The sequence below is a fragment of the Neofelis nebulosa genome, chromosome 5 (genome assembly GCF_028018385.1).
Source record: "Neofelis nebulosa isolate mNeoNeb1 chromosome 5, mNeoNeb1.pri, whole genome shotgun sequence".
NCBI lineage: Eukaryota > Metazoa > Chordata > Mammalia > Carnivora > Felidae > Neofelis > Neofelis nebulosa.
Window position 1 is genome coordinate 31,680,903 of NC_080786.1, and position 72,089 is coordinate 31,752,991.

Genomic DNA, 72,089 nt, shown 5'->3' on the forward strand with positions numbered 1-72,089 from the left:
CAGATCCACCCACCCACCCACCCAGCCTCAGCCCACAAGATTTCTTTGTTTATGCTCACTCTTCTCCCCTCCCAGTTCTCCACTCTCTGAATAACAATAGACATCAACTCCCTTACTGTGCCTCCAACTCCTGTTTCTGGCCCCCTTCCCTGCCCAGCCTCTCTGGACACCACATCTTCAATTCCACTCAATGAATATTTGATGTGAACCTGCTCTGTGCCTGCCATTGTCTAAGCCATTCATCCTCCCTTTTGGCTCCACGAGGGCCAGAGCCCTGCCTGCACTGTCCCTCTCATACCCCTTGCCTGGAAAAGATGCTTGACAAGTAATTTTGGGATAGATGAATACCTGCATAGGAGGAGACAGCCATGCATACAACCAATAAAGCACAATGTGATCCGTGCTATTAAAAAAACTGAGTACAAAGTCCTTTGGGAACTCAGAAAAGAGAGCAATTAATTTTGCCCAGGGAAGGATCCATTCCAGGCAAAGGGCACCAGACATTCAAAGGAATGACACTGCATAAGTAGAAGGGGGCCAGTGGAGTGGTCAGCACTACTGACCATGTTCTTTCTCAACAACGAAGCTATGAAACCACAAGACTGACCGTGATGTCTCTATATGGGGGTCAGTGTAAACTGTGGTTGAGGTAGCCCTGCCTTCATGATGAGCACAGAAATGCCAGTCCCTAAGGTCTGCTCTGTGTAGTCTTCTGGAATAGGCTCTGGGGACACAAGGATGAATCAGACCAGCCACTGCACTCAAGTTGCTCTCTGTTGAGTGAGGGAGAAAGATTAGTTGGGAAATTATAGTAAAGTATGATGAGTATGCCTGATGGTTCTGCCAATTCTGGGCACCTGAGCCACACTGGCTCCAACTGCTGTGAGCTCTGAGATGGAGGGAATGGCCAAAAATAGAATATGGAGACACATTTAGGGAGTTAATATCTTGAGGGAATATACTCAAGAAACTGGTTTGTTTTCAGAAGGGCTGAGAAGGCCAGAGAAGGAATGGAAGATGTCTGTCTAGCTCAGGTCCACTGCAACCAGGGAATAGCCTCTGATGTTGTGAAGGGTCTGCACCCCACCCCACCCCACCCCACCCCACCCCCAATCCAAAGCTGGGCACATAGAGAGACTGCATCTTCTGCCGGAAGGCAGACACTTCTGCTGGGCACCAGGTGACCTCATCTGACTCCCCTTCCCCTCCGCCCACAATGGTTCTCTCCCTCATTCTTTTTTCTGGTCTTCTCCCTCCTGAAAAAAAAAAAATAGAGGCAAAGTAGAAAGAGAAAAGGAATAGAAAGTGAGTCAGGAGAAAAAAAATAAAGAGGAGCAAAGAAACAAGAGGAGGGGAGAGGTGGTGGCATTGTGAAGGCCACTTGGCACTAAATCAGTGCCCCTGCAGGGCTTTTCCAAGCATATAGCTAGCTGGATCCCAGAGACATCTGGTCCAGGGCCAGGCCGGGAGAGAGCCTTCCTAAGAGCCTGCTGAAAGGTCCTGTGGGGGTTAAGGTCACTGCCCTGGGTTCTAGCCTCCAGCCCCACAGTACTCCTTCCCAACACAGGAGATATTCAGCCCTCCAGAGGTACTCTGTACTCCCTCTCTGGTACAGAGAGCCAGCCAGCAGTGAGGGTTTTGGTTCACAAAGGCTCTCTGGATTTCTCCCCTCCTTAAGTGCCCTCCTGCACCAGAATTCTAGCGAGGCTGCTGTTCTCGCCTGACTCTGAGGAGGGGCATGGTAGGATCCCAAGACCCAACAGTTTACCATCTTCTGCTTCCGATAATTCTGCACTTCAAATTGCTTCGGTTCAAACTCCTTGTAGTTTTTCTGGGCTGCTGGGAGGAGAGTGCATTGATTCTGTTTTGATAAGGTCAGCAGTGATCAGCTCTGACAGTCAAGTGGGTAACCTGTCCCCTTCCCCCTCTACTAGATATGGTTCCACATGCAGAAAAGGAGGGAGAGAAACAAAGACGGGGAGGAGGAGGCAGTGTCCATTGTCTCCGTCCTTCTGAAAACCTCTTTAAGCCCCATCAGCAAAAGTAGGCTCCTCTCAGATTGCAGTCTTGGAGAAGCGGTAAGGGCACACTTGATCTTTTCCGTGTGCAGTTTCATTTTCCTTTCCCTCCGTGCACTCCTGCCCTGCAGTCTACTCTCCTAGATGGTGACTCACTTTCCTCCAAAGAACCAATTAAGTGCCACGTAACAGCAGCAGACTCCCGATGACACTGATTAACGTTCAGAACCTGTAGGATTGTTCAGGCTGAGATGCCTGGGAGGACGGTAGAGAGGGCTCCTCTGAGGTTTCACACAGCTGATTTGAGCTTGATGAAAAAAGTGCTTGCTTGGATCGTTCCCACTTTGCTGAGGTCACGCTGGGGAGGCTGCCTGGAGCTCCCTCTCCAGGAGGAGTCCACAGCTCCACCAAAATGGTGGGCATGTTCCCAACCCAAGCTTGCCAGCCAAGAGCTGACTCTCCTTGGAGACCTCCTCCCAAGTAGCATGCAAAACAGTATCTATGTGCATGTGGATATATGCTTAGAGAGACAATCCAGAAATTTCATCAAATTCTCCAGAAGACCCATGATCCAAGAAAGGTAAAGAATATTGTTCTATAAAATCCTTTCAAAGATTCCTTAGAAGGTGCCAGGCAGGTGCCCAGCTGGCAGTGCCATGGCAGCTGCCCTAGGATGTCAAAGTCCAGGACAAAGAGTGATGTCTTTTTTTTAATAATAAAATAAAATTCTATGTTCCCCTACAAATGGACCTTGAGAGTTTGGAGACTAACAAGGGAGCACAGCCACTCATACACCATTGACCAAAGAATGGTCCTCCCCTATCAGGGAAGGTTGTCCTCTTTGAGCGAGCATGCAGCTTCAGGAGGGAGGCACATGGAGTGGTGAGGGAGGAAGGGGATACCCGCCTAGCCAGCCAGATCAGCTCAGTCAGTGGAGTGACAGATGTCACAGCCAGATCACCCTCACATCCAAGAGTGATGTCTTAAGTGGATCTCAGTATGTTAATACAATGCCACTGTCCTGGTGTTCTGAGGGTCAGCTAAGAACAAGCTCTATGACCATTGACTTGATGGGCCTGCTGGCCAGTGAGAAGTGTGAATACGGTACCCACATCACAAGAAGCAATGGTGCCCTGCACTGCTATCAGTTGGATACCAACTACAGACCTGTATTCAGATCCAAGTTCCATTGGATTTGAACCAACCTCAATTTGAACCAGCCTCAGAGCCACTAACCAGGATAATAAAAGGTCTGAAATCACAATGTCAAACATAACAGAATCACGGCTACTGCTGAGTGGGAGCCTTCTCTGCCAGGCACAGTGTTAGGTGCTTCAGACATAGGATCTCATTCAATACTCATAACAACCCTAGAATTTCCTATATCTCCATTTTACAGATGAAGATGAGGAGGTTGGGATTCAGGGAGAATGTGTACATGATCTCAAAGCCAGTATGTGGAGATTGTCAGATTTGAGCTGACGACTAGGTAACTCCAAAGCCCATGCTTCAGGAACCATGCCATAAAAGCAACAAAGTCAGAAACAGGCAGCTTGGAGAAAAGAACCCATGAAAGCATGATAACAGTGCATGGAGTAAGCTATTGTTACAAAGAGAAGAACTAAGGATAAGAAGGGAAGTTACTAGAAGGTAGATTTTGGCTACCCAGTGTTCTGTCGGGTTCTTTTCCTAGCAACATTAGGCAGCAAGTCAAGGTAACTGCCATGCTCACAGTCCCCTTCCAAGAAAAATGTCCCCACAGAAGCCTCTGCTAAGAGAAGCCTTAGGTTGTTTTTTTAAACAGAGATACCCATGGTTTGTTCTATGTGATCCCTTTACCTGATTGGACCAGAAGTAGACTCCTAATTCTGAATAGTCAAAACTGACAGTAGGAAAACTCAGTGTTAACTGCTTGCTGCTGCAACACACGAGCCCAAACATGTATGATGGTTCAGACCTCATATAGACCTATTTCTTACTTGTGTAAAGTCCTAAATGGATGATCCCAACTGACAAGCAGGTCTCCTCTAAGTGGTGATTTAGGGACCCTGACTTTCCGTCTTGTGCCTACTCTGCCTTTAACACATGGCTTCCAAGGTCACCATGCTCATTTATATCTAGCCCGCAGAAAGGGAAAGATCTCGGAGAATGCACTTGGGATGTTTTTTTCTAGGCCTGGAAATGGTGCACATCATTTCAGCTCACATTTGCAGGAACTCATTCACATGGTTACACTTAAGTGCAAGGGAGACTGGGAAATGTAGTTTAGGTGTATGGCAGGAAGAAGAGGAGATAGTGTGGCTCAATCTTTGTCAGCCTCTGCTGGAAGTAGAGAGAAGCCAGGCGACACAGCAGAGGTATAGTTCACACATTATTTCTGGTCCTGTCATAGTTTTGCAATTCTCTCCCTGAGGCCCTCAATAAGGAAACAAGTGTTCTTCTCTAAGACAATAATCCTCCTGAGAACTATGTACCAAATAGGAAGCCCATATGACCCAGGGCCCCACTAATAGTGAATCATACAGATGGTCATTTTATAAGTTTGCCCCCAACACTGTAGACCAATAGCCCACACCTGCAAAATGGTAGCAGCTCAGATCTATTTTGAGACTTTTCTAGAAGCCTCCCAAAGGAACTCGTCATCTCTCCCTGAGACCTGCTCGTTCTCCCTGTTGGCTCCTGTCCATCATCACTCTGCTTGTCACTTTAATGTCTGGCAATGCAATCCCACCATGTTAACTGCACACTATTCACTCCACCTGCACCAGTTCACTTGGGACCTCCTATGCCCCTCGGGAGCACATCTTCCCCTCCTGCCTGCCTCCTAGAGTATAGTCCCTACTTGCCTCTAAACACCAACCTTCCGAGCCACCTGCACCAGGGCTGTCCAGTTGCACAGCCCCAGAAGCCCCATCCACAATGTAGTCTAGGTGAGTGACCACCCCCCCCCCCACCGCCGGCCACCAGAACAGAGCTATAGGCAGCCCTGAATTGTACCCCAGGAGAGGTGTCACTGACCCCACATGCCAACGTCTCCAAGCCTTAGTTATTCCTGCATTAGGACCTCTAGCACATAGATTCCTCTAATTGTTCTGACTGAAGTTTAATATGGAGCAACTAAGGCAAGGAGAAGTTAAGGGTAACCCTGATAGCACAGAATGGAATAGATTAAATTACATTTCAGTTGACCTGTCTCTTCTCTCCTGGCAAAGTGTAACACTGACCTTAGTTTCAAGGCCAATTAAGGTGTGTGTGTGTGTGTGTGTGTGTGTGTGTGTGTGTGTGTGTGTCTGACTGTCTCTCTGTCTTAACCTCATTTGACACAGAAATCAAAGTCTGATAAAAACAGAAAAAGTTAAAACTATTAGAATAGAGTCATTTACTGAAAGCACTGGTCTTTAGCCGAAAAAAAGATCTTTATTCATGCTGCCATCCTGGTCCATAGCTATTTCCAAAAAGACTATATCCTCAGGCCCTAGCACATGACAGGCATTCAGTGAATACTTGTTGAATGAATGAATGAATGAAGCCAAGCTTTTACACAACTGTTCAAAACTTCCCTTAATGAAGGAAAAGGAAGTATTATCACTGCTCTTTTTACCCAAAGGATGAAAGTAGACAAAGAATCGTGTAAGTCCAAGGCTGAGTTAGAATTCAAGCAGTTCACACTGATGGCCTCCTGCAAGCCATGTTCATGCTTAGATCCCCCAACTAACCAAAGCCTCCCCCAAGCTATTCTGGTCCCCAAGCACCCCCTAGCATCATCTGCACTCTCCCCATATCCTGCCCCTCCTCCCTTGCCCCAATCCAGGCAGAATTGTATGGTCTCTCACTGCCCATATTAGCTCCCAGGAACTGGTGTAGAGCCCTCAAAAGTCTGAGGGCAGGGTGGTTTAGGAGCAGTTATGAGCACAACTATCTTGGAAACCTCCCCCAACCCCCACCCCAAACAAACAAACATCCTCAATGACCTTAGCCTCTAGAAGCCTGTCAGATCCTCATTTAGGAAACATGTTCTGGGCCCAAAATCAGGCTAAGGATCAGAAATGGCGCATAGGCTGGAGCGTCTGGGTGGCTCAGTTGGTTAAGCCACCGACTACGGCTCAGGTCATGATCTCGCAGTTTGTGAGTTCTAGTCCCGCCTCGGGCTCTGTGCTGACAGCTCAGAGCCTGGAGCCTGCTTCAAATTCTGGGTCTCCCCTCTCTCTACCCCTCCCCTGCTCACGCTCTGTGTCTCTCCATCTCTCAATAATAAATAAATGATTAAAAATTAAAAAAAAAAAAAAAGAAATGGTGCATAGGCACAAGGATCCACGCTTATATGCTCCAGCTTCATCAATTTAAAATATCAACTCTGAGATGTCACCCCATTTCTTTCCAGACAGAATGTGTTATCCACTCTACAAGATATAGCAGATTAGGAAAGCTAGAAAGGATTGGCATGTCCATTCCAAGTGGACTCACTGGGGTAGCAGATCTAGAAACTGAAAACATTTCTCTTCCATTTATTGTTCAGTTTTTATTTAAAGGGAAAGTCCCCAAATGGAATTGAGAATGTTTGGGTTGTTTTAAGGGCATCTTTTCTTTCTGTGACACGGTGAGCCTGCTCTCCATTTTTCCAAGCTCCAGAGAGAAACTCTGCTTGCCAACACTTGAGTGATTTCACCTCTAGCGTTTCCATGGTGATACACATCCCCACACAGCCTGGAGAAAAGGTGCAGCTCCAAGTGATGATGAATATGAACGAAGCTCGGCAGCCTCCCTGGGCCTGGGGGGGTTCTCCCGGAGGAGCTGGTCTGCATAGAGTGCTAGCTCCGCATGGTCTCTGCCTCAGATAGCCTGAGATGGCCTTCTCCTACCTAAGAGAGTGTGGATGCATTCCCGAAACCTCAGCTTCCAGGGGCCCCAGGGCCTGGGGAGGGGAGAAACCAGTTGTCCAGGAAATGTGGGGAGAGCATCTCCCACAGAGAAAGCTCTAAGCAGCTTGCTGCTCAGAATTATACAGTGTCTCCATAGTCCCTGGAGCCTATGGGGCCTTGGGCTTTCTCCTGGCCCAACCCAGGCTGGGCTACCTGCAGGCTGCCATTACATTATCTAAATGTAGCTATAGAACAAAAACAAAACCAAACAATCCTCAAGAAGCTAAGGCTGATCTCTGCTATTTGGTGAGCTCTGCCAAGCTAAGGTAGGGGTCAGGGTTTGGATGCCCCTCTTGCCCTGCCTCAGACAGCACTGGTAATAAAGCTGCCATTTACTGAACACTCGCTATGTGCCCCATATCACACTAAATGAAATGTATGCATTCTCTTACTTGATCTTCACAATAAAAGCAACTCTATGTGTAGAGTATTATTATTGTTTCCACTTCATAGGTAAAGAAACAGGGACTCAGAGAGGTTAGTTGACTTACCCAAGGCCACCCAGCTAGTAAGTGGTAAAGTTAATTCAAGTAGTCTCAACTTAAAGCCTGATATCAGGCATTTTCCTCAGCCTATGTGCCTAGGTCCAGGCTGATCCTAACCCAAAAATGAACAATGACGCACTGATTTTCAGAACTCACGTTTGTTCAGCCTTCCAGTTTACAATGATACAGCTTCCACTGCTTCAGCATCTTCTATGTGCTAAATATTTATACTTAATCTGATCTGTACAAAAATCTTATAAGTATCGATAGTCCCACATTTCACTTGGAAAAGCTGAGGCCCTGAAAGATTGTTTGCTCAAAGTCTGATGAGTGTCAGAAGCTAGTTTTGAACCCACTTCTGACTCCATAGCTGGCATCTGACTGAGCCTCATTTTTCACATATCTCATTTAATCCATACCTGCCAGGTCTGAGGTTGAGTGCCCAGCTCTCCAAATTTGGGGGAAATCCAGGAGCCTAAGCATCATGGGAACACTAAAGGCAAAGCCACTCCCCTTTTACTGCCGCCTATCTGCTCTCCTTTGGCCAAGTCCCTCAGGTGTAATGTATCTCTCTCTTAGCCCAGTCTTTCCTTCTCCTCTTTAACCAGTGTTAATGGAATATCTACTGTGCACGGGCCCATTGCCAGGTGCCAGGGACACATAGAACAAAAGGCCCAGTCCCTGCGTTCTCCCTCAGTGCCTGTCTGTGCACACCATCCCAACATGCAGGCTCTTACTGAATTCTAAACAGCAGCCCTGTGGGTCAGACCCTGTGATTATGCTCACATCACTGGCAAGGAAGCTGAGGCTTGCCATGGCTCCTTAATCAGTCCACAAGGTCGCAAAGCAAGTAAATTGGAAAGCCAGGACAAGAACCCAGAGTAGCAACTGGGCCAGACAGTCTCTGGAGACTTGGGCCTTGTAACCTATTGTGCCTGGCTGTGCAGCAAGGGCCACGGGCCATGTGAACACTGAGAAGGGAGAAATTCTGCCTGGGGCTTCAGGAGAAAGGTCTACAGAGGATAGGACTTTGGCACAAAAAATCCAGGAGCAAGGAAGAGCAGAGGTTCCTTATTGGGGGTCCATAAACTCCTAAGGTTAATGGCTAAACCCTCAGGGATTTAACAAACCACCTGAAATGAAAGCAACAAATAGGCACCTAGGGGGAACTCTTCCTTTTTCTGAGAAGAATGACAATGATTTTCTTGGATTCTCAGAAGGGGCCCTGATCCCCCAAAATAGATTAAGGACACTGCCTTAAAATGATGCATTTGGTCTGAGGGGTGACTGATGGGAGAAAGCTGTCCCTTCAACAGATGCAGTGTAAGGATCCAGCTCACGAGGCTTCAACATCCACAAAGCTGCTCCATCAAGCTCAAACCCTTCCCACTCTGTCTCCTGGACCTCATCTTCCTATTACTGGAAGCGGAGGAAGCTGCCACAATGGAAGGGAGGGCAGGGGAGAGGTATCATTCTTTTCAGACCAGGAAGTTACCTTTCTCTGCTCTCTTTTTTATCAGCATCTGCAACCTGGACATTGTTCCTTTGGGCTATCAGATTGCCTAAAGAGACCAGCCTCCCGTTCTGATCTGATGCATTTCAAGCTGCATGCCTAATGCCCTGTGTTTTCAAATGGAAAGCACCAGTGAAGTGACTTATTTGGAAAGGCTTGTGCCTGGAGCACTTGATGACCAAGTGACTAATTTGGATGATGCCCACTGCAAAGATGGACAAATAAAGGCCTTGCAGGGTTAATCAGTCAGGAAAGATGGTGCAGCAGCAGCAATGGTCTCCACTGCAGAGCTGATCCCCAAGGCAGGCCCTCACCAATGGCATGGCAGAATTATGCCAAGCTCCCAGGAGCACAGGGTCAGACTGCTTAGCTGGGAAAATCAAAGCATTTCCATGATGATTCTGTTTGAACTATGCTCTGCTCACTGCTTATGCACACATTTACAAGGCCAGTCAGACCCAATGCCATCATCCAATTAGCACACACCAGCATCCAGCTCCCCAGGGCTAAAATGGAACAAGTAGGTTGAGATCAAAATCTAGTCCCACTATTTTAGGGCAGATGTCCACAAGGCACAAGAGGATGCAGAATACACCTGCTGCAGGTAGCTGACAGTGTCACTCCAGCCCAGCACCCCCAGTAAAGTCTAGAGCTTGGTACTCCTCCATCAGGACGTCATTACTGTGCCCCTTCTCTGGGCCTGGCAATGAGCCAGGCCCCGCAGAGTCAGAGATGAAAGACAATCTCTCTTCTGAACAAGCTCAATCTAGTGGGAGATACAGCCTGGTAAAAAGGCAATTATAACAAAGTAAGATAAGGGCTATGATAGAGTAAAGCATAGAGGACTACGAGAGTGCAGAGGAGGGGTGCCTGACTCAGCTAGAGAAGTGTCAGGGAAGGCTTCCTGGAGGAAGTAACATATGCATTGATTCTTGAAGATGAATCAGGAGTTAGCAGAGGGAGCCCCATATTTAGCAGGCAAGTTACTCAGTGTGATCAAAGCAGAGGGGGAAGGGGATCTGCAGACAAACGAGGAAACTAGAAATGTAGATGAATTCCTAAGCCACTGATACTCACACTGTAGTGTGCCTCACCTGAAGAGCTTATTAAATAGATATCTGGGCCCCACCCCCAGAATTTCCGATTTAGTAGGTCTGGGTAGGGGGTTTGAGAATTTGCATTTCTAGTTCATTCCCAGGTAATGCTGATACTGATGTTCCAGGGTCTGCTCTTTGAGACTCTCTTACCAAAACCATTTTGAGATGTTTGGGTTTATCTTGAGGAGTGGGAAGAAAGCTATTACAAGGGACTGATTAGGGGAATGACACCAGATTTGTAATTTAAGATCACTCTGGCAACAACTTCAAGGATGGATCAAATGTGATAGGATTCAGGACAGAAAGACTAGTTAGGAGGCAATTGCAATCATCTCCAGCCAGTAAGAAGGCAGCTCCAGCTGGAAAGGAGACAGTGGTCATATGGCAGATCCTGGGGGGATCTAGACATGGGCTGTGGATTGCAAGGCAACAGGGAATCAAGAACAGTACCAAAGCATCTGGAACAGAGATTTAATCCACAGTTGGGAGCCACTTCCTAAGACAGAAAATATGGGAGGACTTTTTTTTTTTTTTGCTAGGGGATAAGGGTTTGGGGGTGATGAGTTCTTCTTAGCACATATTCAGTTTAAGATGCCTGCAAGATATCAGCAAAGCAGATATACACAGACTTAAAGATTGAGGAAAGATAGACCTGAGAGATTTCGATTTTTCTACTAGTGTGGGAGGAGAGTGAAAGACATGGAGGAGAATAAGACGATGACCAAGAACAGTGGGTAAATTGAGAGGAAAAGAGAGCCTAGACCAGCACCTTTGAAACAGCATCATTTAAGAAGCCAGTAAAAAGTAATGGCAACAAAGGAGTATAAGGAATATGTCACTTGGATCCTCCAGGAAACAAACATGGAGATAGGAGAGAACAGAAGTTTTGCTGGGAAAAGGAAAGCTGTGAAAGGAAAAGGAAAGAAGCAGGATTAGGTGGGTAGGGGGTCAGACGGACGCAGACCCAACTAAGCCTCCACCACCCAGTGAGGAGCTCGAGAGCAAAGATTTTTGCTAGAGAGTCAGCGCTGTAGGGAAATGTCTGGGCCCCTCTACCACAGTTTTGGTCAGTAATTGGTCCAGGGGACACCCTAAAAGAGTGAGGTCTTGGCCCAAAGATGCAGGGAATCCTAAGGGAGCTTCACTTAGTCAGTGAGTCCTTTCTCAGAGGGGACCTGAGTGCTGCATCTTCATGACCGCCACAAGGAATAAGTAGGAAAACACCATGGAGAATTGTCACAAAAGCCAAAGGAAGAGCTATTAGGAGGGAGTCATAGACAATTTCCAAAGCCTCCCAGCAGGAAGATACATCACTTACTCCCCACAGCAGTGAGATGAGCTTTACCACCAAGAAGCAGCTACAATGGAGGCAGAAAAGCCCTGAAAGGGAGGTGTCAGGAATTGGGAGAAGGATGTAGAGATAGAGGGAGGTCCAGACAGTGGGTGCAGTTAATTCTTTCAGGGAGCTCTGCTGAGGAGAGAAGGAGAGGTGGAAGGTAGAACTGGAAGGAACACTTGGGAGCCAGGGAACAGGAAGAGGACAGAGAAAAGGGGAAAGGTTCAGGACTCTGAGGTAGCTGCTGATCCTACCTCAATGGCCTCTCCCTCTCACCTGGATCCACCTGCACACCTTGGAGGAGGGGGCAGTTGGCTGGCTCATGGCTGGTGAGCAGACGAGGAGACAAGCGCAGTGCCTGGGGAAGGAAGCAGCAAAACCCGGCCAGCAGAATGGCTCAGCCCACGTTCTCTGCCATTGATCCAAGTTCAGCCCCTACCTTCACTCCCTGGAGGTCTCACTGAACTGCACAATCATAAGTCATTGTCCTAATAGCTTTATTAAAGGAAAAAGGCATTAAAACCCAGCTTAATGAAGCCAGGACTCAGAAGGCAGCAGGCAGCACACTCATCACCTCACTTCCTTTGGCCTCTTGGGAGTCCACCAGAAAATGCTTCAGTCTTCCGGACTGGGGCGATTAACCCTTGGACAGAAGTAACGCAAGCCATAAAGATGTTGTGGGCTTGTTTTCTTCCTTAAAGGCTTTATAATAGGAACAAGCATCTCACAGTAACATGTCATCATGGGGCAAATAAAGTCTGGTTGGAGCGAGTGCCTGAAGCTTGCCTCCTCTCAAATCTCTGCCTTGATCAATAAAAGATCACAACGAGGCAGCTTAGAGCTTAATTATTTACTATTTCTGTGCTTTCGTATAAGAGAAATTTTTTCTAAAGAAATCAAACTGCCTGCTCAGTGCCATATGGAGTCAATATCCTGTGCTCTACGAGGTGTTAATGAATTAATTAATCAACTAATGGCAGTGAAGGTCTTCAGAGACCATAGATGCTCAGCTCCCGAAGGGAGCACTTTTCACTCATACTGGCAATAATTTAAAATCATTCTTTATTTCCTAAAAATCCCAGATAATTTCTTAGCCAAGAGCTCATTGGATTGTGCATATTTTCAGTGTTGATTATTTTGATAATGTTTTTCTATTTTGTTTTTCATGTCATTTCCACTTTAGAAAGCCAACTCCCAATTACCTGTGAAAATGGGAGAATGAGAGTCCATGAAGAAAGGAAACACCTCCTCTTAGCCAGTCAGTGGCAACAACATCCCCTTGGTAGAGGCATTATGAGGGATCTTTTCCCTGACTTCTCTGGAGAACAGTGAAATTAGGGAAAATTCAGGAAATGAAAGACAAAGGAGCAGATATCCAGGTCTAAAATATCCCACAAACTAAATTATGAATCCTCAATGTAATATTAATAGTAACCACAGGCAAGAAGGATAGCTTCAGGTCTTACCAGTAGCAGCAAAGGATGCAGGGGCTGGACCTTGCTATCAAAGGAAACTATGAAACTTTACTGGAGGATTTTTTTTTAATAAGAAATAAATAAGGTGATAGTACGTTGAGTAAGATGTGTGCCAACAAGAGGGATTGAGACAGCTAAGCTGATTTTAAAAGATTCCCAACACTTTCAGAAGCTTTAAGGAAAGAAGAGATTAACCTGGTGGAAGGAGGAATGGCAGGTCTCGAGATGAGAGATGAGGTATAAGGAAAGTTAGGATGGTCCTCACCAAGTGAGATACCAGTTGTGGGAGAGGGGCAGCAGAAATCTCACTATGTTTTAAAGCCACATTTTACTGAATGCTTAAAAAGTGAAGTCCTGGTCCAAGCTTGGATTTAAATAGTCACCAAACCCCTTTATCAAACCTGTGTCAGTGGTTGGGCTATACCCAGGTGGTAAACACAGCAAATGTAATGAGAAGTGTTTGCATTATCTCCAGCTCAACTACCTGATGGGGGGAGGGCGGGTGGGGAGACAGTGGATGGGCATGGCCAGAGATGGAGATAGGCTGTCTGGCAAATGACAGTAAGAGGCTTTCATTTTGGGCCAACCTAGCACACTGATTCATTCTCTCTGTCTCTGTCTCTCTGTGTTTCTGTGTGTGTGTGTGTGTGTGTGTGTGTGTGTGTGTGTGTGTCTGTCTCTCTCTTTTTTTCTCTCTCTCTCTCCTATTGAGGAGAAAAATAGGGAAATTGGAAGGGCAAAAGGGGATTTTAGCTGCCAGAGCTGAATGATGTGCTCTTGGCATTGCAATTGGAATTTGGAACATGTTTTTCCATGGAAACATTGATGCAGATGGTGATTGAGACCCATCAGGAGGGCAGGGAGAGTGTGAAAACAACCAATGTGGGGGCCAGAGAGACCACAGGGTCCTGGTTTTACCATGTACATGCTGTGTGTCCTTGGGCAAGCTACTTAAGCTGTCTGAGCTTTGTTTCCTTTGACACAGAGTTGTGAGAATTAAATCATCTAGATAACATATAAAGATGGAGTAAAGATTCAGGCACATAAGAGAAGCTCAGTAAGTGTGAACTGTATTTATATGGTTAGTAACTGACAAGGCTGCAGCACACTGTGGAATATGTGGGCTTTTGTGGTCCAGATTTGGAACTCAACCACCATTGTTTCTACAAGAAAAAGCATTCTGAATTCAAGCAACCCACTTAAAAAAAAAAGTTATACTCCCAAATTAATTTACAAATTGAGCACTGTCTGTTCTTGTTTTTTAGCATCCTGTGCAGATCTAAAATCACTTGATACATTTAAGAACATAAAATGTATTATGTATAACTTGGTTGCTCATAAAATTATCATGTTTGATATATTTAGAGATGGGAAGACTGGGAAGAAAAGAAATTCATAAATATGTGGGGGATTTATTTCCCTGTTTTTCCAGTTTGGGGAAGAAAAGGCAAAGAGCTCTAGGGAGATAAAAATTCTTAAGGTCTTTCCATCTTTACAGTGATCTAACCTCCCCTCTCCTGGGCAAGCAGAATCCTGCAGTGTGAGACAAGATGCCACCAGAGGACCAGACTGGTAGACAAGTGAAAAAGGGCCACCTTGATGTGCTCCACCAAAGAGTCCAAGTCCTTGCCGTTCCTCTGAAGTTTCATGAATGTCTTGGTCCACTCTAAAGGAAGAATGGCTCTGGCATTTATCAAGTTTCCACTTCAAAGGTGTTCCTTTGGCCATTGAGGAGGTTACAAAGAAGGTTTGGAGAATCCCAGTCACATGTATGTCCTCAGAAGGGCAGCTGTTGTGGGATCTCTGTGGACGCCTGAGTTTTCAAGTGTCATCTATTTATTAAGAAATGAGTCTTTAAAAAAGAAGGTAAGGTGAGGAAATGGGGAAAGGGGTGACAAAGATAGTGACTATATGTCAGCTTGGAATCCTTTCAGCTTCATGTTATGCAAGACAGTTTTGAATAAATGAGAGTAAATCAAATAAGGACACCTAACTCACTTAACATGAAGTTTGGAACAGGAGCATATTCAGCTTAATTCAGTGGCTCAATCATGTTATCAGCAACCCACTTTCTTTCTGTCTTTTGACTCTGTCATCCTCAGCATGTTGCCCTTTATCTTCAGGCTTGAATTCTCATGGTGGCAAGATGGCTGCGGCAGCTCCAAGCATCATGTCCTCAAACAAAAATGTCCAAAGGCCTAGGGAGAACATTCTTTTCTTGTCTCTTGTTTAAAGAGTAAGGAAAACATTCCCAGAAATACCCCTACACACATATTTCACATCTATCTTATCGGCCAGAATTCTATCACGTGCTTATTCCTGAAACAATCCCTGGAAAGCAGAATGTAATTAATATGGTTGATTTGTACTAATGGAGATTTATCTCTTGGGGCTGGGGAGAGGCCCAGTGCCTAACAGCTAGAAACCTGAACAAAATCAATTCTGTTTGTAGGCAAGGGATCCATGCAGCACCACTCCCAAGACATCTAAAATGTCAAGAAAGCTAGGGAAAGACAGCACTCCCTAGGAACATGGCTCCTTCTGTACAGTCACTGTAAAAGAACGGCACTCTCTGAAATGTTTACCCAGGGCAGGAGACATGAGTGGAACCTGAATCCTTACAAGCCTATTCCTCAGACGCTGTCCCTGGTACTATACAATCCGAGGGTCTCATTCAGCTAGAAAGACCCATTCCCTGGGTTGTTCCAGAATCCCTCACCTCAAGCCAAAAAGTCTGAGAGCGTTTAGGGACCAGTGCACAATATTTTTTTCCAATAATCAAAAATAAAATTTCATTCATTTCTTACTAAGGCATGAACTCATTTTTTCCCACTTCTTTCAGACCATTAAATCCTTTGAGACAAGGCATTGGATGGTAACTACCCTCCCTGGGCAGTTTCTGATGTCATTGGCAGGAGCAATACAGGACTTCCAGGCACTATCTTCATTACTCTGATAAGCATTGTGTTTAGGACTAATTCATTGGAATGATATTTCATATCACATTAGGGAATGCACTATATGATCCAAATGTGAAGGCAGTGACGATTTCTCCCCCCCTCTTTTACCTGCTGCTGCAGAATGAAAGGGCGCCATCAACCTGTAAAAGGCAACGACCTCATTCACTTTAATAACCTCTGCCCTTTTGCCCAGGATATGTTCATTCTGTACCAGGGGAGAAGAATTTATGGGCACATTTAGGTTCTAGTCCACCATCACCTTTAGCAATCCTAATTAATCTCTGAGATAATCATTCCCATTTCTTAAAAATGGGCCAAGTTAATTGGCATGAAGTTCTCTTAAAAATTCTCTCTTCCTTCAGATGTTCGACGAGTTTTTGAAGAGAGCCCCTTAGCATGAAAATTAAGATCTGAAGTTTCCCAGCAGGAGGAGATTTGCAAAAGACTCTAAAAGGTAATATATACCCAGATTTACTTTCTTTACAGTTTTAGGTTAGTGCAACACCAAGGATTGTTCGTAGTGGGGAGGGGCTCCAAGGAGACAGCCACCAGCACCCCTGCCAGTAGGATAGATGCAGCAAAGTGGCTGCTGATGTGGTACAATGCCAAGAGCACCAGAAAATCCTTCCAAATATCGCTGCTGCTCTGAAGTACTGTACATGTCTGCCACATGGAGGAGTCATTCCTTCCCAAAATGCAGGTGAGGTTTGAAGAATGTTCTCCAAGAGAGATAATACTCCAACAATGTAAATTAACACTGGGGTGTAATTGGCCATTAATGCAAACAAGTTTTCATTAGGGGAAGGGGTACCATGAGAAGGAGAAAAGGATAAAAAACAGGAGGTGAAAGGCAATAACAAGATTTCCTAAATCCCCTCATGGCACCTAGGCCTGTCTCTAGCAAGATTGAGGACAACTCCAACAAAACTATTCTATTTAAAAAGGCAGGGGCGCCTGGGTGGCTCAGTCGGTTAAGCGTCCGACTTCGGTTCAGGTCATGATCTCATGGTCCGTGAGTTCAAGCCCCACGTCAGGCTCTGTGCTGACAGCTCAGAGCCTGGAGCCTGCTTCAGATTCTGTGTCTCCCTCTCTCTCTGACCCTCCCCCGTTCATCCTCTGTCTGTCTCTGTCTCAAAAATAAATAAAACATTAAAAATTAATTAATTAATTAATTAATTTTTAAAAAGGCAGGAAAAGGCCAGACTAAATCCTGTTTCATATTAAATGAAAAAGCCTCTGTGGCATGACTGGGGATAGAGTGATCTTTCATAGACCCTCCTGGCATAGCCATGTTCTTCTTTCCTCCCCCATTGTTGTTGATCTGCTCACCCAGGCCCTTTCTGATCACAAGCCCACTGCCCTATTTACACTCTCTTGTACTTTTATGGTAAGGTGCTGGTAGGAAACACAAGACTGCTGGGTTGGAGATGAAGGACTACTTATTACTCACAATAATAGTAGCCAGAGAATTATCGTTTTGCACTATTCCCTGAAGCCCAATTTCCACCAGGTGATGTGAAGGACACCAGCACATGCAATGAGACATGTTACAGAAGAAGTGTGTATCTTACAGATCTCAGAAGAATCTGAATCTTTGATCCTTAGCAATATACCTTCCTTTGCTCATGAGGAAGATACCTTTCAAGTCTATAAGCAAATGTGTCCTTTGCTTGGCACAAGACACTATCTCTATCTTCCAAGGCCGTTTGCTCTACAAACAACCTTGAATAGACAGTTCGGAACAGTAGGCAATGCGTTCTGTGCTCAGAATATGTGCAGAAATATGACAAACCCATAGAAAATTGTCTCCCAACAGAGTGCAAATTGAGAAGGATTTACTGCACCCAGCCTTGATGGGATGTCAATTAGTGATTTCTGTGACTGACTCTGGAGAATGCATTTGCAGCATTAATGCTACATTCCATATTACATGATTAGTTACCAAAAAAAGATATAAAAGTATAAGAATTAATGAGAGAGTTCAGTGGTCATTATAAAATAAATATGCAAAAAATAGCTTTCTAATATATCAGTAAGAACTAGTGAACTAGTTAGAAAATATAATGAAAAAAAAAAGATGACATTTGAAATAACATTAAAAAATATGAAATATCCAGAGACAAAGGTAACAAGAAATATGCAGGACTAAGTAAAAAGGACCATAGATTTTCAAAAAAGGACATTAAAAATTAGAATCAGTTTAGAAACATCCTATGTTCCCAGGTAGAATTCAGTATAATCAAGATGTCAATTCTCCTCCAAATTCTTCTATCTAGTTAATGTTATTCTAGTCCCAGAGATTTGGGTGTTAGAGTTTGCAGAGGGAGGGGTGATCATCCAGGGGAAACATTTGCTTTTATTGGTTGAGCCCTAGGTTGATGGGTTGTTCCAGTCATTATTAGTTGGCCATCCTATCTAGTTCGTCAAGTTTGCAGAGAAATTTCTTGATCTGCAACTCTCTGAGACTTAGGGAGAAGAACATTAATATGATAGATCCCTTCAAGTTCTGCTTCCTCTCTTGCTAGGAGCAAGTTCCATAGCTGTAGCCTCTGACTCTTTGGCCAAAAGAGTCTGAAGACGAAACTCTCATTTTTAAGATTTGCCCTATTGGACTCTTCCACTGTACCCAAAGTTCTGCAGTTGAGATCTTTGCAGCAGACCATATGTGCAATAAATAAGGGAGCAATAGAAATGGAATTAACTCTATGGTTCCAGCACCAATAAATCTCCAAAAGAGGTTCAATGAGGGCCTTTTAGCAGCTTATCGGTGCCCTGTGTTTTGATCTCGTGGTGTCGACTAAAATGCATCAGTAAAGCTGTTCTAATCAGCCCAGCACACACCTACCTATTCCTCAGCAACTTGAGAGTTTTGCTGACCTAAAAATGACCAGGAAATGGGCGCCTGGGTGGCTCAATCAGTTGAGCGTCTGACTTCACGTCAGGTCATGATATCGTGGTTTGTGAGTTAGAGCCCCTCATCCAGCCCTGTGCTGACAGCTTGGAGCCTGGAGCCTGCTTCAGATTCTGTGTCTCCTTCTCTCTCTGCCCATCCCCCACTTGTGCTCTGTCTCTCAAAGATAAATAAATAAATGTTAAAAAAAAAATTTTTTTTTAAATGACCAGGAAAAACAATTGAGTCTCCTGGCTCTCTTATTCATAGGATGCTGTCTATTCTCTAGATTCTTCTAATGCTAACACAACAGCTATTCCCACAATTAATTCCATGTCTACCTGCATCCCCTTTGCATAACAGCTAATGTAGATCTAGCACCTGAGACAAGGGAAAAAATCCCTGGGAGGTGATCACATCACAGGAAATTTACTCTTTCCCCACCCTCTCCACTTACCACAAAGCAGGAGAAATTCCCCTCATCTTTAAAATGGTCATGAAAGCATTTTCCTGCTCCCTGGTTTCCCTGGGCATTATTACCTCACCTCACATAAAAGTTCAAACTAATCAAGTTTCAGGAGCTTCCAAAAAACAAAACGAAAACAAAAACAAAAAACAAAAAAAAAATCCACTTGTGTGGTATGCTTCCAATTCTGATCACATTTATGCAGGACAACTACATAATTTGTGGGGCTCAGTGCAAAATGAAAACACAGGCTCCCTTGTTGGAAAGTTATTAAGACTTTCAAGACAGCAAAAGCAGAGCATTAAATCAGGGGTGAGGCCCTTCTGAGTACAGGACTCGTGCAATGGAACTGGTTGCACATCCATGTAGCTAGTCCTACATTTACATTTTAGTATTGCCGAGGATTTGCCGCTTCAAGTTGACTCCTCTTTTCTGTAGGTTTTACAAGGTTAAGTCTCAGCTTGCATCAACAGCAAGGTTGTAAACAAAACGAACACTCATACTCCCAGTTTCTCCAGATGAGTTCAGACCTGGGGTGGGTGATGTTGGGTGGAGGGCAAGAGTCTGTGTCCAATGCAATTATTGTTGAAACATCACGTAAGCAATAGCAGGTGGCTGCAGCCATAGCCCTATTGACCCAGCCCTGTTCCAGATTTGAAACTCTGGGGACTTGTCACACTTACAGAGAGGTAGGACTTAGAAAGGACAATCAGACTATCCTGTGTGGGGTTCACTAGATGATCATGGGGCAGGAGGGCCATACACAGGATTCCTGCTTCAGAGAAGAGTATCCCAGACTGACAGCTAACAGACCCCATGTAGCCAACAGACACACTTTGTTTGGCTTACCATATTTTAAAAACTCATCCTAAATTCATCCTAAATCTGGATTCATATTTTCATAAATAATCAGAAGAGCTAGAATTTCTGAGCCCACATCTTTGCATGGCAACAACCAGCTAGAGTTGAGAAAACACTACCCTTAGACGATATGCTTTCCGGGTCTCCACGGACCCCAGCTTCCATATTATTCTATACCATCCTGATTAACATATGCATGATACCTTGGTTCCTCATGGGCTATTCCAACTCTGAGAAGCCACTGAGGGTCCAGCCTCTAATATGGACCAACATGGGGCAGAGTACAAGTGTATTACAATTAACTATAATTTCTATAGCTAACTCTCAGACTTTCTAAATGCAACATGAACATAAATGTAAAGTACTATTCAAGATGATGATGATGATGATGGTAGTGGTTGCCACTGTTAAGCACTTATCAGGCATAGTATAAAGACTGCATTGTATATTATCTTCTTTAATCATGATAAAAGGTGTGAGCCTTAACACAGATACCATCCGACTTAGGTGTTTCCTACTATCACCCAACTTCAGACACCAGGTGAGATACTTCCTACCCCCACTTTACCGGGATTCACAAAACTCTGCTATGCCAACAGGACAATATATAATGTGTTGCCTTAGCAGCCAGGCCATTCAGCTTCTGCCACTCTCTTATCTGTCTGGGTTGCCGAGTTCCAGCAACACAGAATCCTGGGTCTGCTCATTGGGTCACCTAGTGACTTCTTTATGATGGAATCTCAGAGCACCACATCCACTGAATAGGGATCTACTTCCCCAGCCCAACTGACTCAGGGACTTGCCCACTGTGGAGTAGGGGCACTTCCAAAGTTAGGTGAGCAGGACCATGGAAAACACCACTGCAAGGAGCACCCAGGAGCCAAACCTGATTGGCATCCTCACCGACCAACTTCCCAGCCTCCAGACCAATGAGAACTTCCCCTTCTCCTCCCACTGTGCCATTTACCTCTCCATCTGCCCCAGGGCCTGACAGTTGTTACCCAAAAGGTATACTACCAGGTTGCCTCCTAAGATATTGCTGTGTCCTGTCAGGTCCCTTCCTTCAAAGCTTCAGGACACTCTAGGCCCAAAGGGACATCCCATTCATCTAGCCTGGTAGGAGGAAGGCTTGTTCCACCTCTGTTTTGGGGCACTAACCTGAGTAAGTTTGAAACCTTCACAATGAGGTTGTGTTTAAAAATGCTTCTGTAAGATTCTTGCTCAAACTCATCCTTTGAAACATCTGTTCTTTGAAGTTTTAGGACTAGGTGGACGTGCTGGGTTCCTGGACAAAAGATTATGGTCTCTATAAACCACCAAGGTCACATAATGAGAAAGGCTCTTTTTCAGGGCCTCCCATGTATGACTACACCAAACGAGGGACCCAAAGCCCATAATCTGCTCAACATCTGAGCAAGATCAGGGTGTTTATCAGTTTCACCAGAGATGATCAGATGAGTGACTGAACTGTAGGAGCTGAACTCACAGAGACTGATTGATAGACCAATATTCCATATTAGCTCCCAGCAGGAGGGTCCTCACTGAGAGAACCCATGCTGGTCATCAGCACTCAGGAGGCCAAATTGCAAGTTCTCTGCTGGGTGAGCTGAGAAGATGAGCCAGGACAGCCGGATATTCTTTCGGAGAATTACTTTCCACCTCTGGTTGCTTGATGATGAATTGCCCTTCTCCACTGGAGGGATATTTCAGTCTGAGGAACCAGTACAGGTCATCTGAAGTCAGATCACGCTCTCTTCAGGCAACATTAGAGGAAATCTTTCAAAGTCTTAGTCTCCTGTGTTCCTTTCTCAATATTCCTTATCAGTTAACTTATCTTTCAAAGCCACTGCCATTATGTGATCTCATGTTACAATTTCCCAGATTACTGCTTGTTCTACATTAGCTACATTTGTGACGGCTGCTTCCCAGAACAGGAAGGCCATCTCCCAATTATGGTGACTTACGACTTACTGCCCCAAGCCATCATGTTTTCATTCCTGTAGCTTCAATTTCCCAGAATGGCACTTCTTAACCTTGTTCTCCAAAGGAGGCAGGTAGAAGATAATGGAAAAAGACCAGGAACCAGAATCAGAAGACCTGGTAAGACAATTTCCTTGAAAAAGTTCTGTATCCACAGTTGTAAATGGAGATAGAAAGGCCTTGCTTGCATGCCTATCTTATTATCAAAGGAAAATCTCTTTGTAAAACAAAGTGCTAAATAAGCCTTGGGGTTATGGCTTGTCTGGGGAGGTTCAGTGGATTCCAGCTCAAGCACACAGACTCTGGAGCCCCTGCTCATACCACTCTCTTTTACTGCTTCTCTTAAGCCTATCCAGCAACAAAGCATGCCCTCCCCTGCCACCCCACACCATACTCTGGTAGCTGAAAGGGCCACAGGTAGGCAGGGATGGGAAAGAGGGGAGGAGGGGATAGAAATTAAAACGACAAGCCTAGGACTAGCAAGTTCCCCAGTCATGATCTGTCTGGAGAAGTAGATCTCCACATCCCAAGACACAAACAGAAAGTAACAAAAAACAATTGGATGTTATCATCTCTCAAATCTGGGCCCCACTAACTTCTTAGCTTTGAGATCTTGGAAAAGTCACTTAACTTCTCTCAGCCTTATGATACAATAGAGATAAAACACCTCACAGGCCCTTTCTCCTGAGGATTATATAAGTTATGTAAAGCCCTGATCCCTTAGGGCAGCCCTCCCTGATTTAGTTAGAACTGTAGTCTATCCCAAGATCACAAACCCAAGCGTTCTAGTTTCCACAGGCTTTTTCAGCAGGCTCCAGTATCAATTATTTGTAGCAACTATGGGCACTCTAAAATGGCATGCAAATTGTTTTGGGGGTTATGAGTGTGTTTGTTTTTCAGGACAAAGGGCCAACAGCCTGTAAAATTGTCCATGAACCATCAAAATGTCCAGAGTCTCTGCTACAGAGAATGTACCCTTCCAGAGAGCAAAAATATCTCTAGCCAGGGAAAGGGTAGACCTTTCTGTTCAGACTTGAGGCTGTGCCACAGACCATCCCACCCAGGGAGTTCTATTTAATATCTTGTCTCTGTGATTTGCAAATTTCCTTAGGTAAATATAACCATGATGACAGATTAGGGTTGTTTGGGGGTTGGTTTGCTTTGATTCAGTTGTTGCTATTGTTTTCTAGCCTCATGCAGTGATGGATGGACTATGACGGCATGCAGCCACATATATTCAACAGAGAACAGACCACATATGTGGACCCACATACATACACAGACTCCCTCTGAGAACACTATGCACTCTCAATTAGAGCAGTGTGAGTTGGGCAAGTGGGAAACTGAGGTTTGGGGTTACATAACTTGTCCCTGAAAACTTCTAATACTATGCACCGTTTATCTAGAGCCAATGCCTCCTGTACACCAGGTACTCTCTCTACAATATCTCAAATTTTCACAACAAACCCTTAAGATAGGTAGGTATGATTCTCTCATCATCAAGGCAACTGAAACCCAGGGGGTTAATAACTTGACAAAGAAGATTTGAATTCCAGCTACTTCCAACTGAACTGGAGGGGAATTTCATTAAAAGCCAGTAAACACAGTGTAGAGTGAGACATTTAAGGGTAAAACAGAAACTAAAAGAGCATGCGAATGGGGGAAAAAATGGAGGTGGACATTGTATAGAGCCTTAAGTGGAGAAAGAAAAAGCTTTTCTTCCAATTACTACTGCTACATAATCAGTAATCTACTGTATGTAGAATACAAATACAAATATAAATCAAATCAAATACAAATACAAATCAGATACAGTAGAATAAAGCAGCAGCTATTTTATTATGCTCACAGCTTTTGTGGGTTGGAGATTTGGAACAAGCACAGCAGAGATGGCTTGTCTCTGCTCCAGCATGTCTGGAGCCTCAGCTGGGAAGACTTGAAGGCTGGAGGTGACTCAGTGGCTGGGGTCTGGAACCATCCTCGGGCATTTTCACTCATGTCTGGTGTTGATGCTGGCTGCTACCTGGGATCCCAGCTGGAGCTGTCAACCAGAGCACCTCTATAGGCCCCTCCATGTGACCTGGATTTCCTCACAGAGTGGCAGCCTCAAGGGGGTCGACAGTTTAACGTGGCAGCCCAGAGCCTCAAAAGCAGGTGTCCAAGCAGACCAGGCAGGAACAGCAATGTCTTTTTTGGTTTAGCCTTAGAAATCACACAATGTCATTTCTGGTACATTCTATTAGAAGCAAGTCATAGCCATCTAAAATAAAACCTCACGGCCTTCTATCCATTTTCTAGGATATAAGAAAGACGTAAGAACTAGCACAGAAAAGTGATCTGGGTGGGATTTTGAGTGCTTCAGATTTGCAGAGGCCCTTGGGTGGTGGTTGTTGTAGAGGAGAATGAGTTGGCAGGATGCCAACAAACGTACATAATTCAAACTTTTTAAAAAAAAACTATTGATTTGGAAAATCAGAGCACAATAAATTCTTCATAGATGGGACTCACTTATTCAAAATCAGGGCTATCTGACCAAGGCTGAGTTAAAATTTCCTCATGTGCTATCTGTACATAAAGGCTTCCTCAGCAATTTAATCATGTAAACAAGATGCAGGGTCAGGGAGGGTTTGTCTATAACCTACTTAGGAAAAACTGTTCTTAAGAACTTTAGCACTTTAATCACCTTAATTGTTTGCATGCCAATTAATTGGCACTGCTAATTATAAATGAGTTATCTGTTCATTAAAGCAGGCTTAGACGAATGCCAGCTTAAAAGCATTTAGCAGTTAGTGTGGATTGTTGTGTTATCTACAAGCAAAAACCACATTCCTTTAAAAACGTCTGTATTATAAGCAAAAGTTTTAAAAAAAACATAGTTTCTTTTCCACAAATTCTGATTCATCCTACTGGGGTAATATAGTAAGACTGTAGTATATAAAACTGGAACTACAAGTGGTGAGAAAGGCAAATCTTCCAATGAGAAGAACGGAAGACACTCCAATAGACTGACGCAAAAGCAAAATCATGGGAGCAAATGTTTTGAGCTGTGTTTGCAATGAGAGTAAAAGCTTGAAGAGTAAAGAGAGAGAGTGAAAAATAGGGGAAAAGACAAAAGAAGGCAAGTGGCAGTGGGAAGTCATAACAATGAGATCTGGGGTCCCTGTATCATTAGTCTTCTAAAGAAGCAAACTTGTTTGATTCTCTATTGCTGGCTAACACATTACCCACAAACTGAGTGACCTGAAACAACCTTCTTGTTTGCTGTTATTTGGTATAGTACATGAGGAATGCAGGAAGAGCTCAGCTGGGCACTTCCCCTCTGATCTGCATATTTTCCCCGCTGTGGCAGCTGGGACAGGATGATCCACCTACAAGATAGTTTCTTCACTCACACGTTACCTCAATGTTCCTTGGCTTCTCTCTCCACAATGGAGTTTTCTCCTCCAGGTTCTCCCCATGTGGTTTGAGCTTCTCACAGCATAGAGACCTCTCGGTGGTTGGGTTTCTTGCATCCTGACTCAGGGCTCCCAAGAGACCAAGGCAGATGCTACCAGTCCCCTTAGACAGAAGATCTAGAAATGCATGGCGTCTCTTACACGCATACTCCATTCATCAAGGCTGTCACAAACCAGCCCAGATTCAACGGCCAGAAAATGGACCTCATCTCTCAATGAAAGGAGTGTCAAAGAATTTGCAGCCATTTGTAATCCACCACAGGTCCACCATGAATCTGGATGAAGTCATACGATATTTAAAGTAGACAATGAAAACAATGAAGGTATTCTCACCTGGAAGCCTTTTTTGTTTTTCTTTTTATAACAGTTCTAAATTTCTATTTTACCTAAAAAATAAAGTTAGAGTTGTATAAGTGATGACATGTTAGGCACTTATACCCAACAATGAAAAGGCAAGCTTGGGATGTAAGCTAAGTCTTTGGAGGGAAGTTCTAGGTCTTCTCCATTTAAAGGTTTGCTTTGAATATGGCTTCAATACAAACAATCCCCTTTATATGAGCCAGAGTTAGTCTCTCACCTTGACTAAACACCTTGGTGTGCCATATTGAGAGTGAAGGTGTCTCTCCCTCTCCTCCTCCAACATACCCTTAGCAAATTAGTCACCAGGTCACATCAGTTCTTAATTTGTAGGATCTCCTGCAACTGTCTCACCCCCTCCTGTTTCCATTGCCTTGCTTTCCAGAGTCCTTATCGCCATGTGCCTAATATGTCATTAAATTTGTTACAGACCTCCCTACATTCTACAACCCCTTTTCACACTCCTGACAAATTAATACCTCTTCCAGTTTAGAAATTACATATTACATCCCTACTCTTTTAGTATTTCCCTTAAATTTTTAACATGGCTCCTTAAAGTTAATGTAGCTACCCTTCTTCTGAGTAATAAAAAGGACCTTAAATGCCTTAAACTTCTAATCCCCTCCCTTTCTTCCTATGTTATTTCTGTCCAGTAATCTATTCTATGATACTTTCATATTCTTAATCAATACTTTTATTTCTTTACCCAGTCAAGGAATATTTAGATTTATCCACATGTTTAACAACTACTTGGGTTTGTTTTGTTTTTGTTTTTGTTTTGGGGTTTTTTTATTGAAGTATAACTGACATACAATGTTACATTAGTTTTAGGTGTACAAAATACTGATGCAACAATCCTATAACTTACTCAATGTTCAGCACAGTAAGTGTGGTCACCATGTGCACCATGCAATATTATTACAATATTGTTGACTATATTCCTTATGCTGCACTTTTCCTCTCTGTGATTTATTTATTTTATAATGAGAAGTTTGTACCTTTTAATCCCCTTTATCTATTTTGCCCATCCCCCAAGCTGTTTGTGCATCATTATTTCTTGGGCTCAATTTCATTCTTCATGAAGTGCATCCTTTTTATACAAGTGGTTCTCAAAGTTGACATCACACTAGAATCACGTAGGGATATTTTTTAAATCCCAGTTCCCAGTCTGTACTGCAGAAGGATTAAATCTAAACTCTAGGGGTATAACACAGGTATCAGTATTTTGTAAGTGTCTTCTGATGATTCTAATGTGTAGCCAGATTGAGCACCTTCATTTTGGAAAATCCTTCAGCAAAGTTCTCTTAGCGGTAAATTGTCTCTGGTTTTATCTGAAAATGTTTATAAAGACAGTCACCTTCATATGGAATCATAATGAAGCTGAATTTAAAATTCTAGATTGATAATTATTTTCTTTTAGCATGTAAAAGAAGTTATTCCACTGTCCCCTGGTTTCTATAGTCTCTTTGATGAGGTCTGCTCTCAGGCTAATTTCCTTCCTTAGTAAGTAGTCTTTATTTGCTTTATGGTTGCTTTTATATTTTTGTCTTTGTCTTTGAGGTTTTCAAGTTTAATCAATATGTATCTGAACAGGGAATTATTTTTACTAAAAAATAAGTGTTTGACATTTATTATATTTCCTGGATTTAGAAATTCATGTCTTTCAACATTTTGGAAAATTCTCAAGGCGTTAGCTCTTCTAGTATTATCTTTCTCTCATTCTTTCTACTGTGTCCTCAAAAAAAATCTTATTTTCCATTTCTCAGTCTTTTTCATCATATTTCCATGTCTCTTAACCTTGTTTTCATATTTTCCTTCTTTCTAATCTCTCTTTAAATATCTTCCAGTTCACTTCCAGTTCATTCTTCATCTCTGCCTAATCTACTATTTACCCTGTCTTTTGAGTTTTTAGTTTCAGTTTTATAGTTTAATCTCTAGATGTTCTATTTTATTCTGTATAAAACTGGCTGATAATTATATATGCTCTATTTCTTTATTGTATTTTTTATTCTTTCTTTTGTGTCTTTAATCAATTTAAACAACTTTATTTAGAGAATATGTCCAGTAATTCCATTATCTGAAGCCTTAGGGACTTAATTCTTTTGTCCCTTGTAGTGGGTTGTCCACTTGTGGTGGATTGGTTCCTTGCATATATGGTAATTTTGAATCATGATCTTGAGTTTGGCAGGACTTTAGCTGTAGAAATCTTGTGCAATCGAATTTAAGGGATGTCCTTCCAGAGTGGTGCTCCATAGGTGCTGCTAGTCTGGAACCAATTTCATGTTAATTTCTTTTCTTGGATTTCCTGGAGCATGAAAGTAAGGACAATAGGGTTGTCCTTATGAATTCTCATGAGACATTTTTCCCCACTAAGCAAAGCCGGCTGGGTATTTTTATAGGGTTCTTGGGGTTTTTTTGCTTTGTTTTTTGCCAGTAACTTTTCAGTCACCATTTTACTGAGAGTTCAGCCCTTTGAAGGCTTTTTGTGGGGAGAGGGGTTTCAGTTCAAACATCTTGCTGTAAGAATGCCCAGGGCCTCAACTTCTTGTGGTCTTTAAACTGAAGTCACTGCTTATTGAGACTGGCAACACATTCCAGGGCAGCTGAACTGAATGTACATTTGCCACTCTAATTTTCTATTTCTTTTTCATGTTTTGGTCCCTAAGTCTTTCCTTTCCTAACCTCCAGAAAATTCTGCAATGCATTTAGGGTGTCCATTCCATTTTATTCCATATTCTAGTGTTGTTTTGTTGTTGTTATTGTTGTTGTTGTTGTTGTTGTCAAGAGAAATTTTCGGCTTCACCAACTAATTAGTTCACCAACTTGCCATAAATGGAAATCCTCATACATATCCCCTCTAAAGTCTGAAGAGAATACATTATAATTTGCACTGTTGTTCATATTATTAGACAAGCAATGTTATTTATTAATTGAGAGTTAAATTAGTAAGGTCACTTTTTTGTTTACCAAGAGTTTCTGTTTTCAAAGAAGTTACCCAAAAAAAAGAACAAAAAAAGTTTTGGGCTTGAAACCAAGAAATTCTTTTCAAACTTTTAAATACTGACACAAAACTTTTTGAAAGGGAAATTGTGAACTTTCCTCTTGCCCTTTAGCCTTTAAGAATCCAATAAGGCATCTATTGAGCCAATGTGGTGAAGTCACTCACAGAGTTATAGCAACCTAAGAAATGATCTTTGGGCATACATTCTACTCTAGTTAAAATTCATAAAGCTAGAGTGGGTATTTTTTGTATATTTTGTTAATAACCCTCAATTAATAGCTCTGAGAAAATTTAACTTTATATTCCTGAAGGTGAGATATCAACCTGGGTAGACTTACTTTGCCTTCCATTTCATAATTCATTTAGTAAAACATCAGAGATACGAATGAAATTTAAAAGGGAAAGTAGTGATATGGGCCAAAATGAAGTTTTATTAATAAAAATCTGTGGATTCCAGTGAGTCAAATTACTTCCAACATAAAGCAGCTTGGCCCAATGGAAGAAAAGTAAAAATTTCCAGTTAGTCCAAGCCTTCTTTGAATTATTGAAATCCCCCCACACTCCTCTTTCATCCTTCTATATACCTCACTATGGTCGTATCTTCCCTTTTTATACTATCATATCTTCAACTCCAAATTCTATAGGGTTCCCTGCCCCTTTTTCCTTCTGAGATTAGATAGATAGATAGATACATAGATACATAGATAGATATGCCAGCCCCAGCACTAAATTAACAGCAAAGATAAAGTGCTAAGGGGCTGTGAAGTTTTACCCTATAGAACTCACATTAAAGTATGGTACAATTATTCTGGTCAGATAAATTCTGTAAAGCATTCCCATGGAGTAGACAAATTGGGAAAATGTGTGCTTCCCTCCGACTGGGTGCAGCTCCATGGACACAAAGCTTGGTCAGGGGGCACTGGTGGGATGTCAGCCTTCTGTTATCACCTCAGTGGGGGAGCTTTTGTGGAGCACACCACCTGCACAATCCCATGTTCAAACCTACAAGTCTCTGATTCCAAACCTCACAGTAAGGTCTTTCCAGGCGCTAGGATTCATGACAATGATTCATGATCCCTCAGTGTTTGTCCCTAAAATAGCTGGAATTTCACTTGTTTCCTCTCAGTCATCTCCAAACAAGTTAATTTTTCTTTATGGAGAGCTTGAATTGTCTGATCTTTGGATTATGGTGCCCCACTCTACTCACTCATCAATGTCCACTGCTAAAGAGGACTCCCAGAGCTCTATTTCCTTGACCTCTGAGCCATTCTGGTGAGTGGGACAATCACTCTATTATAAGTAAGCAAACCACACCTCCCCCCTCTCTAGAACAAACAGTGGCAACATGGCTGCACATCTCCAGCCTTAAACAAGCTCTTGCTAACGGAAACTCTGACAAATCACAAAGCATAAGCAGCAATAGCAGGCACTGGGGTAATAATTTATTTTTAATGCCATGCTGTCTTTAACAGTGCAATTTCCTCTAGGGTGTTTGCTTTGAGATTGCAAGATAATTACATCTCAGAAACCAGGCTAATTACAGTTAACAGCCTGAAAACCAAAGGAACCCTTCCCTCCACCCCCACCTTTTTTTTTCCACTAGAATACTACACAAACTCCAGTTAAAACGTGCAGCATCATTTAGGAAACCAATTTGACTACAGCTTAGAGGTTCATTCTCCCCTCCTAGCCTCACATGTATAACTTGCATTGATGTGTATCAGAGGGACCTGAGTAACACAGCCTCAGTGATTAGAATAAATAACGGCACATAGAAAGGAAACAACGACAGCAATTTTCCAATAGAGATGAAAGTCTAAATGTTTCTGGTGGAAAACCAAGGTGGGAGTGTGGATTCGTGCTGCGAAGAAAAGATTACCTGTGGCTTCTAGATACTCTTTAGGGTCTCCTGGAGTAACCAATCAACCAATTTGGGACATTTGTAGAATTAAGGAGCTGGAAGGGAGGTGAGAAATCATCTGCTCAATTGTCATTATTCCATCAAAAATGCAAAGCATCATGTGCTGGTCATAAAAGTTTCAAGAATGGCAATTCCATGACCTGGTCATTCAATGAGAAAACATTTTCTATCATCTCATAGACACCATGCTTTGAGGTGGGAATATACAAGTGGATTTTCTGATTTTTTATAATCCTTATGTCAAAAAGTTCTCCCAATCTTAAATTTATCTTGATGCAACCTCAGACCTTTTCCTCTACTGTGTTTTAGCTGAGCTAAAGACTCTCTTAAAGAGATAGAGCTGCCCCTACCCTCTCCTTTGAATAATTTTCCATTCCAAGTACTTCCCAACTTTTTATGCAATATTCCCAACATTTATGCAAATGTGCATATTATTTCCCAACTTGTCTCCAGTTTCTATTAGCTTTTGAAATGTGGAAGCCAAACATTACTAGCTCTGGCTCAGTTTGGCATCTCCTAGAAACTAGGGCCTGGATTTTTTCTTCCATTTGTGGGGAAAAGGGGACTGGACTGGGAAAGTGAAGAGGAAATCCAATATTCTGAACTTTCACATGAAAATTCGTTCCTGTTTCGATAGTGTCTCCAGAACTTGTCTACCTGACATCATAGTCTTAAACATAACATAACTAAAGCCAAGCTCCTTCTTCAGGCTTTTGCACAATACTGGTGGAATTCCTCTCCATCCACATCCTATTCAGAAAAGTGATATACTGGCCCTTCCCATCACCCTCCTTGCTAGAGGGTCCTAGTTGCTAATAACATAAAATTTGCATGCAAATGGTATCTCTCTTAGTAACAACTCCTTAGCAACACCACTTGACTTCATTCATTCTTTTAACAAACGTGTACTGAATGCTCAGCAAGGGAGAGAAGACTTCACCATTTTTGTTGCTATTCAACTTCTCTTATCAGCTCTCTCTTTAAAGAGAAGGAATTGCTAATCTTATTGATCAGGACAGTCAGTGGGGCCACTTTTTACTAGCAGACAGGATTATTTTGCTCTAAAATCAGCACCCAGGTATAGTGCTCGCCTTTTGGCCTCAGACTCATATAGGTCCTGGTACTAGAAGTGGATCAGCCACCATAATTTAGTCTTCTTCTTCTACTCTGAGACCTGGCTGGAAAATGTTCTCTGAATCACTCTTGGGACAAGCCACCTTTATCTGCTCTTGGTTTCTATCTCTGCACAGCCATGTCCGAGTATCATGGCCCTAAGATTCAGGTTAGGGGCTGACAGAGAGGTGAGAGGTAAACTGGTATTTAGGTTGCTTGCCTGAGGAGCAAACTTAATAGCTTCCCAGGAAGACCTTGGGAAGACAGGGAAGATTGACAGAGCATTATTTGAATACCCAGGCTATCAAATCATCACATTAGCCCAAAACCTCACCTCCAGTCTCTAAAATTGACTATATACCATGCCAGGTGCTAGGCTCCAAGGACACGGTCATATGAAGCACCCTCTCCTCCAGGGGCTTATGATCTAGTGGAACATTTTATCTGTCTTGGAAATTAAGTTTGCATTGTCATTATCTGAAAGAAAGCTTATCCTTGACAAGAGAACATTTGAAATGAAATCTAAGTGTGGTTTAAAAGAGATTTCATTGTGGAAATTTGGGAATTTGTGAAAGTGAGGTCAGAGCACCTGTGTTATGCTCTATTAAGATCCTTACATTTTATGGCTCTGCCTCAGAAACTTTACTAACTGGGAAAAAGGGAAGAAATTAGCAAAAGGATATAGTTCTATCTCAAGCCCAAAAGTCCAGGCACAATCCTGGAGCAATAGAAACAACAGCTGGTGACCAACTGGCTTTTTTTTAATGGGAGAAGAGTTTAGAACCAAGGAGTGTGTAGCTATGAGAACGTTCACATCCAGAAGAGTGTTCTGACCCCCATCACACACAGCATGGTTCCCACCCCCCAAGACATTTCTGCCTCTAAATGGGAAAATCAGAGGCAAAAGTGTGTGAATTAACTCATTAGAGTTAATTAGAAAAAAAGTTCCTACTTGAAAGGAAGCTGTGGGGACAAATGACATGATGGATGTTTAAGGATGCATCCCTCAGTAGAGTTTTCATTACTAACAGTCATCATTTTGAACAACTCTTTAGGGCAGGTAAAGGGCAGGTGTTGCTGAGTAACAAGAAAACCATTTCTGAATTGTTCTCATAAAGTTGGGTCAACAGTCAATCACTGTTACCTGCACTTCCAGGTAACTGGAAAATCTCATTATTGGGGTCTCTGCTGGTCACGTGAAGTGGGCAGGCCACAGCGGGTGGTTCAACTAAACAGTCGAGCTGCAACTTACAAGATTCAGGATGAGAGACAAAGAGTCCAATAACACTCTGGGGATAGAATTCAAGTTGGATGAAATTTTAATTGATAATAATAGGAGGAAAATGATTTGTATAAAATTTAAAATACTCTTAAAGTATCGTATTAGAAATTTGGGGTGTTGTTAATTCTCTGTATGCTTTATCTATTTTAAACAATTTAAAATAGAAATATTGTGCTTTAAATAGGTCTCCTTTGGTCCACATAACTTAGATCATATAACTCAGTTGCAAATCATCCAAATAGCAGCTCACTTTAATGGCACAGAAAAAAATGTAAGAAGAAAGCATAAAAGGACTGTATTCCTAAAGTTATAAAGGGATGATAGATGGTATAATTTTTAGGAATAACCTAGGAACATTTTTAGGCAAGGCAAAACCTACCCTAATAACTTATTTTTCCAAAATTTCCTTGATTCACTTATAATTCCCCAAAGAGATGCCCCAGCCAGTAAGTACATCCTGTTATAGAATTCAGTAGTGTAGTAAAGATCTGCCTACACCAGGTTTCTCTCTGATCACTGTCACTGATGATTTTCTATTCATTCATTCATTCATTCAAGAAAATTATTTTTCTCTAATTGGACCACAGATGCACAGAATTGGATTCAACATAATCCTTGATTGATGATCCTCTCATCATAGGTCCATGCCTGAGCTACTTTTATTTAGTTATTTTAAATAATGTGTGAAGCATTCATGAATGCACCACCACCACCCCCCCCAAAAAAAACGTGGAACTTTGACAGGGATCTAAATCTAACCATATGCTTCCCCCCACCCCTCATTCCATCTTCCTGTTTACTTTCCCCACCTGAGATATAAGCATCTTTTTGAATCCCAATTTCATTCCCTTCCTTTCCTTTCCTTTGTATATAATTTTATTGCATTTACATGTATTATATATGTACATGTAGAATATAAATTACATATACAAAGCATATGTATATGTGCATATATATTACTGTTTTTAACTTTATTTTTTAAAGGGGTATCATACTGTAAGTAACCTTTGGAAGACTACTTTTTTTCTTAACATGATGATACTTAGATTCATCCATATTCATCCACAGCAAGTTACTGTGGTTCATTTGTTTTTAGATAATAACAGACAATATTATGTCATGGGAATATTTTACCATTTGCTCCCTACTCTACTAATGTTGGGCATTTAGGTTGTTTACAGGTTTGGGCTATTGTGAACAATGCTGCTATGATCATTCTTGTAGTTGAATCTTGTTATGCATGGAACAAGAGTTTTCCTTGGATACATACCTAGGAAATTAATTGCTGAGCAATAGGAAATGTAAATATTCAACTTTAGAAGACAATGCTCAACACTTTTCTGAACTGATTGCATGTTCACCTTCAGGAGATTATGTCAAACTCTTTCCCAGAGTTATTGCAAGCCTACTTGGCATTGTCAGACATTTTAATTTTTACCCAATTAAATAGATGTGAAATGATATCTCATCATGGTTCTTATTTACATTATTCTGTTCACTAATGATGTTAAACATGCCTTTACAAGTTTATTGGTCATATGGTGATTTTTTTCTATTTGTTTTTTTTCATTTTTCTACTGGTGTGTGTGTGTGTACATGCACTTTTCTTAATGATTTGTAGGAGTTATTTACATTTTTTAATGTTAATCCTTTGCAGTTCTATATATTTTCAGTATTTTACCTGTTTATAACTTGTCTTTCAATTTTCTTTAAGGTATCTTTCAATTTTGAATCTATTTGGAGTTGATATAGTATGAAGCAAGAATCCAATGTCATCTTTTTCCATATAAATAGTAGATAAGTACTTTTTTCCAGCTCCATTTACTGATCACTCTTTTTCTTTTACTGTTCTGATATGCCACATCTGTCACACACACACACACCCACTCCGAGGTTTCATCTGTGGATCCCTAACCTATTCCTCTGGTCCATTTTTCTATCCCCATACCAATCTACATAGTCCTTCCTCCTTGCTCTTGCTTTTCAGAAATAACCTGACTACTCTTGGCCCTCTACCCCTTCATATGAATTTTGGGATCACTTTATCAAATACCATGAAAAACCCTGGGGATTTTATTGGAAATATACTGAATCTACAGATAATAATTAAAATCTTTATGATATTAAGTATGTCTTATCCATGAACATAGTATCTTCCTTTTTATCTAGGTCTGCTTTTTAATGTTTTATTTTTTAGAGAGATGGGGGAGGAGGGGCAGAAAGTGAAGGGAAAAGAGGATCTGAAGCAGGTTCTGTGCCGACAGCAGTGAGCCCAATGCGGGGCTCAAACTCAGGAACTGTGAGATCATGACCTGAGCTGTAGTCGGACGCTTAACCGACTGAGCCCCTCATGGTCTTCTTTAACATTTTTTAATAAGGTTTTGTAATTTTCCCCTAGAGATCTTTCACATCTAATGCTAAATTACTCTTAGATACTTTTTTTTAAATTTATTTGGATTTTAATCTATTTTAATTTTGTAGATGTCATTTTCTCTTTAATTTTGTTTTATAGTTTTTACTGGTAGAGAGGAACACAACTTATTTTCATATTAATCTTATACCCAGCCACCTTATGAAACTCATATATTTTCCAATAATTTGTCGGTAGAGTAATTGGGTTTTTCTAACTGTTTTATTTCCTCCTCTCTAATCCCTAAGCCTCTAATATCCTTTTCTTACTTTATTGAACTGTCCAGAATCATGAATATAGTGTTAAAAAGAAATGGTAACGGGTGCCTGGGTGGCTCAGTCAGTTGAGCAGTTGAGCATCCGACTCTCAGTTTCAGCTCAGGTCATGATCTCACAGTTTGTGAGTTTGAGCCCCACGTCAGGCTGCCCATGCTGGCAGTGGAGAGCCTGCTTTGGATTCTCTCTCTCCCTCTCTCTCTGCCCTTCCTCTATGTGTGTTCTCTAAATAAATAAATAAATAAATAAATAAATAAATAAATAAATAAAACTTTAAATAAACATAAACATTTAAAAAAGAAAGAAATGGCAATAGAAATATCTTTCATTATTCCTTCTCGTTCTGCACTCATCCTGGGTGATCTCTTTTACTCCCATGGCTTCAACTGCTATCTAGATCTCTATCTCGACTCATGCATCCAACTGAGAATTTTGTACTTTTTGATCTGAATGTTCCACAAGTGCCTCAAATTCAATGTGCCCATAACTCACCATCTAGTCTCATTTCTCAACTGATGCCTACTCTTCTTTTATTTTCTAACTTTCTAGTGGTGCTACCATCCATGTTGCCCATACCAAAAAACTTGGAGTCATTTTTTATTCTCTCCTCCCACACACCCTCTTAGGCAACTAGTCTATTGGCTCTAGTTTGTTAACCTAACCCCCCTTTCCACCCAGTCTACCAACCCCCATCATGTCACACCTGTCCTACTGCCGTAAGTTCCTAAACCATCACCTGCATCTGGTCTTGCCTTCTACCAAACCCTCTTCCATGCCAGTCTCTCTAAACTTTAAATCTGGTCATACAGTGCCCAAATTAAAATCCTCTAATGGTTCCCCATAATTCATAGGAAAAACCTAAATGCTTTGCATGGGCAAATGTCCAAAAGCTAGGCCCTTTTTGCTCTGGCCCCCATACCATATCAGCCTCGTCTCCTGTTCTCCTTGCTCTAACACTCTATGCTCCCCACCCCAGGGCAGGGGGGTCTTGCAGTTCCACAAATGCCTGATACACCCTCTCTTCAAGGTTTTGTACCTGCTCTTCCCTCTCTGAATAGAGTGCTTTCCCTTCTCCACTTCCTTCCATCATTTTCTGGTTAACCTCCACTCACCCTTTAGGACTCAGCCTAGACATCACTTCCTTCAGGAAGCCTTTGCCCTACTAGAATTGACCTTGCCTATTTTCCCCACTCCTTGAGGGCAGGAAAAAAATCTTATTCATGTTGACATCCCTAGAACCCGGGGTAGTACCTGACATGAGGTAAGAGCTCAGTGAATACTTTGGAAATGTACAGTGAATCAGTACTGCTCCCTTTACCCAAATATCCGATCTACATTTGTTAAGACTCTTGTCTTTCAAAACTCCTTTCAATGCCTTCCTAATCCCCCCCTCTGCCCTCTGGGATGTGCCCCACCACTTTGTTTACATCTCTCCTTAGCGCAGGTCTCCTGGGACTAGGGCTTATGCCTGATCCTTTCTACCAGCTGCTTGAAGGTTAAGGTTTTGCCTCATCCATCTTGGTGTTCCTGCCACCTGTAGCCCAGAGCCTAGCACATAACTGATGCCAAATAGATATCTAAAGTAATAAAATTGAATTCCCTCCTGGAGCCACAAACCAAGCGGAGAACGTGCTTTGGATTCTTCTGTGAGCTGAATTCGTGTTCAAAGTAGAAAGATTTCTGCCAGCATCTCCACCTGCACAGCCTTCCGCCTCTACCTCCCCAGTGCTTCTTCAGTTTTATAATGGAAATCTCTGAAACAATGTCATTCATTTTACATAATATTATTCATTTCACAGGCAATGCCTCTTCATCTTTCTATTCTGTGCTTCAAGGTGCACCTGCATGTTTTCTTGGCTTTGTTTTGGACATTTTTAAGGGAAAAGACTTTATATGGCACTTATTCTAGGTTTTCCTTCCTAGAAATATCACCCCACTCCTCCGTAGCTGTTTATGAGTGTCACGCTCTACCATTTAAATATTAATGTTATGGAAACAGAAGAGAAAAATCAGTCTCTCATCTGACATGTGATGCTGAGGGAAATTAAGATTAATAAATGGTGACAAGCTCTATAGAGGAAATAAAAGTTAAATTGCCTTGGACTATTTTCAGAAGTTGTTTGAGCAATGAGTATTACGTTGAATGCCCCATAACTATGAACGTTCTAAAAGCCTGATTTCTGACTACAGATCTCAAATGAGAACTCAAACCTTAGCATTCCCCTCAGAGGACTTGCATTCTGCAAGTTCACATGTAGGGGAAATCCTTTAAGGGACAAAACTGAGAAATCTCTGAAAATCAGGCTTTCTTTGTCAAATTTCAAGCAGCCACTGTAATTAGGGAAAAACAAATTTTACATCTAAAAATTTAAGTAATAAATATGTCTAGCAGGTAAAAATATAGGAAATTAACTAAAACTTTCACTTCATCGAGATCAATCACATCATAGACACATTGGCTTGGCTCAGCTAACTGTAGTAGGAGGGGGACCTCCGGTTCCTATTTTGGGTTTAGTTTCCAGAGCCTCTGCTCTGCTCAACCTGCTAGGGCTATTGATGAAAATGTAAGGCAGTGATTCCCAAAGTATGGTCCCTGGACCAGCAGCATCAGCATTGTTTGGGAACCTGAGATACAGATCTTCAGGCTCCAGCCCAGACCTACTGAATCAAAAACTCTGGGAGTAGAGCTCAATAGCTTCTGTTCAACAAGCCCTCCAGGAAATTTTGATGCGTCTTCAAGTTTTAGAACCACTGATTCTTAACCCTGGCTGCACATTAGTATCACCTGGGAAATTTTTCTTAAAAAACTGATGGCAAGGTTCTGTCACCCAGAGATTCTCATCAAATAGGTTTGTGGTGAAACCAGTGCACTGATATGTTTTAAAAGTTACCCCAGATGATGGGGCGCCTGGATGGCTCAGTTGGTTGAGCGTCTGACTTCGGCTCAGGTCATGATCTCGCAGTCCATGAGTTGGAGCTCCGCCTCGAGCTCTGTGCTAACACCTTGGAGCCCGGAGCCTGCTTCAGATTCTGTGTCTCCCTCTCTCTCTGACCCTTGCCCATTCATGCTCTGTCTCTCTCCGTCTCAAAAATAAACAAACATTAAAAAAAAATTTTTTTAATAAAATAAAAGTTACCCCAGATGATTCTAAAGTGCAGCCCATGTTGAGGATTTGATTTCAGGCTCTGATTTCTTACTCTGGTGATGGCAACAACCTCAGAAAAGAGCTTTAGGCTCCCTCCTTCCATCCCTCCCGCACCCCTACCCAAAAATGTATCTCAAATCCAAAAGTTCTCAAACTTTATTATGCATCAGAACCTCTCAGGGGGATTGTTAGAAACAGTTTTCTGGTCCCCAACTTTAGAGTTTCTGATTCGGTAGGTCTGAAGGCCTAAGAATTTGCCTTTCTAGAAAGTTCCCAGGTAATACTGAAACTGCTGGTTGGGCTTCTAACCCATGTATTCTCCAGTCACTCTGGCCTTGGTGAGGAGGGAAAAGTTCTTACCGGAATGAACTTACCCTGTAGAACCTCCAGCCTCTTGCAGATCCCCCAACCTGTTCCATGGAGTTTCCTACTCCTTACCAGAAGGCAGTGCAGGGTCATAGTCCAGACTGCAACCTCAGGGTCCAGACTGCACTATTTAATCCCATAAACTCTCCATGCCTCAATACCCTATAATAAAAAGGGGGATAATATAGGACCTACCTGAAGGGGTGGCTGTGAGGATTACATGCATTAATACATGCTGTATGCATAAAAAGTGTCTATATTTTAAGTGCTCAAAAATATTGTCATTAGTTACAAACATAAAGTTATAATTAGTTATAACTTCTAAGTAGTCATAATTAAAGGTAAAGATAGCTCTTTCTAATTATTGTATAGCCCCTCCCTCTCTAGAGTATAGAGACTAATGCCTGGGTGGTTCATGTACACTGATGAATCAAAAGGACACATATCTTGCCATCCATACTCAGAATCATTTGTACCACTCCACAAAAAAATGGAAGGGCTGTTAATGGACTGCTAGGAGCCTGAAAAGGGTTCTCTCTAGAGAGGCCCCACCCATCAGTCATGCCAAGCACTGCAGCATCTCTTGGAAGCAAGTGAACAGAGCCCCTAAACAAGTTGAAGAACCTTTACTACAGTTCAAAAGGTGAATATGCCCAAAACTATTCCATGATTTCCCACTGTCTTAGGAATAAAGGTCAAGTTTTTTACCATTACTTAATGGGTCCTGGCCCCTTCCCAGCTTCTCATCCTATAACAAACCACTTGGACTTTTCTAAAAACACCCTGCCCCATGAAGTCACTGTGCCTTTGCTCTTGCTATTTCCTCAGCTGCATGCCCTTCTCCCTCCTTGCATTCCTTACATATAAATTTGCTGCTTTATATTTCTTTTTCGTGTTCCCTCAAAGTCACCTCTGCCCTAAAACCTCCCTGACCCACTATGCCCCACTTCCCCGTAGGAAGAGATGATCATCTCCTTTCCTGGATCACCTCCCTGTCCTATACAATCCCCTATGAGTGCCTGGGCTGCCACTAGTTATTTACAGCCTCTCTCCACTGCTAGACTGTGAGCCAAACCAAAGAAGCAGCCATGTTCTTGTGGTCATCCTTGACCCCCCCACCAAGCGCAATCACTAGCCTGTATTAGGTGCTTCATTATTGAGTGAGTGTATGAAATATCCAATCAATTCTATATGAACTAAAGTCAATTCCTGGATAGTTAAAGGACACCAAGAGAGAAGAGATCAGAAGGGATACAGAAAGAGGAAAGTGTGGTGACCACCCGAGGTGACACCAAAAATCATAGGTGCATGGGACATAGAGCTGCTCATCAAGAGGAAGCTTCAAACGACCTTTAGTTAGGGCAATGGTTCTCCAACATCTTTTACTTCTTTATACCCTTAAAAGTTATTGACAACACCAAAGTGTTTTTGTGTAAATGGTTACATCCTCCCATTTTTAACATTAGAAATTAAAATGGAGAAATTTTGTTAATGTTTCTTCATTAGCTTGTTTAAAAATAATAAGCATGTAAACATAAATAATTTTTTTAAAAAGCTATATTTTCAAAAAAAACCTTTCATTGAGAAGAGTGGCATTGTTTTCTTACCCTTGAAAACCTCTTTAATATCTGGCTTATGTTAGTGTATCCAGCTTCTGCATTCAACCTGGTATGATATTGCTCATCATGTGGCCTCTGGAAAACTCAGCTATACGTTTGTGAAAGAACGAGTGAAAAAGGCAAATAAAGTATCAGTACGATTATGAAAATAGCTCTAACCTTGTGAGCCTCATGAAAGAGTCTCAGAGATCCCCCCCATGGGTTCCAGGACTACACTTTGAGAACCACTGAATTAAGATATAGGTCATCTGTGGTTGCAGAGAATGAAATAATAGTGACTTGGAAAAGATCAACATATATTTCTATCTTGCCTAAACTTCCAGATGTAAGCAGTCTTTATCAATCATGGCACTCTTTCTGGTTGCCCCACCATCTCTGGTCTAAAATGGCTCCCCAGTACCCCCTCTACAATCCAGCTGGCAAGGAGGGAAGAGCATGCCCTCTTCCTTTGAGTACCTGTTCCAGAAGTTGCATATATCACTTCCCCTCATATTCCATCAGCCCAACCTTGGACAAAGAGTCTATTACTGAGCTTCACAGAAGACTGAGAAATGTCTCTAATCTCACTGGCCATATATTCTATCACTATAGATAAAGGTGAGAACAGATATGGGGATAAGTCTCAGTCTTTGCTACATTGACCTTTTTCCCTAGGGTCAGTTGGGCACAGTCCCAGAAAGGAACTTAGACAAGCCAAGACTTACTTCACCCCTGCCCAGAAGGTCAAGGAAGCTGGTCCTGACAATGAGCAGAACTCACACAGCAACATCTCTTTGCATCTGTCGCACAAAAACAAGGAAGTCTCAAAGCAGTTGGGCCTTCAGATAGGAAGTAGGAGCTCACATAAAGAGCAGCAGACGGGAGCTAGAGATCAGTCACAATGGAAACTTACTAGTTAGGATGAAAACCCTGTGCATCCACCATAAAAGAGACTCTGGTTAGGATAAAGGCCAAAATCATCAACATAGCTCACAAGGCCCTGCATGATCTCAACCCCTGTACCCCAAACCTTATCCCCAGCTACAGTTCATGCCAGTCTCTCCCTCACCTTCCACATTTTGGTCATGTTCAATTCTCCAGTTTAAAGAGTATACCTTAATCTTTCCTGTCTGAGGGACTTTGCAAGTGCTGTTCCTCTCCTGGAATACTCTTTTCCCCATGACTGCCTGGCCCACACATGTTCATTCTTCATTGAGGTTTGTGAAATAAACAAAGACCCACCAAATGAGAACAAGCAAAGGCTATTTATTCAGAGCTTGCTATATCAAGGGAGTCAACCACTATCACTTGGGTTTTGGCAGACTCAAAAGCAGGCAGAGGAGTGGGACAGTCTTTCTTTTTTTTTAATGTTTATTTATTTTTGAGAGAGAGAGAGACAGAGCGCTAGCAGGGGAGGGTCAGAGAGAGAGGGAGACATAGAATCTGAAGCAGGCTCCAGGCTCTGAGCTGTCAGCACAGAGCTTGATGTGGGGCTCGAACCCAGGAACTGAGAGATCATGACCTGAGCCCAAGTCAGACGCTTAACTGACTGAGCCACCCAGGCACCCCAGGAAAGTCTTATAATGCAAAAAGAGAAGGCTTCAGGTGTGCCCTGACTGGAAGCTATTGGTATGAGAAACCAATAGTAGGCAGGATAACTAGAGTGGAACATCCTATGTGATTGGTTAAGTGTACATTGTGGCTTTCTCTGGTTGATCCTAAGTTGGAAGTCAGGACAGAAATTAGGGAAACTGTTTGTTATTAATCAAGTCCCAGCCATTTGTTACAGGGATTATTGTGTGGCTTTCTGGAGCGGGTTGCTAGAGATGGTCTTTCTATAGCCTGACTTACAGATAGCAGGCTGGTTGCCTAAGTTGGTTGCTGTAGATGATGGGTTGGCTTGCTGGGCTAGTTGCTACAGATTATGGGTCAGAGTTCTATTTTATATTTGGTCTGACCATTGTCCATTGGGATATTCAGTCTCTCAGGTCTCAGCTGATAGTATATGCTCCTGGAAACCCTCCCCAAGTCCCAGAAAAGAGTAGGCCTACCTGTAATATGCTCCTGAAGCTCCCTGAACCCCTCTTTGTGAACTTCCAGTAAACTTGTAATTACTTGACCAATAGGCTATAAGTTCCACAAGGGAACTCTATTTTTATTATCCATTCCTCTATGCTCAGCACCAGATGAAGTGCTTAGCCTGTAGTAGGGGTTCAATAAAAAATTATTATATGGATGGACAAGTGAATGGTCAGGTGTATGTCAAACCTTTGCAGAGCTAAAGGCAGTGTCCTGCTGCTTTTCAACTGACAAATTTCCAGGACCCTCTGGAAACAGTAGCTGAAGACATGAGTTCCGTATTAGTTTTGCACCATGAGTCACCTACCAGACAGGAAAAGGTCCCATTCCATATTGAACCACGAAAAGTGTGAGCTGTTTCAAATTTAACCAATTCTCCAACCATGGGTCCAATCTGTCTGAGATCTAACATCTACCTTGGGGTCTCCATCCTAGACTATGTTTCTTCTTAAGCATGGATCACTGACGATACCCTACAAAACATTCTCTTGGGTCTTGGTGTTGACCATCTCATGAGAAGATTACTTGTCCTGAAGTTCTAGCATAAACCTGCCAGCTGTAACATATCTTGCTGGTCTGACCCGATGGTGACCCACGGTGCTCTGTGTATGGGCTGTTTTCTTTTATTTTCCATCCTCTGAAGATTGTCAGAATTCTGCCTGTCTAAGCAATAAATCCATCTTTTCAGGGATCAATTGCCGTGGCTGGCTGCAATGCCTGGAAATCCAATTAACTGAAAAATAAATAAAAAATGAAAAATACACTGAAGCTGTGGCATAAATCAGCTAGAAAATGTTCTGCACATTAAAATAAACAAGGAGAAATTTCAACTTCATTTGTCTTCTTTTCCTTTTTTTAAACTCTGTTATTGATAAATTTAGCCTTGGTTCCAATTTTGTCTTAGCCACGATTTGCTCAAGTATAGATCTGTTGGGATGGCTATCTCCGTTCTAATTATACCCTGCAGGCACTCTCCTTAGAGAAGCCAACTCGGCTAGGATTACCTTGTGCCATATGTAAAACTTTAGGCCCTCTCTCCCTTCATCTTTTTACACCACATGTGTTCTTAAAGGGGCATAAATCTGCTCTAACATTGTGTGGGAAATAGGAGTTATTTTGGCTTTCTGGGACATTTTGAAAAGGACAGAGTTTTCATCAGTTGGCTGAGTGAAAGGCCTTATGCCTCACTGCTACTGGGTCTACTGGGCTGAAGCCATGACACGCAGAGCCCATGGGCACTGGACTACCTTCCTGGTGTGCCTCGCAGCAGTGAACCTCACTCCCAGCTGCATCGCCGGGCTTCCTGTCAATGCCCTGGAAAAGGCCCCACTGGGGTCCAAGGAACCAGGCAACCTGCAAAGCCCACCTGGGAGAGAACTGACCAAGAAAGACACAGAGGGATATGGCTGCTTGAGCTCCCCATCTGTAACTGGAACAATATTTGTTTCCTGTGGGTGTCACTGTAGAGGACAGATCCTTATTCACAATCATGGCTAGGGTCCAGAGTGGGAGGGCTCGACCACTCACTCGCCATATGACTTCAGACAGTCATGAGCTGCTCTGGATGTTTCCTTGTATGTAAAATGAGCAGATTGAAAAAGATTCCCAAGGTCCCTCCAGGTCCCATTGGCCATGATTCCAGGTCTGGTGAATAAAAGCACATTTTTTATTTAAGAAACATTTGATGAACTATAAACTAGTTCTTACATCCTTCCTTCCTTTTTTTCCTGATACCCTACCACTGTCATCACTGAATTTGTCACCTCTGGGTTATGAGCATTACACAGACTACAAGAGTTGGTCAGTTGATGTCACCACAGAAAACAAGAAAACAAGAAATCGACTCTTTCTCAACATTTCTCATCAGGAAAGCAAAATGACACAACATTGTTCCCTCAAAAAGCATACTTTCATTTCATCCTACCTCCAAACACTCCCTGGATTAAACAAATGATATCAACAAATGTGAGAAGAAACCTCTCTCAGGCTTCAAAATGTGCCCATGTGGCAATTTTCAATTCAAACCACAAATTTTCTGTTGTCTTTAGGTGGTTATTGATTGGTTTTACTAAAAAATATTGCTTTATCTTCTAAACTTATTTCAAAATCCTACTTACCCAAAAACAAAACCAAAAGGAGACAAATTGGGTGACAAAAAGTCATAATCATTGGAGACATAGTCATGACTACCTAGAGATAGTTCCATGATCATAAAACTACATTTGCTGCCACAAAGAATAAAAAACACATAGGGATTAAGGTCTATCCTTAAGTCAAGCTGAAGAGATCAGACTTATGCAAGGAAATTACTGGAAAACAGTCCCAATACAACAGAGGGATAAATTTACCCTCTTAGTGCCAAGCCTGATCGCTATAGTATTTATGCAATCATTTATTCTACAAATGTTTCCTGGACACTAACTCTATGCCAGGCACTGTGCTTAGCAGTGAACACAACAGTCAGAGCCTGCCTTCTTGGAAGTTTACAGGGGGTGCTGCATATATCCAGGGGTCATGGAAACAATGGGTCCATTTCAGGGGAAACAACCAGTTATTTAGCATGGTGGAGACACAGTATTGTTTTGTTAACTTATGGCTGCATTTTTCTAGCGGTGTTGGCATCAAAAAGGCAGCAGGAGCCTGAGGCTCTTATCTTTCCAATCCCTCTTTCTTCTCCAAGGCAGGTAGTTACAAGTACCAAATAAGTTTCTATTCTCACTGTGGGGTTTTTTGGTTTAAAACTGTTTATTGATCAATAAAAAGTAGAAAATCACAAAGTCATTGCCTGGGGAAACTGTACTAGTAATTTTACAGCAGGCTAGATAGTAAGGAAAGATTACAAATGTTAGTAGGCAGGAGACCCAGCTCCTGCTGAAAACAAGTCAATTCTTAGAAATATCCAACCACCTTAGTGACCTTGGAGAGCCTGCACAAGGTCAATAGCAGAGTGAATATGATCATCCTGGTCCTGTTCCCAGTATGTTTACTAGCTCTAGAAAAAAGTGGACAGGCATCATATGTACTCCCATATGCTTAAAAGTAATAAACATTGTAAATAACAGACTCAAGTCCTCAAAGGAATGCAAAAGAGAACATACATAGAATTTAGAACAACATTTTAAAATAGATTTTAAAGTTAATCTTTAAAATAGGACTGTCACTGGGACATATTGTTGCCACTGTAACTATTTATATTAATAACTCTGACTCACCCAATGAGTCTTTGTAAGCTCAGAGTATACTGGCAGTATTCATTCATTCTTTCAGTCATCTCTTCTTCCATCTGCTCAACGAGGACTGCTATGGGTGTGAGCATCCAGAGCTTCCACAGGAATACCATTGCCTTGTTCTTATTTCTAACAGTGATCTTAAACTTGGCTCCTTTATGGAGAACATTCATTCCAACCCACTCAGTACCTTTCCCTCCACCCACTTGCCTTACTTCTTAAGCTTCTCTGTGCCCATAACCCAGATATTCCTAAATTAACTGGGGTCAAATATTTCCAATGCTCTCCTATGTCTGTTTTTATCCTCACCTACTTCTCCTTCCTCCATGGCTTCCATAGGTCACCATGTTAAGTATCTTATATGTATTTTCAACTCCTCTGTTGCCTACTTAATGAATCCCCAGACTTAATTTCTTCTCTCAGCCTTCCTACTCTAACAGATGGACAATGGTGCCTTTTCAGAGAGATAGCATGTTCTGGGTCTAAACAGTCATCCAACCATAAGTTTTGTTTATTAAGATCCCTGGAGGATGGTGAAGAGGTAAGTGAAGGATTGTCTGTTGATTGTCTCAACAGGCAGGGGCCCCATCCATTCCCAGGTGAGCCATCATTTTCATGTTCATGGTAAGGCTTCAGTCCTGAAACCCAAATGTGGGTATCACCTGCCAGTTCTGACCATATTCCATCAGGAACAGCCAACTGAAGAGATAGGACAAAGTTACTATCATTATTGAACATCTCAGCCAAAAATGGTTCATCTTTTCCAGAAAAGACCGTATCTTGATGGAATGGAACCCTGAACAGGTAAAATTTGGTGAGGAACAAAGAAAGAGGATAGGCTCACAACACAGGGCTGTCCATGGCTCATACCAGGTCAGGCAGCACCATCAAGAGTCCTGGAAGACAGGTGGAGCTTAGGGATACACCACCCCTCCAGTAACAGTCATTGAAGGATTGCAGAAGCAGGGAAAAAAATGACAGCCTCATAATAAAAGGTAAGTTCTCCACTTTTCACTTTGGTCAAAGAGAGCCTATCTTGTTTTATGGGAAAGCAGCAATGCCACAGAACTGGGGACCTCCTTCCTCCTCTTCCATAATAGGATATCTTACACTGTGAGGTACAGTGAGGTAACTGAGGGTTCTCCCTTCTGATGTGGACCGCATATCAGGAGCTTGTACTCCAGCTTTGACTCCATATCTAGAATTCGTGGGGGTGAAGACTTCAGCTTGAGCCTTAAGACTCAAACCTAACTGATATAGTCATGTGGAGAACTAAGGACCCTCTAGAATAATCTCTATGCTGAGAAAAGAGATAAAGGAGGTACAGAAGTTTGATTCAAGAGTAATGGATTGCAATCAGATGTGACACACTCAATGGTCCTCAATTCCAGGCTTAGGGACCCACAGCAAGACCTAGAGCAGCAGTGACAAGAGTCGGCATCCTATTAGAGCTAGAGAGAGACTGCAGGAAAAGCACCAAATGCCTATGTACTGATCATATCTGAGGTTCCCCCAGGAACCCCCAGAGCCATTTTGGGGGTCATGGCATAGAGTCAGAGTGAGAATGCTGGCTTGTTGTCATCACAGGTATGGAAGAAACATGGAGGGGGACTGCCAGGCAAAGAGCCCCAGGTTTTCAGCTCAGTGCATCTTTTCACACAGACATTAGAGAGAGCCCTGGCTGGGATTGGGATAATGGGTGTCAAGAAGTCCTCCCAGAAAGGAAATGTGTGACAAGTGAGTTCTCCCCACAAATGCAGGCCCTCACCTTACACCCCCCACTCCATAGATGCAGCAAAAGATGGCACCACCTGTTTCAAAGGGGCACATGCACCCCAATATTTATAGCAGCACTATCAACAATAGCCAAAGTATGGAAAGAGCCCAAATGTCCATCAATGGATGAATGAATAAAGAAGATGTGGTATATATATACACAATGGAATATTACTTGGCAATCAAAAAGAATGAAAGCTTGCCATTTGCAACTACGTGGATGGAACTAGAGGGAATTATGATAAACAAAATTAGTCAGATAAATACAAATATCATATGACTTCACTCACATGAGGACTTTAAGATACAAAACAGAAGAACACAAGGGAAGGGAAGCAAAAATAATATAAAAACAGGGAGGAAGACAAAACAGAAGAGACTTATAAATATGGAGAACAAACTGAGGGTTACAGGAGGTGTTGTGGGAGGGGGAATGGGCTAAATGGGCAAGGGGCATTTAGAAATCGACTCCTGAAATCATTGTTGCACTATAAGCTAACTAACTTGGATGTAAATTTAAAAAATTTTGGGGGCGCCTGGGTGGCTCAGTCGGTTAAGCAGCCGACTTCGGCTCAGGTCATGATCTCACGGTCCATGAGTTCGAGCCCCGCGTCGGGTTCTGTGCTGACAGCTCAGAGCCTGGAGCCTGTTTCAGATTCTGTGTCTCCCTCTCTCTGACCCTCCCCCGTTCATGCTCTGTCTCTCTCTGTCTCAAAAATAAACGTTAAAAAAAAAATTTTTTTTTAATAAATAATTTTTAAGTTAAAAAATAAAAAAAGATGGCATCACTCCCATAATGGCTTCTTTGACTAAAATTACTGTTGATGAACTCTGGTCAAAAAACAAAAAGGCCAAGGGGCCTGGTGAGAAACCAGAAAGACCCATATGACTGAGTTGATTTGATGTAGTTAATTAAGGAAAAGACCAAACATCAAACTCCATCAGACTCTCATTTTCCGTACAATTCTGGCCTGAATGGCTTAAGCTTGGGGCTGAAGTCAGGACCACAGTTCTCCATCCTCCTCTGAAAGGTGACAAGGTCACCTGTGCCTGCCACTTAACCTCACTGATTCTCCATAACTTCAACTACAATAAGAAGAAACTGATACCTGTGAATTTCAGAAGGGGTTTCGAGGACTGATGGCATTCTCCAAATTAATTGGGGGTTAGAGGAGTAGGTATTTTCTGAGTCCCAGGTATTATTACAGCAGGATTTAGCCTTCTTAGACCTAGAAATGTTCCTTTCTCTTTACAGATCCTAGGAAACTGATGCTTAGAGCAGGAAAGTGACTTCTGTGAGGTCACATAGCCAGTCAGTGGCAGTCTCAGAACAAGCAGCCAGATTGCCTGATGCATTTCTTCTACAATTCAGCTGGGGCAACCAGATTGACCTGGTGGATTTGGGGGCAAAGAACAAACACACAAACAGCAAACACAACCTGATCCATTCATTGTGCCTGAAGAATGCAGCTTTCCAGAAAAAAAGCACCTTCTCAGAGCCCTCTCAACTTTGGCTTTCCTAGCCTTACTGCTACTGAAACTTCTTCAGGTAGGCCCATGCCATTTCTTTGGTCTTTTTTCCCAAAGGAATAACCACTCCTCTCTTCTAATTTCTACTTAATAATGTTGCAATAGTGAACTTTTTCCTTCCATACTTCCTCATTAAAGTAATGCTGGGTTGGTTCAGAGGAAAGATGATTTGAGGTCCTCACCTTTGCAACCAAGCCCTGGTCTCTAATGGGATCTCCTTGGCAGTATCCCTGTCGCCTGTGGCAGGAAGACTTCTTCAGCTGGGTTATGAATTCTGATGTTTTTATCTTAAGTCTCAAGGACTCCCTACAAATAAAATTTTAATATAATTGGTTTTGGTGCATCTAGGAGCCTTTTAATTACCCTCTGAAAGATGCTTAGGCAACAGCTTGCTATTAGATTAAACAGTGTCAGCATCTGTATTGTAAACACGAACAGGTTTGTTACATTTTGCAAATCAACATTTGCCTTCTATTTTTTTTATCTCTAAGGAGACTCCTTTGGGGGTACAGCTCCAATCCAATGGACAAAGTGGACACCATGTCAATTGGAACACCATCTTTTCTCTTTACTACCCTCAATGTTGGAAACTGGATATTTCAGACACCTTCATAAAACCGTGGGGCACCTTGTAATAATTCAGGAGCCGATTACCCAGCAGGGCAGCTCCACAGGCAGGCCCTCCTCTGCTCTGGCGTTGTGCGCCTGGCTATTTCACTGCTCATTAGCCCCTTTTCCAGAGAGTGAGCAGAGAAAACAAGAAGAGATGATATTCAAACCCATCCGTTTACCTCCTATTAGCTGCTCTGGTTAAAAGTTTAGTGGAGAAGCAGGCTGGAGTGATTAATTGATATAAAGTTTGAGGAGTATCTCTAAAGCTCATTTTTTTAAGATCTTCCTTCTTCCTGAACCATCTATGTAGTGCACAATGTACTGGCCACAGGACCAGGCTGAGGCAGTGACCGTGACCTTGTTGGCCAGAGGGAAGATGATCACGGCCAAGCGGCTGAAGAAAGAAAACCGACATCTGACTTTCTTTCTAACAAATCCAAAACTTTGTTATTGCATACAACCTTTTTGAGTTTTTTAATTAAATCCTAGAATAGACTATCCTGTGGCTAGTAAAAACCAAAATAATTGCCTCTTTCTTTGTCTATTCCATCTTTAGAAATCTTACTACAGAGAAATTCATACTTTCAGAAATAATAAATCTTAATAATGCCATCAGGAAACTGACATTTAGTGATAAAGAATTTACACAAGATACTAAGCAAACATTGCAGCAAGTTAATCTAGGCTTAAATAAACAATTAATAGTGATCATGCAAGATAAGTCCTTCAAAAAGTAGAAATAAAGGTTTGTGCTTTTCAAAAGGAATATTTACCTGTGGATAGAGAGAAATACATATTAAATTTAAAGAAATAGACAAGCTATATCTTCCATTAAACAAAAAAGATTGTTGTCTCACACTTTAATATTTGTTGGTTTATTCTGAACAGTATTTTAATATTTCATCAGAAAATTCTTTTCCCTCTAAGCATGTGTTTTTTTCTATTATATCCAAGAGTATACCCAAACCTGAAAGGTTTTACAGAAGGAATACATCTCTAATCTTTGAAAGACATGATAAAATATATGACTTTGTGAAATTCACTTTATTATCAAATTTGCAAGAATATATCCAAGGCATGCAATGAGGTTTTCCTGCACATGTGATATAGGCTCTACTTCCCAAGTTATCTTATCTGAAACTCAAGGACAAATCACCCATAGAGCATAGAGAAATTGAGAGACTGAACTGGAATAGAAGTCAGCTGGGGTCTAGCCCTGCTTTGTCTCCCACTGGCTGTGGAAACTTGGACCAACCTCTTCTCTCCCTGAGTCTTGACGTGTCCTCTAACTCAAAAATTTTGTGTTCTCTGAGAGGATCACATCAGAAGAAAGCCCAGCTGAATCACAGAAGTGCAAATTCAAGGTTCAGCTAAAGATATAAATGATATTACATGACAGGTTCAGAGCTGGAAACCTCTAATTAACTGGAAATGATAAGGGTGGGGTAGGGACAGCATTCTCAGTCCAGAGTCCGAAGCTCAGCACTGGAGTTTTATGAATTTTATTAATTCACTTAGATATAATCAGACTCTCAAAACTCTTTTGCAAGGGGTAGGGAGTATTTATAAGCCATAATGCCAATCTATTAACCTACCAATGGGGATAGATATTTATAGTGACTGAAATACTCCTCATAGCTATTTAGAGTGACTGTTCCTGTTATTAAGGTAACTAGAGCCCTGAACCAGTCATCAAAACATTACCCAACAAGTACAGAATTAGTTAGAGCTGAGCTGGTGCTGAGAGAGGAAGGAACAGCATATGGAACTTCTAAGGTCAGATTAAAGAAAGTGTTCATAACCAAGGGTCTCAGACCTAGGTCTGGGCTTTGAGAGATCTGTGACCCTGCAGAAACAGTATGCAAAACTGCTTATGAATGGGGCCATGTGCATTTTTCTAAGAGTGTCCATAGCATCCATCAGCTTCTCAAAGTGGCCTGTGATCTCTTAAAGTTCATGAACTATTGGGAAACACAGAAGAATACACTCAAGATAGACAGGAGTCTGAAGCAGCTCTATGGAGTCTGAAACTAGGAGCCAGAGAGGAGTGACAGGGTGAGGATTCTCAGAGAAGGGTCAGGTCAGGAAGGTGGGGTCAAGCAGAGGCCTGGTCCAGGCCAGATGGGATGCTCCAGCACCAACTATAGGGAACCCACAAGAAACCTCACTTATAGGTAAAGCTGCAAGGCCCAGATCACCAGGGCAGGACTCCTGTACATCCTGCTGAACAGTGCAGCCAATTCTACAGGATTACTCATAAAGAGATAGGAGGCATCAGACTGGTTCCCATTTACCCCCACTTCAGTCTAGCTCACACCAACCCCCTCTAACCAAGCATTGCCCCTCTAGCCCATGTCTTTCTTCTTCCCCTAAGTCCATCCTTTGATTTCTCTATGGGCAAAGGGGACACCTTAGGAAGAAAAGATAGGTCTAACCCCATGGACACCAGTGCAACACACAAGTATTACTTCTCACGAGAGCTTTTGTCAGAGTAGATGGTTGACTCATTGGACCAAGGTAGCCATTCAAATGTAAAGTTTAATTAAAATTAAATACAATTAAAAATTAACTTCTTCAGTCACACTAGCCACATTTCAAATGGTCAATAGCTACATATACTCAGTGGCTACTGTTATTGGACAACACATCTATAGGACATTTCCATCATCAGAGAAATTTCTTTTCTATATAATCCAGCACTAAGCTCTATGACACAAACAGTAATTCCAATAATGATTCAAAGAAAGGTAGAGCCTGAAATGAGCAGAAATAGCTAAAATGCTTCAAGGAGGAAATTAGACTTTCATTGAGCCTCTGAGGATGAAATGAAAGCAAGGGAAGGGGCATTCGTTCAGAAACATGGTGAGAACAAAGGTGAGAAGAAGAAGAAATGGGTATAGGCCTGGCTAGAGTCTGGAGCATGTTCATGATGAATATATACTATAGGGATGAAGGAATGAATGAGTGGCAGGAAACAAGATAAGTGGGCAGGCTGGAGGCAGACTGAATAGGAATTTCAATATCAGGCACTGTAATTTAGGCCTGACCTTAATAGTTACCAACACGGCTACCACTTACTTAACGCTTACTGTGTTTCAAGCTTCATTCCAAGAGATATATATAAATTATTGGTAAATTATTAAAATTTATTATAATTTTATATTATTTATAATAGATAATATTTAATATATGTTAAATTAATATATTAGTATATAACAATTATACATAAATTTATTAAAATATTAGTAAATTATTAAGTTTACTCCTCACAACACCAAGAAGTAAGTACTTTGAACTCCTATGATGGGAATGACAAAACCGATGTTCAAGGAGTCTAGGTCACTAATACCAAGAACAAGCAACTTGGAAATGGGGGTTGTGATTCACACCCTATGTTCTTGTTGCCAGTGCATTTACCCTATACTTTCATGCCCCTGCCTGTCCTCCAAACATTTCTCTTTTTAATTAGGAAGAAGTTTTGCCTTCACCGTTTGCAGTGTATATCAAGTTTCCAAGGCATCCCTTCTGGAAATCACTTTCTCATTTTCTGACACTAACGGGAGAACTCTCTTTACAGGGCCCCTGTCCTTAATTGTTTAGACCATGTGACATCACCAAAAGCAGGAACATGACAGAAGGAGTTTGGAACTGGAAGAGTTTAGTCCTGCCATGTGGATAAGAAATATCTAGACAAAGAGGCTGGGATATTTGAGGCCTCAACAACTTTTCCATTGATGTCTAGGCCAAAAGTCACCTCCCTGACTCCAGAACTCCATCTGCCTATCAGGGATGAGGGCAGGATTCCTGGCTCTGTGGGCTCCTGGCACCTTTGTGGCCCCTTTCATTATCTCTCATTCCTCAGAAAAACCTGCTTGCTACCTTCTTTTGCAGGTTTGGGTTTTGGAGTTTGCACATATGGACTCTTCCCCCTCATAATTATAACTACCAGTTTTGCTGGCTGTTCCTGGAGCATACCTGGCCTTGGATTGTGACTGTAGGTTGGAACAAAAGGTTTCCCACAGGAGAAAGAGAAGTTAACATGTTTTTCCATGCCTCCGTGCTTTTTCTATAGAAATAGAATACTTCGTTAAGTTAACAAAGCATAACAATTCATCTCAAATTATTATAGGTAAAAATTGATTACAGCATTTAGAGCAAGATTTACACAAATACATACACCTCATTACTACCTTTAGCAGTCTTCATTCACTGCTTGATCTAATCTTGGCACTTGCTCAAAGCTTAAACTAGAATTCACCCTGTGTCGTTCCTTAGGGTTTAAATCCTGTTTGGGATTGACACTTGGCTCTTTTTTCTTTGGGGTATTAGAGATTTTGGTACCAAAAATATTCCACATGGTTTCTCTCCAGCTTTTCACAATTTTAGCTACCTTCACACAGCTTATCAGTAAGAAGGTGCCCTGCTACAGAATAGCATTCTAATTAACAGTCTTGCTGTCTAATCGCTCTGTTCTCCTCATGACAGGCTGACCTTCTACTCCGCACCATTTGCCAACAGCCAAGAAGAGAAATTACAGTCAAGCCACATAGTATATATGGTGTGGAACACACACACACACACAGTGGCTTTTCTCCTTTTCACGTAAGAAGGTGATTTGACACAAAGAGGAAGACCTTCTTCAACCAGCCTTTCTGTCCACAGTAGTCAACTGTTTATTATTTTCTTACTTGGCTGTTAATTAATAAGGGCTAAAGACCTCCAACTCATTCACAACCCTCGTTCTACCTACGTAATATTTCAACAAAGTATAATACTTTTAAGCCAAGATTAAGAAAATTTTTTCTGCAATCTTATTTTAGTAGGTTGTCAGATATAAGGGTAAAACATCCCTATTCCTATGCACAAAAATAGAATTCAAATTTGTACATAATGGGAATCAGTTCTTTCTGAGTTCTATGAGGAAAGTTGCTCTTATAACAGAATCAAAATTACAGGGAACACCAAATGCCAACTGGTAAATGTGGGGATTTACAGGAGTTGAGAAATCACTTTGTAACCAGCAGGGCAAAGATTGGTTCAAGCAAGAATCATCAAAGTTTGCTAAATCTGGAGGGGAATCCTGATGAGGAGCACAATATCTGCATGGTTTTAAAGGGTCTCCTTAAAGGTGGGTGAATAAAATTAGCATCACCAAAGAGAGGCAGTCAGACTATACATGCCTCTGGACGTGGCACCATCTGAAATTTATGCCTGGAATGCATAACCTGAACCTAACTATTGGAAAACATCAGACAAACCCAAAATGAAAAATATTCTTTTTTAAAAAAATACTGAATTCTTCAAAAATACCAATGTCTTCAGAGAAAAATAATGGCTATAGACATGTTCCAAATTAAAAGTGACTAAAGGGGCATCTGGGTGGTTCAGGCAGTTAAACATCCAACTCCTGATTTCAGGTCAGGTCATGATCTCACAAGTTCATGAGATGGAGCCCCACTTGTCAGGCTCTGCACTAACAATGTGGGGCCTGCTTGGGATTCTCTTTCTCTCAAAATAAATCAATAAACATTTTTGTAAAGTGACTAAAACAGCGTAACAATTAAATGCAATGCCTGATCCTAGACTGGGCCCATTACTAGAAGGGGGGAAATGCTATAAAGAACATTACTGGGTCAACTGAAGAAAAAAGGAATATAGAAGCTAGATTAGATCAAAGTATTGCATTAATATTAAATTAATTGTGTCGTGCATTGTATTATAATGCAAATCAATTGTATTATGGTCAAGAGGCTATTTTAGTCTGAGAAAATACACACTGAGGTAGTTAAAGGTAAAGGCAGTGATGTCTACAACCTTCATTCAAATGGTTCAGAAAAAATTATGCGTGTGTATGTATATGTTAGTGCACAAGCACACACAAACGATAAAGCAAATCCAGCAAAATGTTAACAATAGGTGAATACAGGGAAAGAGTACATGGGCATTCCATGTTCTATTCTTATTCTTGCAACTGTACTATAGGTTTAAAATTATTTCCAAATCAAAAGTTAACAACCAACCACACACACACACACACACACACACACACAGCACACACAGAAATTTGTGAAGGAAAATTCCAGGAGAACCAACCATCTCCATTCTTAATGCTCCCCCAGGAAGGACACCTGTCTTCACTTATCTCAGCACCTCACTTCTCTAAGAGAGATTATCTCTGCCAGCATCACAGTTGCTTTCGGTGGCATTTATTCTTCCTACCTATCTTGGCTTAAATTTTAATAAGCATCTTTTTTCTCTTGGTCCAACTGAGATAAAGTGAAAATTTTTTTCCAGTTTTTGTCCTTAAAAATTCTTCTGGAAGGGGTGTTTGGGTGGCTCAGTCAGTTAAGCTGACCCTTACTTCAGTTCAGGTCATGATCTCACTGTTAATGAGTTTGAGCCACACAGAGAGTTCCATGCTAACAGTGCAGAGTCTGCTTGGGATTCTCTCTCCCTCTCTCTCTCTGTCCCTCTCCTGCTCGTGTGCTCTCTCTCTCTCTCTCTATCTCTCTCTCTCTCAAAAAATAAACTTTAAAATAAACTTTAAAAATAAAAATAAAAATTTTTTAGGGGAAAAGAAATAAAAGGAATAGAAAACACAAGTACAAATACAGGTGAGGTTACAGGCAGATTTCTCATCTTTAAATTGCCAAATCATTTGACAAAATTTGGCCAGCACCATTTATTGCACTCACCTAAATTCACCACATCTTTTACTTATTTAACTTACCCAAAGTTAGTGCCTTCATCTACTTTTCTCAGCAAAGTTTGGGCCAGATTCACTAGTGACCATGGGACCTTATGGCCAGTGCCATCATTCCAGAATTCTCTTTGCCTCATACAAATGACCTCTCCTTCCATTAACAGTTAGAGTGCTCACTAGTGATCAGAAATGAGGTGTAGCTCTTCATTCCCTGTCCTCAGAGCTCTGTAGGCATCTCAATGTCTCAATGTAATATAGTGTAAGTTGATGGGAGTTTTGCCGTAACCCATGAATTGGTGAGAATGAACCATTAAGTTTGATTGATTGTGGCTAGGTTTTGATGAGGTGAATTTGAAGATTGAATGCCATTTACAGTGCCTAATAAAGATTTTCATTCTTTTAGTTAAAAAAAAAAAAAGAAATCAGTGTTCTATTGAACCAATAAGTTCCTGTTTATGGTCTGTGGAGATGTCTGCAGCTCATTGGCAGAAGAGAGATGATAGAAATGCGCAGAGCCCAGTGGCCCTACCTGGATCAGGCACCATCTCTGCCCACTTGTCCTTGTGCTCCTGAAGACACATTCAGGAGTCATTCCATGCCCCATTACCGCTACCACACTTCCACCACCACCCCCACACCACTCCTTCACCTCCACTGCCAAGGGCACAGCAAAGATGAAAGGCTCTTTTCCCATACAATATCAATGCATACAACCAGAGAGGGAAAGCCATTTGATCATAAACCTCCCCAGTCCAGATGCCTCTTTCTTAGATCCCCATCTAGCCTTGTTCTCTACTTTTGTTGTTTTTTTTTTTAAGGAGACTCCATACTCAACACAGAACCCAGTGTAGAGCCTGAACTCACAACCATGAGATGAGCTGAGCTGAGATCAAGAGTCAGAAGCTTAACTGACTGAGCAACCCCTAACCTTGTTCTCCATCCTAGTTCCCTTTGGTCTGGTGTTCCAAGTAGTTTATTTTTTGTCTTTCTGTCCAGGTTGAATTTATATTAGTTACAGTAGGCTAAATTGCTGTAACAAACTTATTCACAAATAGAATAGCTCAAACACAAAAAGAAATATTAATTTTCCCACATAATTATATGAGGCAAGCATTTCTGAATTAGCAGAAAGCTCTTTTTTTTTTTAATTTTTTTAACGTTTATTTATTTTTGAGACAGAGAGAGACAGAACATGAATGGGGGAGGGACAGAGAGAGAGGAAGACACAGAATCAGAAGCAGGCTCCAGGCTCTGAGCCATCAGCCCAGAGCCCGACGCGGGGCTCGAACTCACAGACCGCGAGATCGTGACCTGAGCTGAAGTCGGACGCTTAACCGACTGAGCCATCCAAGTGCCCCAGGAAGCTCTTCATCACATACTGATTCAAGGACCCTGTCTCCTTCCAATTTGTGGCTACACTGTCCTCTAGAGCCCCATCATCCTCTGCCGTCTCTGTATTCAGCTGGTGAAAAGGAAGAGTTGGAAAAGGTCCACCTGCCTCTTAAAGGCCACAGCTTAAAAGTGGTACACATCACCTCCACTCATATTCCATTGGTTAAAACTGGTCACATGGACCCAGCTACTGCAACAGAATTTGAGAAAATGTAGTCTGTGTCTGAGCAGTTCTTCCTATTACTAAATTGGAAAAGAGAGGAGATTTTTGGTGGGCAGCCAGCAGACCTGGCCACAGACCTTAAACAAAGAAAGGGGGAAGGTTTGGTTAATGGAAATCACATAGAAAAACAAAAGAAGGACTCTGATTACTTTGATTTCTGCTTATTTATTTTTAAGGAAATCTATTCCTTAAAATTATGTTCATATAATTATTTGTATTCTTTATTCTTAACTTGTTTACTAAAAGTTTTGAGGCAAGTGCTAGATTCAAAGAAGGAGAATGAATGGTATTGACTTTTGAAAACTTTTTTTAATGTCTACTTATTTTTGACAGAGACAGCGTGAGTGGAGGAGGGGCAGAGAGAGAGGGAGACACAGAATCTGAAGCAGGCTCCAGGCTCCGAGCTGTCAGCCCAGAGCCCGATGTGGGGCTCAAACTCACAAACCACAAGATCATGACCTGAGCAGGAGTCGGACACCCAACTGAGCCCCCCAGGCACCCCTGGTATTGACTTTTGTTTAAGGCCAATGCAAATATTGTAGGTCAAAATGCTTTCCCAGGCAAAAGATGAGAAAACTCTTGGGCAGTTTGGTTTTGCCAACGGTCTAGTCCCTGACTACCTGTCCAACATTATTTTCCACCCAACTTCCCCTTGTGCATCACACTCTAGCTTCACTGCCTTGTTTACTCTTCTGAGAAGAATCGAAGCACACTCTTGCTCCATGAAATTTACATTTTCCCTTCCCTCTGCCTGGAACATGTCCTCCAGATATTTCCATGGCTTGCCCCCTTACTTAATTCAAGTCACCAAACAGAGGTGACCACTTTCAAGAGGCATTCCCTGACTTCCCTACACAATATAAAATAGTATTCTCTCCCCAAATCCCACATAACTTCTACCCTCTTACTCTGCTTTATCTTCAAAATACCTATCACTACTGCTGTATATTAAATATTTATTCATTTATTTGCTTAAACTCATCTTCCTCATTTGCTCATAGGCTACATATAAGCAAAGAATTTGCTTTTATTTATTGCCATATCACCAGCAACTTATACATGCTTGGCACAAAGTAGATGCTCTGTAAGTATGTATAGGATGAATGAGTGTATTTGATAGTTGTGAGCAAAGCCACAGAAAGAAACAGTATCCAAACCACATTAATATTCAAAAAACTCCCAGAAAAGGAAGTTTTGGTGGCTCTAATTTTCTTTTTCTTTATTTACCATTTTTAAAAGTAAATGGGTGATGACTGGATATCCACATGCCAAAGAATGAAGTTAGACCCCTTCCTTACACCATACACAAAAATTAACTTCAAATGGATCATAGGCATAAACATAAGAGCTAAAACTATAAAACTCTTAGAAGAAAACACAGAAGTCAATCTTTGTGACACTGGATTAAGCATTGGTTTCTTAGATGTGACACCAAAAGCAAATTGATAAAATTAAAAATGGGTAAATCAAATTTACTTCATCAAAATTTAAAAAACCTTCATTCTTCAAAAGACACCATCAACAAAGTGAAAAGACAACCCACACATAATGAAAGAAATGTTTTCAAGTCATATCTGTGATAAAGAACTTATATCTAGAATATAAAGAACTCCTACAAGTCAATAATAAAAAAGCTGGGGCGCCTGGGTGGCTCAGTCGGTTAAGCGTCCGACTTCAGCTCAGGTCACGATCTCACAGTCTGTGAGTTCGAGCCCCGCGTCGGGCTCTGGGCTGATGGCTCAGAGCCTGGAGCCTGCTTCCGATTCTGTGTCTCCCTCTCTCTCTGCCCCTCCCCCATTCATGCTCTGTCTCTCTCTGTCTCAAAAAAAAAAAAAAAGTTAAAAAAAAATAATAAAAAAGCTAATAACCCAGTTTTAAGATGGTCTAAGGATAAGAATATACATCTCTCCAAAGAATATATACAAATAGCTAATAAGCACATGAAAAGATTCTCAACATTATTAGCCATCAGAGAAACACAAATCATAACAACATGAGATATCACTTAAGGCCCACTAGAATAGCTATAATCAAAAGATAAGGGTTGGCAAGGATATGGAAAAATTGGACCCTCACTGCTGATGGACATGTAAATTGTAAAATTTTAGCCACTTTGGAAAATAATTTGGAAATCCCTCAAAATCCTAAATACAGAGTTATCATATAACCCAGCAAATCCATTTCTAGCTATATACCTAAGAAAGATGAAATTACATGTCCACACAAAAACTTGTACATGAATGTTCATAGCAGCATTATTCATAATAGCCAAAAGATAGAAACAATCCAAATATCAATCAACTAATGAATGAATAAATAAAATATGGTTTATATACATACAGTGAAATATTACTAGGCAATATAAAGGAATGAAATGTTGGTGCATGCTACTACATGGATGAACTTTGAAAACATTATACTAGGTGAAAGGAGCCAGTAGCAGAAGACCACATATTGTGTGATTCCATTCACATGAAATGTCCAGAATAGACAAATCTATAAAGACAGAAAATGTTCAGTGGTTTCCTGTGGCTGAAAAAAGTGGGGAAGAATGGGGTATGGTTGCTAATAAGTACAGGGTTCCATTTGGGGTGATGAAAGTTAACTAACAGAGGTATGCACACTGTGAACATACTAAAAACCATTGAATTATGTACTTTAAATGGGGGAATTGTATAATATGTGAATCATAAATTTTTCTAAGTAATTAAACCCTTTGTTAGGTTTCTGATTCAAGGACAGAATTAAATCCATATCACACTCACATTGTTGGTATTTTACCTAAACCACTTACCATGCTCTAGAGCCATGGTTTCCAAAGCACAGTCCCTGAACCAGAGACATCAGTATCCCCAGTAATCTGTTAGCAAATTCTTTGGCCCCACTCCAGCCCTACCAAATGAGAAACTGTGGGATGGTACCCAGCAACTTGTGTTTCTATAAGCCCTCTAGGTAATTGTGATGCTCCCTAAAGTACTAAATCCACTTCTTAGGAGGAACCTCAGATCTCTTTGCCTAGGACAAGTTTTGACTATACAAAATTCCTACACCACCCTCACCCTCAAGATATTGAATGGACCACTGTTGTTGTTGTTTTTGTTGTTGTTGTTTTAATAATTAGGTAGGGCTACTCTGTTCTTTTCCTTTCTACTTTCTCCACATGCTCTCCACTACAGCATGCTACATTGTGTCATATTGGGTATTTGATACCCAATTTATTATTGTTCCCAACTAATATTGTATATAGCTCCCCTGAAACTCTGTGGGGAGAAGAGGTGTTTATCCTCCTAGCTGAATGACCTTATAATAATACAAAAATTTCACTTTTAGTCCCAAGTACACACCACCATGACATTTACCGTATCTCTAGGACATGTACTACATTTACCCTGCTTACTAACACCTAACCCTCTTATATCAGCCTACTTTGTTTACCCACACTTCCACCTACATGATGAGCATAGTCAGTGAACAGCCATGTATAATTACCTTTACATGCTCACTGAGGCTTGGTGGGAAACTTACAGGCAAGTGTAGTTGGTATAGGGTCTCTGAGAGTCAGTGGCAGAACCCAGTGGTCTTAGGCAACCTAGCTCCAGGCCTACCCACTACAAAAAAGTAAACCCAGGGGCGCCTGGGTGGCTCAGTCGGTTAAGCATCCGACTTCAGCTCAGATCATGATCTCAGGGTCTGTGGGTTCAAGCCCCACGTCAGGATCTGTGCTGACAGCTCAGAACCTGGAGTCTGCTTGGGATTCTGTGTAGCCCTGTCTCTCTGCCCCTCCCCCCTGCTCATGCTCTGTCCCTCTCTGTCTCTCAAAAATAAATAAAAACGTTAAAAATTAAAAAAAATGTAAACCCTTGTCTAAGTGATAAATATAGGTCACTTGCCCTCTCATGGGCCATACCACGGGTAAGGGTGACTTCTATCAACCATGCTAAATGTACACACATAGGTGTGTATATAATATCCAGAGATATGGAAATAAACCCCTCAGCAGCTCTTTCTGCAACAGAAAACAGAAATAGAGAAAAATTTAACAACTGTAAATTCAGAGCTAAGTTATCAGAAACCAAATTAAAGCTGTTGGTATTTTTATCGAAACATCTCTACCTCTGAAATCTAATTTCTTGCAACTTTCCATATAGGATCCTGTGTTGTATTATTTATAAGAAAATTATAAGAACCATTTCACAATATATGTAAATGAAACCATCATGCTGTATGCTTTAAACTTATATGTCAATTATTTCTCAATAAAACTGGAGGGGAAAAAAAGAAAATAATATTCTGTTCTCCCTTGACAGCATTTTCTGGCTGCAGAAACCACTGCAGCCATGAAGTAACAGAATGATTTCAGTAATGTTTCCATAGCTACCTTGCTTCGAAGTGAGGTTTATTCTGTTTTAAAGTCTATTGACCTATTCACTTTCTTATTTGAAGTATTTTCAATCTAATTTCTTGTCTGCCTATTATTGTCTTGTGATTCCTATATTTAAGGAGGTCCTGGATGCATAAACATATAGTAAGCAGGCTTTCCAGTTAGACATAAAGCGTGATGGATTTTTTTTTTTTCTCTGTTCCTTTCCGATCTGGTGTGTGTTCCTGGTGTCCTGCCCTTGCAACGCAAAGAAACGGTCCCGATGTTTTTGAAGGTAAAGTCTGTTTAAGGTGCACTGGTGCCCTCTTGTGGTCACTCTGACCCTGTGGGTCGTTCCCAGAAGCCTCTTCTACACATAGACAACTGTCTTGAAAGAAGCTAATGAGAAAGGATCACTCAAAATGCCACTGCTAATTGTCCTTCCGTCCATGTTTTTTGCCCCCTGAAGGCATAAGGTCTGTCTAGAAGGATACGCAGCCTTTCCTGGGTGGTAGTATAACCCTAAGGGTTACAGGACTCTGTTCTTTCCTCCAAAGCCTAGGCCTCATTATTAATGAATGCTGGTCAAGGGTTAAGCAGTGGAAAGTGACCCACGCCCCATCTCAGAGGAAGATGGTACACCAAACAACTCAGAAAGGCTCCGGAATGGAGGCAACCCACAGAAAGGGGAGACAGGATTTTGTTTCAACAGAACATAGCCCATCCTCAGAGGAAAAAGCAAACCTTTTTAAAAGCTAAAAATATAAAGCTCCAGTGCTGCGTGGAAAATCAGTACAAAATAACCAATAAAATTCTAATTGATCCAATGCAACTAATTTTTTTTAATGAACATGAGAGTGAGTCAATGATATATGGTCCCATCATTGTCCAATAGAGCTTCCTGTGATGGTGGAATGTCCTCTAACTGTGCTGTCCAATACAGTAATCACTAGCTACATGGGCTACTGAGTACTAGTGAAAGTGTATTTCATTTCATTTTAATTAATTTAAATACCACATGTGGCTAGTGGCCATGATTTTGGATGACACAAGTTGAGAGAAACATGGACAACTACAATATAAGCAGAGTTTATGGTATAATAAAGTACAAAGAAAGATCCATGGTGAGAAGGATGAGTTGAGATGGTCAGAGAAGATTCCTAAAATATGAGGCATTTGAGCTACACCTTGAAAAATGGGTTTATCTCATTAGGCAGAGATGGTAAGGAAAGCATTCCAGCTAGCAGGAATGGCATGTGCAAGGTCACATAGGTGGGAAACTGTAAGTAAATGTCCAAGGAAAAGAGGTGTAGAATGTGAGGTACATGTGGCTGGAAAGAATACTGGAAACATCCATAGAAACAAGGAAATATGAAGCCTAGACTGCCTTGAATGGTATTTCAGTTAAAATCAATAGTCAGTGGAAATTGTAATAATCTCCACAGAGGGTAGGAGGGGAAATGAGAGCCTGTTCTAACACTAGGGCTCTGTGGCAGAAGTCACTGAAGGTTAGCTATTGTTACCAGAGGTCTAGTTTAGGCTAATTAGCCTAATGGCTATGTGTGAAGGGATAACAGCACCAGGGCCTCAAGACAAAGTATCAGCAGGGAACCATTGCAACAGTTGGCCCAGGGACAAACAGGAAGAGTTGGGCTCTGGGTCCCCCAGTTTCCAGCATATGATATATCAGAACTACCATGCTACTGGAAAACCCAAAAGATTCCACCTAAAAACTGCTAGAACTGATACATGAATTCAGCGAAGTCACAGGATATAAAATCAATATGCAGAAATCGGCTGCATTTCTATATACTAATAATGAAGAAGCAGAAAGAGAAATCAAGGAATTGATTCCATTTACAATTGCACCAAGAGCCATAAGATACCTAGGAATAAACCTAACCAAACAGGTAAAAGATCTGTATGCTGAAAACTATAGAAAGCTTATGAAAGAAATTGAGGAAGAAACAAAGAAATGGAAAAACATTCCATGCTCATGGATTAGAAGAATATTGTTAAAATATCTATATTACCCAAAGCAATCAACACATTTAATGCAATCCCTATCAAAATAATATCAGCATCCTTCACAGAGGTAGAACAAACAATTTAAAATTTGTTTGGAACCAGAAAAAGACCCCAAACAGCCAAAGTAATGTTAAAAAAGAAAAGCAAAGCTGGAGGCATCACAATCCCGGACTTCAAGCTGTATAACAAAGCTGTAATCATCAAGATAGTATGGTACTGGCACAAAAACAGACACACAGATGAATGGAACAGAATAAAAACCCAGAAATAGACCTCAATACAAATAGACCATACAAATGTATGGCAATTAACTTTTGACAAAGCAGGAAAGGATAGCCAATGGAAAAAGAAGACAGTCTCTTCAACAAATTGTGTTGGGAAACTGTATAGCAACATGCAGAAAAATGAAACTGAACCATTTTCTTATGCCATACACAAAAATAAATTCAAAATGGATTAAATACCTAAATGTAAGAAAGGAAACCATCAAAATCCTAGAGGAGAAAATGCAGCAAGTTCAGCCACAGCAACTTCTTACTAGAAATATTTCCAGAAGTAAGAGAAACAGAAGCAAAAAATGAACTATTGGGACCTCATCAAGATAAAAGCTTTCTGCACAGTAAAGGAAATAATCAACAAAACTAAAAGGCAACTGACAGAATAGGAGAAGATATTTGCAAATGACATATCTGATAAAGGGTTAGTATCCAAAATATATAAAAAATTTATCAAACTTAACACCCCCCACAAAAAAAACACAAATAATTCAGCAAAAAAATGTGCAAAAGACATGAATAGATACTTTTCCAAAGAAGACATCCAGATGGCAAACAGACACATGAAAAGATGCTCAACATCACTCATCACCAGGAAAATACAAAATCAAAACCACAATGAGATACTACTTCACACCTGTTAGAATGGCTAAAATGAACAACTGAGGCAACAACAGTTGTTGGTAAGAATGCAGAGAAAGAGGAACCCTTTTGCACTGCTGGTGGGAATGCAAACTGGTACATCCACTGTGGAAAACAGTATGGAGGTTCCTCAAAAAATTAAAAATAGAACTACCCTATGACCCAGCAATTGCACTACTAGGTATTTATCCAAAGGATACAAAAATGCTGATTCAAAGGGGCACATGCATCCCAATGTTTATAGCAGCATAATCGACAAAAGCCAAAGTATGGAAAGAGCCCAAATGTCCATCAACTGATGAATGGATAAAGAAGCTATGGTATGTATGTGTATATACATGCATATACATATATGTATGTGTATACACACACACACACACACACACATAATGGAATATTAACGCTGAAAAAGAATGAAATCTTGCCATTTGCAACAACATGGATGGAACTAGAGTGTATTACGCTAAGTGAAATAAGTCAGTCAAAGAAAGACAAATATCCTATGATTTCACTTATATGTGGAATTTAAGAAACAAAGCAGATGAACATAGGGGAAGGGAAGGAAAAATAAGATAAAAACAGAAAGAGAGAGAGACAAACCATATGAGACTCTTAAATACAGAAATAAGCTGAGGGTTGCTGGTAGGGTGTTAGGTGGGGGGATGGGCTAAATGGGTGAAGGGCATTAAGGATGGCACATGTTGGGATGTGCATTGGGAGTTATATGTAAGTGATGAGTCATTAAATTCTATTCCTGAAATCATTCTTACACTCTATGCTAACTTGGATTTAAATTTTTTAAAAAGATGCTGGTTCAAAGGGACACATGCACCCCAATGTTTATGGCAGCACTATCAACAACAGCCAAATTATAGAAAGAGCCCAAATGTCTATGGACTGACAAGTGGATAAAGAAGATGTGGTATGTATATACAATGGGAATCCTATCGGCGATGAAAAAGAATGACATCTTGCCATATGCAACAATGTGGATGGAACCAAAGGGTGTTATGCTAAGTGAAATAAGTCAGAGAAAGACAAATATCCTATGATTTCATTCATATGTGAAAATTAGAAAACAAAACAGATGAACATAGGGAAAGGGAAGGAAAAATAAGATAAAAAGAGAGGGAGGCAAACCATAAGAGACTCTTAAATACAGAGAACAAACTGAGGGTTGCTGGAGGGGAGGTTGTTGGGGGGATGGACTAAATGGGTGATGGGCATTAAGGAGAGCACTTATTCGGATGAGCACTGGGTGTTACATGTAGGTGATGAATCACTGGATTCTACTCCTGAAACTAATACTACACTGTATGTTAACTAACCTGAATTTAAATTAAAAAACAAAACTACCATGCTACTATAACCATGGTGAACCCAAAGACTCAGAACAGCTTCACACCCTAAGATAATGCCATCTAGCAATCAAAAATTAATTTCAAAATAACTTGAGTTCTGGGGGTGCCTGGGTGACTCAGTCAGTTGAGTGTGTGCTTCTTGATTTTGGCTCAGGTCATGATCCCAGGGTTGTGGGATTGAGCCCCACATCTGGCTCCATGCTGAGCATGGACCCTGTTTAAGATTCTCTCTCTCTCCACCTCTGCCCCTCTTCCCCACTCATACTCTCTCTCTCTCTCAAAAAAAAAAAGTTTTTTAATTAAAAAACATTACTTGAGTTCTTTCTCACATTTCTCAGACACCTTTGCACTGCCTCTGTTCATACCCTGGCTCCCTGATAGCCACGGCATGCAAATAAATTCTCTCTCTACTCCCATCTACTTCCCTCGTTCCCCACAGCTGCTCTGACACTTCCCCCAAAAACTATCTGGAAAACTCTTCCATCACTAGGCCCTGTGCTTCCTTCCTCTACTTTTCCTCTCAGCTCTCCAGCTCTCTCTCTATCCCGTAGTCTCCATTTTCTGCCCCTGTAAACTTTTAGGAACTAGTTTCCTCATTGTGTAGGGAAGAGCAAAAAGCAGACTGTGCAAAGCCCAAACAATACACACACACACACACACACACACACACACACACACACACTCACACACAAACACAAGGCTATCCCAGACACAAATGAACATCCTAGAGATTCTGGTAGTTCACTGTCTCCATGCCCCATCTCCCTGCTTTTTTTCATCTTTTTCTGGAGTAACTTCAAAGTGGGAGCGTCAGACCAGCAGCACTGCATCAGCTGGGAGTTCATCAAAAATGTAAATTCGTGTGCCCTAGTCCAAACTACCTAATTACAATCTGTGGGGAAAGGGCCCAGGAAACTGTTTTAATGTGCCTGCAAGGAGATCTTATCACATTAAATGTTAAGAATCACTGGCCTAACAGATTTGAAAGTCATGACTCTCTTGTACCTGCAGAGATGCTGCCGAGTGAACTTGTCTAGATCTATCTGCCCCCTCTAATAAATCTTGGGTCTAGGTAATGAGAAGTTTCCCAGACAGAGACATGTCCATATTCACACTTAATCCTTCCTCCCTACAAGAGTCTTGGCTAGGGCAGTGTTTCATGACATCTTGTACATCATAGCTAATGAGGAAAATGAGAGGATTTGGAGGCACACAGTAAATACAATATCCACCAGAGGTGTGTAGCTCTGGACTATGAGGAAGACTATGTACCTGAGAGTAAGCTGTCACAAGAGTTCCCTGTCTGCCTTAAAGGAAGCAAATGTGAGACCATCTCCTAACACTCAAATGCTGGGTTCTATCTCACCCATACTGGGGTCTTGAAACACCGTGAGTGGAAGCCTAAATAGCTGCCACAGTCCTGTTGATGGCCCATTCTGCCACCTAAGAAGCACATTAGAGGGATGCAGTTTCTAGTTCAGACCCTAAGCTGCCTCTGAGGTGGGAGAGGAGTCCTTGACTATGGATACTATAATCTACTTCTTTCCCTCAAATGTGAGCTCATTTGAAGATTTCCTTCGGGTTGTGGATGAGCCATACCCTTATCACTTTCTGCTTCCAAATCCAGCCCTAGGATCTCAGGTCTGTACTTGGTTACTTAATCCTGTTCCATGTTAGCTACTAGGCCAGCCTCCCTTTCTCTTAAAAGAGAAACCAACAAGAAGAACTGGAATGAGTTTTCAAGGTGGTGATGAAGTCCTATATTGTTATCCTGACTAAACCCTGGCCCTTGGTTCTCCTTCCTCTTAGCAGACTACCTGCTGCAGTACTTATTCTAGTAATAACACAGGCAGGACACACTTCTTAATTACTGGTGCATGTGTATGAATCCAGCATGGAAATTATAGTTTTGGTCCACCTTACCACACATCCACTCCTGGGTGTCAGGCAGTCCTGCTCAGTAAAGTCCATCTTTAGTGAGTCTATATTTATCCTCACTTCCTCATTAAGTTGTCAATTTCAAACCACTGCTCTTCATCTCTATGATTTCTTCCTCCCCTCTCTTTTTTCCCTCAGTTATTCTCCCCTTCCATTTTTCCTGTGCTTTCATATTTTTCCCGTGAGGGAAAAAAAAGGTCCACTACATTAGCTGATGTGTACTGGAAAGAGCACCGAACTTAGAATACAGTTCCCTAGATTGAAATGTCAACTCTTTAATGATATAAGATGTAGATAATGCTTTTTCCCAGAGTTCATAAAGAGTTACTAAATAGCTACAATGCACTGAGCACTGTGCTAGGTATTGGGGGTGTATTAGTGATCACTAACAATTGTATGCCAACAACTGTGAGAGGTGCTCTGGGAGATGATACAGAGTACCATCACAACATCTAGCATGAAGGTCTGTCCTTTTCAGAAGGAAGCCACAACTGTATGAAAGAACATTGTAAGCTGTAAAATCAGATGGAAATGCAAACTATAACAATTTATATTCTGATCTATTTCTCCTCTTTCTCTCTTTTCCTCATTCCTTTTCTTCTCTTCTTTCTTTTTTTGGGTCCCTCAAATCAACTCTAGATTCTCAAGCAAGATTAAGAACTGCCAAGTACCCAAACTCATCTATAGATTCAGTGCGATCCCTGTCAAAATTCAAACTGCATTTTTTTAAGAAATAGAAAAAATGACTCTAAAAGTTTGTATGGAATCACACACACACACAAAAAAAACCCTAAATAGCAAAAGCAATCTTCAGAAGAACAAAGCTGGAGGTATCACACTTCCTGATTTCAAACTATACTACAGAGCTATAGTCAGCCATTAAAATAGTGTGGCTCTAGCACAAAATCAGACACATAGACCAATACAACAGAATTGAGATCCCAGAGATAAACCCATGCGTGTTCAATGAACTAATATTTGACAAGGGAGCCAAGAATACTCAATGGGAAAAATATAGCCTCTCCAATAAATTGCTCTAGGAAAACTGGACAATCACATTCAAAAGAAAGAAACTAGACCCCTATATTACTCTGCTGGCAAAAATTAATTCAAAATTGATTAGAGACTTAAATGTAAGACATGAGACCATATAACTCCTAGAAGAAAACAAAAGGAAAAATTCCCTGACATTGGTTTCAGCAATAATTTTTTGCATATGATGTGTAAAATACAAGCAATAAAAGTAGAAATAAACAAGAGGAAATAAACAAGTAGAAATAAACTACATCAAACTAAAAATCTTCTGCAGGGGTGTCTGGGTGGCTCAATCAGTTGAGCGTCTGACTTCAGCTCAGGCCATGATCTCATGGCTTGTGAGTTCGAGCCCTGCATCAGGCTCTGTGTTGACAGCTCAGAGCCTGGAGCCTGCTTCGGATTCTGTGTCTCCCTCTCTCTGCTCATCCCCTGCTCACTCTCTGTCTCTCTCTCCTTCAAAAATAAATAAACATTAAAAAAAAAATTTTAAGCTTCTTCAGAGAGAAAGAAATGGTTGATCAACATAATGAAAAGGCAACCCACAGAATGGGAGAAAATAATTGCATATCATGTATCTGATAAAGGGTTAATATCTAAGATATATAAGGAACTCCTACAACTCAATGGCAAAATAATAATAATAAAATAATGATAATAATACAATTTTAAAATGGGCAAAGGACCCAAATAGACAGTTTTCCAAAGAAGACATACAGATGGCCAGCAGGTACCTGAAAATGTGCTCAACATCACTAATCATCAGAGAAATGCAAATTAAACCCACAATAAAATATCATCTCACACCTATTAGAAGGGCTATCATCAAAAAGACAAGGAATAACAAGTGTTGGCAGAAATGTGGAGAAAATATAACCTTGTGCATTGTTGGTGGAATATAAACTTGTATAGCCACTATGGAAAACAGTATAGAGGTTGCTCAAAAACTGTGAATAGAACTACCATATGATCCAGCAATCCAACTTCTGGGTATATATCTGAAGGAAATTAAATCACTATCTCAAAGAGATATCTGCACTCTCATGTTCATTGCATTATTTACAATACCCAAGAAATGGAAACAACCTAAGGGTCCACTGATAGATGAATAAAGAAAATGTAGTATGTATATACAATGGAATATTATTCAACCATAAAAAAGAAATCCCTGTCTTTTGCAACAACATGGATGAAACTTCAGGGCTTTGTACTAAGTGAAATAAGACAGAGAAAGACAAATATGGTATGATCTCACTTATGTGTGAAATCCAGAAAAGCTGAACTCATAGAAACAGAGAATAGAATGGTGGTTGTCAGTGCTGCAGGGGTTAGAGGAAATAGAGAGGTGACAGTCAAAGGGTAAAAGCTTCCAGTTATATGATGAATAAGTCCTGGGCACCTGGGTGGCTCAGTCAGTTAAGCGTCCAACTCTTAATTTCTGCTCAGGTCGTGCTAACAGCGTGGAGCCTGCTTCGGATTCTCTCCCTCCCCCTCTCTCTCTGCCCTTAACCCACTTGCACTCGTGCTCACTCACTAGCTCTCTCTCTAAGGCACTTGTTGGGATGCAGTGTAATGCAGTTTTGTATCCTACTTTTTTTAGCACTGGGTGTTATATGTAAGTGATGAATCACTGGGTTCTTCCTGAAACCAATACTACACTGTATGTTAACTAACTTGAATTTAAATAAATAAATAAATTTTTAATTAATTAATTTTAAAACTTAAAAAAAATAAGACCAATAAGCCCTGAGGATCTAATGTATAGCTTAGCAACTATAATTAACAATGTACCATATACTTGAAAGTTGGTAAGAAAGTAGATCTTAAAAGTTCTCACCACACACACATGTAAAAGGTATCTATGTGAAGTGATAGATGTGTTAACTAACCTTATTGTGGTAACCATTTCACAATATATATGTGTATCAAATCATCATGCTGTACACCTTAAACTTACACAATGTTATATGTCAATTATACCTCAAAG

General features: G+C 41.4%; 1 long non-coding RNA gene across 1 annotated transcript; it reads right to left on the reverse strand.

Moving 5' to 3' along the window:
- Positions 1–25,337: 25,337 nt before the first annotated feature.
- On the reverse strand, positions 25,338–39,468 carry LOC131511882 (uncharacterized). Its single transcript, XR_009261797.1, has 4 exons — positions 39,331–39,468; positions 38,706–38,890; positions 30,693–30,874; positions 25,338–25,841 (listed from the first exon to the last, which is right to left on the reverse strand). It is a non-coding gene; the product is annotated as an uncharacterized LOC131511882 (long non-coding RNA).
- Positions 39,469–72,089: the final 32,621 nt, after the last annotated feature.